At 34.6% G+C, this 72,089-nt stretch overlaps 3 protein-coding genes across 5 annotated transcripts in view; all 3 read left to right on the top strand.

Annotated features, from left to right (window-relative positions):
* Positions 1 to 16,134, top strand: part of LOC125669767 (uncharacterized) — an 18,662-nt gene extending 2,528 nt beyond the window's left edge. The window contains exons 2-13 of the mRNA XM_048904521.2: positions 759 to 1,034; positions 5,777 to 5,933; positions 11,156 to 11,346; positions 11,438 to 11,577; positions 11,673 to 11,835; positions 12,128 to 12,207; positions 12,529 to 12,757; positions 13,458 to 13,606; positions 14,281 to 14,485; positions 14,639 to 14,708; positions 14,827 to 14,887; positions 14,977 to 16,134. Coding sequence (XP_048760478.2) covers positions 759 to 1,034; positions 5,777 to 5,933; positions 11,156 to 11,346; positions 11,438 to 11,577; positions 11,673 to 11,835; positions 12,128 to 12,207; positions 12,529 to 12,757; positions 13,458 to 13,606; positions 14,281 to 14,485; positions 14,639 to 14,708; positions 14,827 to 14,887; positions 14,977 to 15,705 — 2,450 coding nt within the window. The 3' untranslated portion in view covers positions 15,706 to 16,134. The remainder of the gene's footprint in view (positions 1 to 758; positions 1,035 to 5,776; positions 5,934 to 11,155; positions 11,347 to 11,437; positions 11,578 to 11,672; positions 11,836 to 12,127; positions 12,208 to 12,528; positions 12,758 to 13,457; positions 13,607 to 14,280; positions 14,486 to 14,638; positions 14,709 to 14,826; positions 14,888 to 14,976) is intronic.
* A 9,348-nt stretch (positions 16,135 to 25,482) lies between these two features.
* Positions 25,483 to 48,936, top strand: LOC125669764 (uncharacterized). Of its 2 annotated transcripts, XM_048904508.2 has the most exons (18): positions 25,520 to 25,683; positions 27,151 to 27,245; positions 27,516 to 27,797; positions 28,462 to 28,594; positions 29,646 to 29,863; positions 30,271 to 30,428; positions 30,830 to 30,980; positions 31,148 to 31,236; positions 35,654 to 35,873; positions 35,957 to 36,090; positions 38,414 to 38,582; positions 40,419 to 40,568; positions 43,640 to 43,795; positions 44,983 to 45,058; positions 45,259 to 45,340; positions 45,454 to 45,474; positions 45,918 to 45,965; positions 46,468 to 48,936. In XM_048904508.2, the coding sequence occupies exons 2-18, from the start codon at positions 27,173 to 27,175 to the stop codon at positions 47,116 to 47,118; spliced, it is 2,811 nt and encodes a 936-aa protein (XP_048760465.2). In that variant the 5' UTR covers positions 25,520 to 25,683; positions 27,151 to 27,172; the 3' UTR covers positions 47,119 to 48,936. The 2 variants fall into 2 exon arrangements, with proteins under 2 accessions (XP_048760466.2, XP_048760465.2); XM_048904509.2 differs by lacking the exon at positions 45,454 to 45,474 and having other exon boundaries at positions 25,483 to 25,683.
* Positions 48,937 to 50,543: 1,607 nt separating this feature from the next.
* Positions 50,544 to 52,197, top strand: LOC125669774 (uncharacterized). 2 transcript variants are annotated; one of them, XM_048904536.2, is made up of 2 exons: positions 50,544 to 50,853; positions 51,513 to 52,197. In XM_048904536.2, the coding sequence occupies exon 2, from the start codon at positions 51,520 to 51,522 to the stop codon at positions 52,009 to 52,011; it is 492 nt and encodes a 163-aa protein (XP_048760493.1). In that variant the 5' UTR covers positions 50,544 to 50,853; positions 51,513 to 51,519; the 3' UTR covers positions 52,012 to 52,197. The 2 variants fall into 2 exon arrangements, with proteins under 2 accessions (XP_048760493.1, XP_048760492.1); XM_048904535.2 differs by having other exon boundaries at positions 50,549 to 51,045.
* The last annotated feature ends 19,892 nt before the right edge of the window (positions 52,198 to 72,089 follow it).

Genomic DNA, 72,089 nt, shown 5'->3' with positions numbered 1-72,089 from the left:
CCCCAGGGTGGGGCCAAACTTGGTCTATAGTGTTTATGTGTAAAACACTCAAATAACATTTTCTTTAGTTCTATTGATACTAAATTGAAAGTAAATAGCTATTTAGAAAGAACAGGTAGTCCTTTACCTAAACTGTAAATTTAATGATCCCAGGGGTAGGAGTTTTGGTATCAGGGTGGGACCAAAATGGTCAGTTATTAAATGTGTGAAAATTAGATTTGTTTTATCTTCTTGATAACTATTATTCCAATTCCTTTCAAATTTGGTATGAAGCATCTTTGGGACAAGGAGGACATTAATTGTAAATATCAGGACGCCTGGGATCTTAGGGTGGGATAAAAACTGCCAAATATCGACTAATTTTTGAAAATCTTGATGTCAAAACCAGTCATTTCTGTGGTAAAATTAATCAGAAACAAAAATGGAAATTCATTTTCCCGTACTTATTTCAATTTAGGATTTTGGCTTCACAAATTAAGTTGCCTTTATTATTATTTAAGTGTAACATCTCAATTTGATCGTTTTTCACGCATGACGCCTCCACTTAACAATATACTGGCAACATACTTGTATAGATTCACTCTATATAGGTAAACATTTGTTCTGTGGTTATAAAGCATTTCTACTTGAAAGTAGAATTATTAAAAAATTATCAAAACAACGTGCATTGTGCAAACATTACTGTTAAATCCCCTTATGCAGCAGGGTATTGCATTCTCGAAATTTTATCTTTTATTTCTTTATTTTTTGGTAATCAGAGATGAGTCTGTCGAAATACAACACCTCCACACTGATTCGACATGCAAACACGACATTTAATCTTCAATGTTCATCGGACAGTATGAGAGCTGAATTACATATTAAGCGCTGCATCACACCACGTGACTGCAAAAACATTACGGAAGTGGACAGATCGGATTCAAACCTCACGATCACGGTGAATTTTCAATCGCTGCGGACCGCGGATACCGGGACCTACATTTGCCAAGACCTACAGAATAGAGAAGAGACGCACACCATTCTAAGAGTAGGAGGTAATACAGGTCCAGAATTTCCTTTCAATGTGCACAGGAATTTGCTGCGCATTCGCAGTTGTATAGAACAGATGAATGTCAGACATTTCGGCCCATTGACACCTCGGCCCAATGACACTTCGGCCCAGACGTTTCGGCCCAAAACATTGGACTCTTCGGCCCAAAACATTGGACTCTTCGGCCCAAAGACATTTCGGCCCTCATTTCATTTCATTTGGGTACACGAAGGCCCGTGCCAAACCGCGCGTGGGTTTTTTTAAACAATGACCGCGTTTCACCAGGCTTCACTTCAATCGTACCGATTCTACATAATTACAACACAAACGGGTAATCAATATAATGATGGCATAGGCGTAGCTTGGGTTCGAATATTACCGAGGCAGGGGGTCTGGGGGGCTCAGCCCCCCAGAAGCTATCGACATTTTAACAACGTAAAAGGTGGGGTTTTTTTTTTTTTACCGAGGCAGCTGCCTCGGTTGCCTCAATGAAAACTACACCACTGGATGAAATAAAAACAAGATACCTAAAACCCGAAGGAATTGATTGATGAATGTCTTCATTTCACATTTGGTCCGAATTCGAAGTGTCGACGTACTGTAAAGTTGTAGAAACTTCATTATGGGTGATACAAGCAATTAAAACACAAACAGGTAATCAATACAATGAAGAATTAAAAACAAATTATATAAAATCCAAAGAAATTGACCCATGAATGTCATTATTTAACATTTGGGCCGAAGTGTCAATTTACTATAATGTTGTGGAAACGCAATAATATGGGTGATGTTAGCGAAATGAAAAATATGGGCCGAAGTGTCTCATACAAAAAAATAAGGGCCGAAATGTCTTGGGCCGAAGTGTCTTTGGGCCGAAACGTCCGACTACCGAACAGATATCGTATTTATTTTCCAATCAAGGAGCAACATGAAAGTACATATAAATATACATGTACATATACATGTATCAGCAAAGCAAAAGAAGTAGTAACACATAGTTTATATAGTGTCACTATTATTGATAGCATATATTGTTAAAAAAAAATAATTCCCAGTTACATTTAGAGTAGGCCTAGGTGGCTTTCCAGAACACAATATGTATATGGAATTTTATTCTTCATGAAGTGCAGTAAAATTCTGTAGTGTTTTTTTTTTCTATAACATCACAAAAATATTTTCTTTTATCAACAAATTTTTCACATTTGCATTTCTTACAGATTCGTTCATTCCTAGTAATACCTACCGATTAATTTATGAGATGATATCCAATTTACCAGTAGATCTTCTAATATAACAATTTTTAATTTTATTAAGATAATTTTCAAAACCAAAGTGCTCCTTAAGTCTAAAATATGTGCATGGTTTCCTATCAATTTATTTAGAGTATAGTATCAGGTTTCAGTGTATTCATCACAGAGTTTTCTTAAAATTATATTGACTATAATCTCTGAATTGATATCCAACTTTAACATATTCTAAAACTTTTTCTACTAGTGAGTACCATGACAGTTTGTTGAAATGCAAATACTACACGAATAAGCATCCTTAAGTAGTTTATATTTATTTAGGTTTTCAAGTCTATACCAATAACAAATGACTGATTTCAAAATATCATCATAATGTAGAGGAAATCTACCTAATTCTGATAGTACAGCAATATTTGTACTTTTCTTATGCAGACAAATATACATTTAGAATATTTTTAATGAAGCTTCTCGCGGGTGAAGTGATTTAAAAGGTTTTTCTGGATCAAATGGGGATGATTTTAATTTACTCCATGAAGCTATGTATCCACCCCATATTTCAGAATTATATAATAGAATGGGTTTTATTGTGTGGTCAAAGAGATGAGTACTTGTTTTAATTCCTGGTGCTAAACATAAAAAATCTTTTTTCCAATTTATGGAATCCCTTCAGGGCTGTGTTATATTATAGTTCACATTTAGCAGTACTAAACCTGCCAGATGCAGATAAAGGGTACCCAAGTATTTATGATAAGGTGTGCACTCAATATGATCTGAAATTTAAATTTACAAAGCATTATTCTTTCAGCTTTGTTAAAGACAATAACTTTTGTTTTCTTAACATTAACTTTCAAACACCAATCATTACAATATGTTTCTAAAATATCTTTTCTCTGCTGTAAACCCTTTGCTGATGTTGACACCATTACTCTATCGTCTACATGAAAGGTAAAGACAACGAACAGTGATCAATCTCATAACTCATATGAACAATACAAAATAGAGAATTGGGCAAACACGGACCCCAGGACACACCAGAGGTGGGATCAGGTGCCTAGGAGGAGTAAGCATCCCGTCGACCGGTCACACCCGCCGTGAGCCCTAATCTTGTCCAGATAAACGAAGTTATCCGTAGTCAAAATCAGTGTGCCAAGAATGACCTAACAATCGGTATGAAACACGTCAAACAGCATTTGACCTAATGATAGGTTGTATTGGCAAACTAGATCGTTATAACGACCATAGAATTTGCGAAGTGCTGACTTTAAACGAGACTGTTGAAACCCAGTGCCATCAACTTGTTTGTCAGTAGCCTGCCTCGATTTAAAAACTGATCATACGTGGAACAAGCTCTTGTGCATCGAATCAGTTGAGATATATAAACAACATATGCAGATGATAATGGAATATTGCTATATAAACATGGGAAGTTGAAGATGGAGAATCTGAAATCCTGTTGTTTATCATAAAGTTGAGTCGTTAGTTTGCCGTCAATATCTATTTTCAATAAAACACATCATACATGAAACAATCTGATTTTTCATTTTGAAGTGATACGGTATCTATGACATTTTCCGGGATACAATGGGAAATCGTTGATGAATGTTTTTAAGAGAGGGGGCTGAGATTGTCACCCTGTCTTACACCAAGGTTAATCAAAAATGTATCAGTAAGATTATCTCAGATTCTAACACATGCTTTGGAATATCCTTGACAATGTTATAGAAATAACTGCCAATATTCATATTCAACAAATTCAGTTTAAAACCAGTAAATATGTATTACACTATCTAAAGCCTTACGGAAGTGAATGAAACATGTGTCAATTCGACCTTCTTTGGTAATACGATATTTATCTATGAAAGTTTTCTAGGATAAGGACATGACCAGCAGTTTTGTAAATCCTATTTTGGGAATTATGAATAAGATTCTTCTTCTTAAGTACAGTTATAAGGTGTATCATTAAATAATTTACCAATGGCTTGTTATAGTTATACCTCAATAGTTTGCTGTATGTTATCCAAGTATTTAGATTAGAAATAAACTGCCAGAAGTCCCATTTAGGATTGGAGTACTGTTACGAAGTCTCTGTTAGTTAAAAATAATGAATCGGACACAATAAGACTTAATTAAGATAATGAATTATCGGGTGTTTTTTTTTTTATATACCACGATTCCTGTTGTAAATACACACATACACTGTATTATGTGTAAATGCATGTGCGTTAAAGGCATTTTGCCTCGAGGGGGTGGGTGGGGGTATTAACCCAGTGTGTTCTTTCCATTTTCTACCCATAGGTGAAGCTGCTCCCTAACACCTGTCAATGCCGAAATTTCAAGATTCTTGTAAAACGCTTAAAATGTAAACTCTTATACAAACATTTAACTTAGTTTAATAATTTTTAAGATAAAATTGTTTTACCGTTTGTAAACAAATTTCTACAATTTTTATTTGATAATGTTCAATGAAGCATATTTTCCCGATTTTTGTTATCTTGGCTAATTCTTAAATTCCGTTCCGCGTTTTAGCAACACCCATCAATATTCGCACGCGCATTAGTGTCATATTGTCAATTTTGGGTTTACACCCACCCAGTAAATTCAAAATTTACAATATGACATTAGCATAAATTATTTATGTTACAAATTACAGGTGGTAAGATCAAACTATTTTCTAAGATTTAAGTACATGTATGGGAAAGTATTTTGCTTTGTTTCTTCGTTTTATCATATTTGTGTAAAGCGACCACTCATTCGTGCGCTTTGTCATGAGCGATGCAATGTGCTATACACATTGTAGTTTACTGCGTGAAAGCGATTTTAGAAACGTCGTGCGAGCACTTCTCGTGCAGATTAGAATTCGTTCGTAATACAACAAGAAGGCACTATGCTTTAAGTATATTGATAATATTCATATCATATAACCAGTGGAGGACTTAAGGGGGGTGCAGCCGGCGCCCCCCTCCCCCTAAAATTTTCATATTTAGGGCAAAGCGTGCTCTTCTTTAGAAAAATGTAAACGATAAAAGAAGCAATAATTTCTTCCACTCTCCGAGAAATAAATGACAATACATTTTGATTTATTGAACTACTTTTATTGGGAGAACTTACATTTTTTTCCAAACCCCTTAAAATTTGCGTCATTATATTAATTTTACCTTATTGAAAATGTCAGAAAATAGTAAAATTGACTACGTATGAGACATATTTCAAACCCTATAAAATCTGAAAAATCCGGGGGCTTCGCCTCACTGGCCCCCACCAAGGCTTTGCCCAGACCCCCTACTTCATAAAATTGCGCCACCTAACTGCAATCCTGGATCTGCCCCCTATAACGATAGTCATATTACGTAATACTAATATTTAGTGAAGATAATTTGAATATTTTCATCTGAACCCTAATTTACTCCCAATGTTGTCCCCGAAATGATTATTCAGTTGCTCAAGAACTTATGTGTACACATCATATGTTAAATACCCACATTTAAAGTTATTTTGACAGTTAAACCCGAGCAACCAGAAAGTATGGACTGTGTTTCACGGGATTTGATGGACCTAGTTTGTACCTGGAAGAAATCTGATACCCAAATCTCAAATACTATTCCAACCCGTTGGAATATCACGTTCAGCTGGAAACCAAAGAAGGGACACAGTTTCAGGTGTGCTAAATTTAGAAAATAGGTGGGGTTGTTTTTCAATAAGACGCATGAAAATATTTCATAAACTGAATAAAAGTGTATTGTACCCGTTCCGCGTATGATTTTGAGATTTTATCAGTATTAATTGTAAAGTATTTATATTAGACATATTTAGAATTACACAGCATGAGTTAAATGCATATGATCTAGGTCACCAGAATATACTCGGATGCCCTATTGCGGTCTGTTTTGTCCGTCGAGAGTTAACGTTTCAACATTTCCGAATTCTTCTCAAATACTACTGAGCCATTTATTAAAAAACTAAAATTTACATTATTGTTGTAAGGGGAACCAGATCTTGTAAATTTCGTGGCCCTTGTCTCTTCCTTGAGGAATTGAGGGGCGTATTAAGTACACGCAAGAAAGATGCAACTTTAAAAAGTCATGATAAGCAATGATGCCTCCATGAAAATTTTAAAAAAAATCATGGCCCATGAGTCAAGGCGTCTTATGCCAGGACAGGGCTTTGTGGTTTTTATTTTACAAAATTTATAATGATATACATGTTCATGCAAATATCGTCTACTGTTTAAAGCATGTTATTACAATCTATGAACATACAAATATTTGACTCCGAGAGAAGGAAGTAATAAAGAAGAAAACGATACTTTACAAATTGAATAAAATCGCGTAATATTTCCTCCTATAGGCATATGAATAAACGACCTTGACCTGCAATATTTATGAAATAATTTCGTTTTTGGAAAAGTAAAACACGACTTTATGAATTGCGACGCTTCACATCGGCCTACTCCATGAAGCGCTTCATAAAGTATCCTGGCGTGAAGCGTCACAGGTTCATGTTGACATTATTGTTGTAAGGGGAACCAGATCTTGTAAATTTCGTGGCCCTTGTCTCTTCCTTGAGGAATTTCGTGATGAATGATTAATGAAATTTATTCCTTATATCTACATGTACATTCTACTTTCATTTTTATGGAGCGCCAAATTAACATAAACTCAAATAATTGAAGATATCTTCAATTATTTGAAGATATCATCAATTCAATTATTGCTCTCTTTAATTGAATTAATGCGCGTATTAATTCAATTATTGCTCTCTTCAATTCAATTGATGCGCGCATTAATTGAATTAATGAGATCAATAATAGATTTGATGCGCGCATTAATTCAATTATTGTTCTCTTCAATTCAATTGATGAGAGCATCAATTTCGTAGAAATATTGCTCGCAATAATTAATCTAGAGCTCGGTATAAATAATTTGATGATCTCTTTAATTCAATTGAAGATATCTTTAATTATTTACAATGCTTTTTTATAAGGAATTAATGCGCGCATCAATTCTTTTAAAGAGAGCAACAATTCAATTAAAGAGATCATTAATTCAATTGTGGATATGTTGCATTGAAGATATCTTTAATTATTTAGTTGCTCTCTCTAAAAGAATTATTGCTCTCTTCAAATGAATTAAAGATATCATTAATTCAATTGAAGAGAGCAATAATTGAATTAATGCGCGCATTAAATCCATTATTGCTCTCATCAAATGAATTAATGCGCGAATCAATTCAATTATTGCTCTCATCAATTGATTTAATGCGTGCACTATATCAATTATTGCTCTCTTCAATTGAATTGTAGCGCGCATCAATTCAATTGTTGATATCATTAATTCATTTGAAGAGATCATTAATTCAATTAAAGAGCGCATCAATTCTGTTGAAGAATTAATGATATCATCAATTCAATTAATGCGCGCAATAATTCAGAATTGAAGATATCACTAATTATTTGAGGAGATCTTTAATTAAATTGTTGAGCGCATCAAATGAATTTTTGCCAGAAATCCCAGCCGTTAAAATAGATGTACTATATTTGTTGTTTACTACCCTTTGCTTGTCGTAAGAGGCGACTAAATGGGGTGGTCCTTTGGACGAGACCGCAAAAACCGAGGCCCCGTGTCAGCAGGTGTAGCAAGTTAAAGACCCCTCCCTGCTCAAAGACCGTAAGCTCCGAGCAATAGGCCTAAATTTATCTACATATGAGTGAAAAATTCTCAAGAGGGATCGACGTTAAACAGTGTGGGGAAATGTCTATCATTTCGATTTGTGAAGATATCAAAGACAAGAATGTTAAAAAATGATATCATCACACATGTATCAACTTTCTTTAGTACTGTAATCCACTTTCTTCGATTGAATATGCAGTTAGAGTCAACATGTATTATACTGGATCTAATCCCGTCGTTCCTGTTGAAGCACTTCACTGATGCTCTCCTACGATTGATTACCAACACTATGAAGACATCTATTGATGTCATATAGTCCGATCTCTGGTTAAGAAACTCGGGACCAAACACATAATTCTGATAAACTAAAGACCAGTGTCGATCCATTGGATAGTAGTCACAGACGGATCTGACGCTTATCATGGTGTGAAACACTTTGCGATGCCTTGGAATTAATTCAGCTAATTAACACTGCTCTTCTGCTAATCATGACATATTGGAGGCACTATAAAACCATCCGATTAGATCTACTTTCCCCGGGATTTGATGTTATTGACCATGTTATGCTTCCAAACACCTGTACATCACTTGTGATATATGAGGAGGTGCTCTGGCACGGTCATATATCAGTGGCAGGTATCAGCAAGTGGACCTTATTGGATCTTCTATGTCGGAAAAGTGTCATTTTCTTTAGGCATTCCGCAAGAATCCGTTTTAGATCATGCCTTTTATGTCTGCAGTCAACACGGGCTATGCTGATGATAAACTTAAGGTTTATTCACTCACCAAATATATAGACTATCAAATTGGTTTTGAAAGGTGTTTATCGAGTATTAGAGCTCGGTGGCTAACGCCTCGGCCTTTATATTTCAAACAACATTTATCGACCTCGGTGGTTATTCTGCAACATCCACAAAAGCAAGAACTTTATTTCTTAAAAATGGTATAAAACAAAGTGATATTTTCATAAGCAATATTGGTAACAGTCGGTGCTTTCTTCGCAACGAAAGCTTGCAAGACCCCAGTGAATTCTTTAGTTACATCAACAGGTAGATTGGACTACAGAGATTGTCTTCTCCAAGGAGTACACAAAACCATCGTACACCATTCACAGGAAGTCCAAAACACAGCTGCCTGCCTGTCTTACCACCAAATCATAGAAAATGAAGACATCATACTAAGTTTGGAAGGGCGACACTGGTTTGTATTTTGGTGTACATCTATTGCGCACTGCAGGGAACAGTTCTGGATTATCTGCAAGAAGTCGTAAGAGCCCATGTACTACACAGGTCATTTCGTTTCGAAAATAGTCTGACTCTTAAAATACCTACAAAAAAACATACAGGGAGCAACAATTTGAAATATACAGCTGCTATTCTTTGAACAGCTTCCCATGCGTTATTCGACAGTGCACGCCATATTTAAATATTTGAAAACCCAGTAGAAAATACTTTTTAATAGTTTATTATTCTTTCGGACACTTTTAAATTCTTAATTTTTAGATCTTTAGTGTTATATGTTTGTCGTATCACTGAATCGTCGGAGTCAGGCTTATGTTATCTGTTTAAAATCACTAAACTAGTACTGACAAGCAGAAGAAACGCAGCCTCCAATTTTCGGTTACAACTAAGAGAAGATACACGTCAATTCTTTTGGATAAAACAGTGAATTCAGAGTAAGCCATCATCACTTTGACGAAAAATGTCAAGGCTGAAGAGGTGGTTAGCCATCGATGTGTTTTCCTGCTTCGTCAATGAATACATTTGTTGATGCTCGAATTCTACGATGCATAGAGTTTGTTACATGGTTTATTTGTACCATAGGAGTGTTCTGCCACTCTTTCAAAAGTGCCTGATATAAAGTGGGGATATCTTCTGCTGGATTTGGGCGCGTTTGAATGCGTTGATTTAATATGCCCCATACATGTTCTAACGGCGAGTGATTACATTTATCATAGTAATACATTAACACTTGTTTTCACCGAACGCGTGTTTACTGGTGTGTTTATTTACACCGGACACAGTAATGTCAGGCGGAGTCTATTTATATCTAAATACCGTTCAAGATCGTAGCGGCTACATGTACGTAGGGCTCGGTAGCGCTACGATCTTGAACGATGTGCTAGGCTAGCCCTATTTAGGGATAACAAGCGTTAATTCATACAGTGCGTTCAATATACCTAGATATCTAGACTAGCCGCTACGATCTTGAACGCAGCCCTGTCCGTCAGAATTGAAATAGACCCGCACGCTTCTACGTGAGTAAGATTCTCCTGCATTCGAAGGTTCTCATTCAGTGTAGTAAGTATACCTACCCGCCCACCTATTCTACAACCTGATAAATTCATTTGTCATTCTAAATTTATTTTGTGTATATGCATGTTTATTAATAAACTGCACTTCTGAGAGCGCTTATATACCTATACACGTGTGTATATTATTTTCATAAATTATTTATGTTCGTTTGAATGAAACGTATTAAAAAAAAACATAACGGTAAAAGTGAATCTTGACTCATCAGCCAAAAGTACACTGCGCCATCTTTGCACAGGAAGCACGTCGCAACCATTGGAGTCTGACGTCGAAATTTAAGAAAAAGAAAATAATTAAACTTATATTTACACAGGGGTAAACGTAAGGTTGGGTGTTATAATTGTTTGTTTTTGCTTTATATTAAATATTCTATACAACTGCATCGAGAGATCCACTCTCCTTATAAAATATCTTAAACACTGAATGACACAGTGACTGTGTGAGATTGCATCAGTGTGTATAAGTAGCGCTTTAGGAGCATAACAAAACTTCCTTTCCAGGGAAGTCGTTGTGGCCGAGTGGACTTACGCACTGGTTTGACAATCTTGCTAAGCGGTGGGTGCCGTGCGTCGCTGGTTCGACCCCGGGCTGGGGCGAAAATGTTCAGTACCTAGTTGTGATTATATATATATATGTGTGTATCCGTGCACGCGGACACCGTTGATGTCTAGCGGATACGAGACCGTATAGTGTGTCCAAGTTCAATCAACCATGAATTACATGGGAAAATGTATGCTATCATGCAACGCAAAATTGCTAAATTATAAATAGGTAACCTCTAATTACGGTTGCATGTCAGTATATAATCAGATATCCTCACTAATGAATAGCAAGCCGATCTAAGGTTATGATTTGGTGGAAATAGACCGAGGTTGTTTTTAGTAATATTTTTTCTTGCAGTCAAGCAGCAGCATGTCCGATCCAAAATGATACAAATAGCTCCATATCCTGTCACTGGCCTCCATGTCAAGCATCGGGTTGTAATTCGACAAATTCGTATGGACTAAATCGGAAGTACAGAGTAGAGGTTAGCGGGTGGAACCAGCTCGGGAGCGTTACCAAAGTGTACATTATCAACCCTGAAAACTATGGTAATTAACAGCAGGGTCACAAGATTGTAGCGAATCTTCAAATTAGGCTTTGTACAGTTTTTAATAACTAAAATAACTTTCTGAATTTCAGCACTACTTACAATTCGAGAATTAGTAATAAAACCATGTGCGAAATCACTGTCGATAAACTGGCAACTACACGAAAACTTGTACTTGTCCTCAACTGGTTCTGTAGAGTTTGAAATGACATTGCACGGGCCAGTATCTGAGGTATTGTATAGCAATCGCTGTGAATGATCGGAGATTAAACATTGCATCAGATGTGGAAATATAATTTTGGAGGGGGGGGGGGTTTAATTGAACAGGTGCCTACGTTCTGGAATATAACAATAAAAGAGAAGTATGAAAAGGAATTCACGGGTCTTCATCCGTTTACACGTTATAAATTCTGCATCAGAACCAGGTTGTTGGAATACTTGAGTCATTGGAGTGATACTGTCTGTACAAAAGCAAAAACAGAGGAAGCAGGTATTTTCTAAATATATATCTCCTGCAGTTAATTTTGATACTTGTCCAGTGGATGTAACTCAGATGAAACTCCGTCTTCACTAGCCAAGGGTGACGCTCCACGGTGTTTCTCTTTTCAAAAGCGTCACCCTTGGCTAGTGAATATGATGAAACTCCAAAGAGTATATCAATTCTATAAGTACCATTATCTAATTATCGATTGATGTACATGTATTTTATGATGAAATATCGGAGATTGCTTTGTAATGTTAGATTTGATACACCTGCAGATGTTACGATTTTCTTTTTAAAGTTCCTACACATGCACCAGAAACATCACAATGGGGATATTTCATCGACGAAAACAACCGGAGTCTCAAATTGTATTTAAAGGTGATACCAGACATCTGCTTACGGATGAAGTGTGTTTTCTATGCTTTTTTAATAAAAGATATTTTTGACGAATTTAATATAAAATGTTTCAGTTTTATAAAAGAAAATTGATGTTAGCTATTAAAGGTTAAGAATAAAACAAAGAAAAAAAAAAAGAAAACACCACACAAAAAACCCCTAAAATGTAAATTTATGTGTGATTGTAACGCAATATAGGGAAGTATTTATGGAGAGACTTTTACTTAATAAAGAATGACAGAAAATGCATCATTTTAATCGCTATTCAGAATGAGAATATAATCAACACTTCAACTTTGGTAGGAAATGCCAACGTATTATCTGACGTCTAGAAAATACAATTACTGCATCCAATGGTTCGATCGGGGTAGTATTACTTTCAATAAGACTGTAGCGCCGAATGCAACAGTAGATGTACCCCTGTCATGGATCGACAGCGGCGACCCTGTAATGGAAATAAGAATCAGGTCGTGTAATGAATTGGGGTGCAGTGACAATTTCACGCAAGTGGACATTGACAAAACAAGGAAAGGTAAATTGCACTAGGTAACATAGAAAAATTACATGTCATAAAATCTGTCAACTGTAGGACACTTCTCTGTAACATACATGAAAAAAAATTAATAGGATTATTTGAGCTTAATTAAAAGAGCAAGCCTCGTCTTTGTATAACAAATATCTATGGAGCTATAAACAGTCACTGCAGAAGGCATCGTTGTCATGGATTGTAATCTTACCGTCGCATTTCACTGTTACAAACTGATACGGCATGGTATAAAATAAGACCTTGATTAATTATATTATTCATATATAATTTATTTGTACTTTTGGTGTCACAAAAACTTCCATTGTTTAAAAAAAAAACCTTAAGCATTGAAATTATTAACATTGCTAACCATGTATGTCAAGTTTGGTGTGGTTGCCAAATATAAAAACAACGTGTTTTGTTTTTCAAAAAGGGTTTTTGTCCAATGTGAGATATTTTCATGAAAATCACGCTAATATATATGTGTGTGTGTGTGTGTGTGTGTGTAAAGAAACTAAACTAGTTTTATTTTACGTTATAAAATATTCACAAATGTCATGTTTAGAGAGGATGTGAATAGTTTCCTTTCAATGTTTTTTTAAGGAATGAGACTTTTATGAGACACTTTGATTGACGCAGCATAAAACTGGTCAAGGAACCAATCATAGAAAAAAGATGTAACACAGTTGTTTTGATATTTTATCAGATTTTCGTCCCCGTAGTGTAACAGTCGCTAAGGAAACGGAGAACGACCAGTATACGATATCTTGTGACGTCAGGGAGGATTTCCTAGATGACATACAGTATATCGTCTTCTACTACTGCCGTGGTTTTCGGGAAAATCACATTTGTCTAGTACGTTTTTGTCACATTGAAAAGATCTCGCCTCGCTGGAATGTGCATTGAACTTTCACAGAGGAAATATACATTGTATATTCATAGAAAAGTCAAGATAAATGTACATTTCTATTTAAGCGTTTCGTGATAGAAATCTGACATTGCAATCTTACAGACTCACATTTCCACACCATTACTATCGTTTTCTTCTAATACAAGTATAATTTCTGACATATATGTACGTACAACAATGAGCAGGGTAAGGCGTTATTTTTCGTCATTATTGACGTATAAAAATTGTCATATAAATTTGGAATTCACCGGACGGTAGTAAATACAAAAATCATCCACTTTGTAAAATCAAAAGAACAAAAGTCACAAACGACTAAAACTGGTCTGATCTCCAAAATTAGTGACGTTGTCTTTGGATACTCTTTTCTATATTTTGAAATCTTTGATGCTTCCCTTGTCGGACCATCTTCCATTTCTGTAGCGTTATGTTGAAAAACGTCACTATGTCACAGTACTGGATTTAAGTCTTTAGAAATCGTGGAACACTAACAGTAATATGTACATGCAGTTTGGATCTGGTGAAAATTTGTAGCTGTTCTCCCGTACTAGAAAAGTTCACTGTACAACATGGCATACTGTACAGTAAAAGAGATACCTAACAAATTGTTACACTTTTGCAGACTAACTTCAGCTGGATAGTTGAAGCTGATGTCAATCTGCAACGAACTATCAAAGTCCCCAGTGGCCAATATGGAGACTGGATGTTTGGGGTATCATTAGTTGCCCATGACAACTCTTCTGGTGGTATTTTTTATTCTACTTGCTATTCTTTGGGAAATAACAGTTGTGAACACGTCAGCATACAAAAAGAAGACAGCTCATCAGGTGAACTAAAAATACATATAATATGCTGTTAGAGTTGTATTTACGTTATTCTAGTAGAGTTGTAATGTTTCCTTAGTAAATAGCTAGAAAATTTGTTAGTATCATAACATCTTGACAAACACTAAAATAACAAAGTAGAGTTGGTATTTCCAGATGAGATTGTTGCCGCTTTCATTTTGTTACTTGTCTTGGCTTTTATCCTGGCCACTTTGCTGTTGGTAAGGTGAGTCTATCCAAAATAGATAATTCCTATTTCATGTATGAATTTTTTTTCTCAATGTTTACTAATTTAAATCATTTACGTCGATTTTCGAATATTACAAATGATTATCAAATTATAGATACCTGAGGCAAAAATATTGTGAAGACATACGAATAGACTTACCGGAGATTTCCCAGAAGGTAACAAACATTTCAGCCATAAACGGTTTTAAATGGCTTTTTATATCATTATTTTTGCTTTGATGGTATATTCATTCTATTGTATATAGAAGTACAACATGAATGGCATGATCCGTCCTGAGGCTGAGACCATGATCAATCCTGATACTGACCAGAGCAGTCATTTTGATGCGATGTATGTATACAATGACTGCAACGACCCAGTTCAAAATGATTGTCTTAATGGGGTAAATAGATGTCATAACGAAATCGACAGTAGATTTGGTAGTTGTGACGTAATTTACAGCAGGGATTTTGATACAGTTAACAATAACAGGAGACAATCTTCACTTGCACCAAACACCACAGTACTGCCCGAATATGACAGCACTATGCTTCCTGGATCCGATGCCACTGTGCAGTCTGAATCTGACGTCACTGTTCTGTCTGGATCTGACGTCACTGTACCGTCTGGATCTGACGTCACTGTAGTGTCCAAATCTGACTACACTGTACTACTTGAATTTGACGTAACAGTATTGTCTGGAACAAAATTAGATAACATAGGTAACAAACAAAATAGCTTTGATTCAGATGATATTATTCTGAATGAAGTTTCACAATCTGGGTTTAAGGAAAATTGCATAAAGTACGGTACAAAATTTAAATCTAGGGGAGAAATAGAAGATATGGGAAAAAATAAGGAAAATGGCAAATTTTCAGTTTTAAGGAATAACGATGATTCGTCAGTCTATGCAAAAATGACGAGTACATGTTGCTATAAACAATCTTATCAACCCCAAGACTATGTTACTTGTGCAGAGGCCATGAACTGCTGAAAGGAAAGTAGAGGTAAAAATCTTGAATGTTCAACTTTACACGTATCAAGGTTACGTGAATTGTTCAATTCAATGAAAGTAAAAAGACTACTAAGTATGAGGTAGATACATGAAAATTGAAGAAAGGGGGATGTATTACATATCCTCTCCCCCACTTTAGGAATAATTTGAAGTACAATGCAATTTATTCTAAATGTAGAAAATGGTAAGTTTCGCACTTGACGTAGAATTGTTTTACTAAAATGTGTGATTTTCTCATATTGACCTATACTTCTGGGTTGTTGTTTTTTTGTGTGTCTGAAATTTTAAAAAAGGTGGCAACATACACATCTTCTCTCGTTATTAATTAAATTAAACTATATTGATTGGAAATTAATGCAGTTTTTCCACTTTCAACCATTAATATTGATAAGTCACATGAGGGGGGGGGGGGGGGGGGGGGAGTACCGTACGTAAATAGAAATGGTTACGTATGTTGATACTTCCAAAAACTTTTGTAAATAACAAATTTATAACCGACCTTTTGATTATTTAATCGCCATTTTTGCAATGATCAACATCTACGTTATCAAAAAATAATCATTTGCCATTAGAAATTATTTTTTTCAGAAAATGGCTATAATTTGGAGAGAAATTCTCTATTTTCTCGATTTCTAGGAGCAATGCAATTTGAATTTCAGACAATTTTATTTGATGGAGTATAATTCCAGGTACAGAACTACAAATATATGTATTATGCAGATTTTTAATGAGTTTGATATAGTATACATGTATTAAATCATTATCTATTACATTTCACTCTAATAAATTTTTGGAAAATCATGATTTCATTACTGTTGTTTTAAATGAGTACTTCTGGTATCACTTCATGTAAGGTGTATAAACCCCTCTAAATCAGCCAATGGATATAGGAGGTATATTCATACTCTAGCTGTGCTTACGCCTGTTTGAGTTAATTCCTTTAAATTTTTTATTTGATTCATTTATGGGGAGGGAGTGATAACAAAGATTTTTTTTATGATTCACATCACTGTCATTAAAATGCACGGGGAAGAATTAACACCCTTTTATTTGGTTTCAAGTGGTAGAATACTGAGGAGATTAACATCATCACATATAACTATCGATAACATTTGTCAATATACAATTTTAGACTAAACATTGAATGAAATTGTATGAAAATATTCCTATCTGGTGATCAGTCATCCAAAAAATTACTTTGCTAAACACCACTCTGATTTCACGTACAAGTACTCTTAAGTTGAATAAAAAATATTCTGGGTCTCCTCATTTTTATTTGTAAAACCCACCTTATTTGATTGCAGGGAGCTCTATTTCGATATTTCATTATGTGTTGTAAGGGGTCAGATTGCATAATCATGCCTATGTGAGACATATGTTCTTGTATTTTTGTTTTCGATTCATTCTGACCCCCACTAACTTATTTTTTTATATAACTTCGTCATTTTCAAAAGAAATGACATATTTTCAATTCTCATCACTGTCCTGTTTTCACTGCCTTTATCAAGTAACAAGCAAAGGCTACTTGGCAAGTCATATTAACTAAGGAACATAAATGACTATTGTTAATAGACAAAACGTCGTCGATATATCTATCGTATATACTCGCCTATAAGTCGGTTCGCCTATAAGTCGGTTGTATAGTTTTTAGGTTATTTTGGAGGGAATTGCCATTGACCCATTTATAAGCCGGTCTAACTTTTTTCAAAAATCGGTTGACAATTTCAAATCAATGCTCTAATGTTTTTACCGGTGTTTCAAATAATATTTTGAGAAATGCGCCAATATTTGATATTTTTTCTCGACAAATCAATTTCATATCAATACTCTTATGTATTTATCTGTGTTACAATAATATTTTGGGATATGACATCGATATTTCATTTTTTCTTCTCAACAAATTAAACAGTTACTATTTTGTTTATTCCGTCCATGTTTTTGCTGTTTAAGAAATACTAGACAATACATTACGCTGTCCAGAAAAATACTAATCTTCTTAGGACACTCCTATTAGTCGGACTTAAAATTTTGGACCAAAGTTTAACTCCACAAAATCCGACTTATAGGCGAGTATATAGTTAATATGACTTGCCAAGTAGCCTTTGCTTGTTACTTGATAAAGTCAGTGAAAACAGGACAGTGATGAGAATTGAAAATATGTCATTTCTTTTGAAAATGACGAAGTTATATAACAGAATAAGTTAGTGGGGGTCAGAATGAATTGAAAACTATAATAAAACAGAATATTTTTTTTTTGTGTACACAAAATAACTTGTGCAGTCTTTCACTCCAAACAAACAAAGAGGAATGACCAAAGCGTCCTAACGGTGCACTGTGATTGGTCATCCATGTAATAGGCTAAGTACGGGGCCCTAAAACAAAACATTACGTCTAAGTATTTCCATCCAAGACAGCGATGATAAGAAAACATACCAACATGAGGCATCCCAAAAGGGGGGGGGGGGCTCAAACAGGAAAATTTCCATACCTAACATCCATCAAACGTGAAAGAAACAAATTTAGCATGTTATACAAAATATATATTTACCATATTTTACTTATCCAAAATATACACCATAGAACATACACAATTAACACGTTACTTAAGTCCCTATCTACCATAATTACATATTTTCATTCGTATGTCGATTCGATATACCCGGTATCCTTGTGAACACGAGATAAAAGACACTCCAGCGTTCTCCACATCTGCTTCGTACTTAGATATTTTATTGAAAATTGATATTAACGGCAAACTAACACCTCAACTTTATGACAAATGGGATGATTTCTGCTTCTCCATCGTCAACTTCCCATATTTATGTAGCAATATTCCATTATCACCTGCATATGGTGTTTATATCTCTCAACTGATTCGAGACACAGCATCTTGTTCTGCGTATGATAAGTTTTTAAATCGAGGCAGGCTACTGACACACACGTCAATGGTACAGGGGTTCAACATTCTCGTTTAAAGTCAGCATTTCGCAAATTCTATGGTCGTTATAACGATCTAGTTTGCCAATACAACCTATCAATGGGTCAAATTCTGTCTGACGTGTTTCATACCGATTATTAGACCGTTCATGGGACATTGATTTTGACTACGGATTACTCTGTTTACGTGATCAAGACATAGGGCTCACGGCGGGTGTGGCCGGTCGACAAGGGATGCTTGCTCCTCCTAGGCACCTGATCCCGCCTCTGGTATATCCAGGGTCCGTGTTTGCCCAACTCTTTATTTTGTATTCCTTACAGGAGTTATGAGTTATATAGTGAGATTGATCACTGTTCGTTATTTTCACCTTTCATGAAAACAATTGAAAAGAAAGCAGAACTTGCAACAGCCAGCAAAAAATAAATGAATAAATAAATAAATAACAGTGGTAGCAATTAGAAAGCAGACTTAAATTTTTTTAATATCGATTTGTCGCGTATAGATTTTTGAATTTTTATAAAGATTATATTGTTCTTAATTGGGTTTCTATCATTAATACTGTATGGTTCATCTGTATATGCTCCATTATACAAGAAACAAACCTGTCATTGTCACCAGGACCTAGATATTCCGGAGCAAGAAATGAAGGTAATGTATTTGTAACCTAGTATTCGCATCAGTTGGTTTTGTGTCAGATATGTATAATTGAATTACTAACTCTGTTTCGGTTGTCTGAATTCAAATTCATTTTTTTCTCAGAAAGATAATTACCATTAACGTTAATGGTATATACAGATTCATATGTCGTTTATCAATTTCTTATAGAAATAAAAAATCAACAAGTTTACAAAAATGGCAAGGTGAGACTCCTGTTTTTCACTGCTTTCTTCTCAGTTTTAAACGAGCGGTTTCTGTATGAAAATGCATTGACATTCAAGTTTTGATGTTAATGTTAACCAAATTAATTATATATGGCATTATTATGTTAAAGAATCAATGTGATAGGATGAGGTTTTTTTCTCACCTGAAACAAAATAAATATGTGCTTGTTTCATATCTATCTATCTATCTATCTATCTATCTATCTATCGAGAGAGAGAGAGAGAGAGAGAGAGAGAGAGAGAGAGAGAATATCGGTGGTCAGTTACAAGTGCATCCACATCCATTAATTTCTACATTGCATTCACAATTTCATAAATGAAAATTACGCAAATGTACTTCGATTTAGTAACTTCTCCCTATAGCTGCAAGCTACTCGTATCTTAACATGGACTTTCTTAATGGAATTATTACCTTCTATCAAGTGAGAAGATGAAGAATTTACAATTCAGACGAGGATCAGACGTACTGTCATTCTCTGTAAAAACCAAAGAAGCTGAAAATGTCGTTTAAACACATGACACCAATATGTGTAATATTCTGAATTATGAGTATACTCTGATTGTGAATAGCAACCTAGTTTATGATTTTGAGTGCTCGTTACCATGGCAACCAGACCTGACCTAATAATGGGCATTGATTTTCAAGGGCTCAGTTTCATGAAATATAGCATATCTAACTCCCATATTTCTTATTTTAAAAAAATGAAAATTATTTTAACTTTATATTATGTATTACGTATTTCAAAATGATCAAAATAATTAAGATTCAGACATTAATTAATTAATATCAAAAGCTGGTAAATGTCTCAAAATAATCAATTTTGTGTTTTTTCATAATATTGAAAAACATCATCCCCCCCCAACCATTTCTTTCAAATTTATCTATTTATTCCAAGATAGGTTTTTAAAAAGACTTCTTTTTTATAACATCTATAATATAATCTCTCATGTCATACAGATTCCCCAAACTCTCCAGAATATTGGAGAAATTTAAGAATGAAAATGTTCCGAAATCCCGAATTTCCTCATTTATAGTTTTATATCTATCCATTCTGAAGATAAATTTTGTGTGTAAATCAACATCATCCTTTAGGTATGACTTGATGATAATCAAAATGTATAATTTTAGGGGGAAACAAGTGGTTATTATAGCAACCATTCCCTGAAGTGAATAATAAAAGCGTTAAATTCCAATTAAACAAAACCCGATTACACAACCAAACAAAAAAATTAAGATAAGAACGAAAAATGTGAAAACTACGGGAACGGTGGGACCGACAAATAAAGACAATGCTAAAAACCGATTCCAGTCTCAACATTCTCCCCTCAATAGTTGTTTTATCTACCTTTTCATAGAAAAGATAAGGATGTGATACTCAATAACGTCCCTTAGTATACACATGTTTCTGGTTTATTGTGTGTGGGTTTTTAATTCCTATTTTCCTATTTATGTCATAATCGGACTCAACTATGTGATATTTTCCCCCAATTGAACGCGTTTTACAACCTTCTCATAAAAAGATAAGGATGTAGATGAGAAATAAAATGTATGTTAATGTATTCTTCTTTTATCGAATAAAATAAATTTGGGACCGAGACCGAAGACTTGGTTTTAGTCACAGGACCGAGACCGAAGACCGGGACCGAGACCGAGTTTTATTCAGTACCGTATATATCTACCTGATCAGGTAAACGGAGTTATACGTAGTCAAAATCAGTGTGCCACGAACGGTCGAACAATCGGCATGAAACACGTCAGATAGCACTTGACCCAATGATAGGTTGTATTGGCAAACTAGATCGTCATAATGACCATAGAATTGGCGAAATGCTGACTTCAAACGATACTGTTGAAACCCCTGTACCATCAACTTGTTTGTCAGTAGCTTGCCTCGATATAACAATATAACAAAACAATCTTTAACATTTTGGAAACAAAAATATATATAACGATGTAAATAATAAAATCCAGACAACAATGACAAATGTTTCAAACTACCTTGCAGGTGTTAGCCATCTTCCGTCTGTTCACGCTTACGTAAATACATATGTACTCCATATTAAAGAGGACGATGGCAAGCCTCTGTTAAGTTTAATGGTAAAGTTTGCCGCTCCTGATACAGTAACTGTGTCGATTCATCTGATGCTTGAATTGGCAGTGTCCTTTGATGAACTCGGCGATGTCCAAAATGTGTTCAAATCTGGACCTCGAGCACAGCATGGTAGTATTACAACTGCTCTACACCAAAAGTCCCTGCACAACACGAGCACGATGTGGTCTGTCATTGTCATCCATGAACATTTCCTACAAAATTGCAAGTTACACAGTGTTTTAGCTCACCGTGTTTTAACTCTATTTATTCCGTACAGTTTGACAAATTAGGTTTAACTCGACGACGTTTTGTTTGTTGACAGTGCTCGTTTTCGTCCGTGTGTTGGTTTGACGTGTCCCAGTGGGCTTGGGATGGGGGCATCACGGAGTCTTCCACATTTACTTCGTGCTCGGATATTTTGATGAAAATGGTTGTTAGCGGCGGACTAGGGACTCGACTTTACGACAGACGGGATGACTTTACGACATCACTAACGTTCCACATTTATGTAGCAATATATTCCAATATCACTTGCATACGGTGTTTATACTTACAAATAAGTTGTTGGTACGGGAGTTTCAACAGTTTCGTTTAAAGACAGCATTTCGAAAATTCTATGGTCGTTATAACGGTCTAATTTACAAATACAACCTGTCGTTAGGCCGAATGCTGTTTGACGTGTTTTATATATTTTGTTAGACCGTTCCTTAATTTTGAATACGGATTCCCCGATCGAGATATAGACATAGGACTTGCGACGGGTGTGTCCGGTCAACAGAGGATGCTTACTCTACCTAAGTACCTGGTTCCACCCTCAGTGTGTCCGGGGATCCATGTTTACCCTACTCTTGATTTTGTATTCTTTATGGGAACATTGCTTGTTATCTTGACTTTTTCGTTTTCTTTTCTTGCACATAAAAATTATGGGTTTTCCGCAAGTCTCCAATGTAATCCGAACGGCAGACCTAAGGAATGGGGGAAACGGATATGTCATTAAGACAAATTGGTTATCAAGTGGTTCATCACTATTCAACCATCTGTAGAACTGACAAAAAGTATCATTTAGCAATGCACTCAGAAGGATGGTTAGACGAAACTTTTACCAATAGCTCAGTTTTAAAAATGGAATGGTTGCCACATCATTTGTTTTCAACGAGAACAGTGCGGAATAAACTGAAGTCACTTGGCTATTGTGCAAAAAAGACCATAAAGAGGTTTTTTGCCTACATCCAACCACAAAGCAGCACGTATGCATTGGCGCCAAGCTCGCCATAGATGGAACCTAGAAAGTTTATTAGCCGGACGAGAGTCGCTTTTTGCTATACCATTACAGATGGGCGAATGTGTGCATGGTGGCAAGCTAAAACTGGATATGCTGAACAAAATATTGTACATAGAAACGATTCTGTTTGGTGGTGGATCAGTTATGGTGTGAGCTATGTTTCCCACGACTGTAGGCTGGATCTTGAGTTATGTGAAACCATAATGCACAAAATTACCAAAGGGACATTCTTGTTGCAAGAGGTATGCTCATTTTGACAATATCATGATCAGTGTTTCTGGATGACAATGCCAGACCACATCGTGCTCATTCTGTGTAAAAATCTTTGCTTAGAGAGTCAGTTGCGACACTACCATGGCCTGCTCGAAGTCCAGATAAGGGGTCAAGTGTAAATAAGTGTGACAAGGTTCCTTATTTTGCCATCTTTTCAGCAAGAGAATGCAAAAGATTGGGTAGGGATTGTTCACTGTAGACAAATGCTTACAAACGAAAGAAAAATTAAATACCTCTTTAAATGTATAAACATTCACCATATCTTGTTAGCATTGCACATGTGTAGTACATTATACTAAATAACCCGTGTAAATGTGTTTGGTAGTGTTTACTTCGATCCCCATTTTGCATTTGAGAGTCACGTGTCATATATCCTGAAAATATGCTGCATGTACTTCCACATTAGTTGTAATATCAGTTCACTTCGCCATTTCATTACAATTGGACATGTAAAACTCTTGTCAATGCACTGGTCTACTATACGAACTCTCTTTTGTGTGGAATCAACAGGGCTGCATCGGACTGCTTAAACTGGGCACAGAACATCGCGGCGAGACCATATTTCCACAGTCACTGGCTTCCAGTGTAGTATCGTCCACAATACAATATTTTAGTGTTTACTTCCTGTGAATTAGCGGGATATGCTCTTTTATATCTACAAAAATTTATTGATCTCTTACATAATGTTTAAAACTTTAAATTATGACCAATAATCTTATGGATGACAGAGAGGTACACCCAAGTACTGAAGAGAGTTTTGGAACAAATTTGTTCTTAACATATCTTTCAGAGGAATGAAACACAAACATATCATTTACATAACTAGGACTCGTGCAATAGAAAACTTCATATAATAAAACGTATTTATGAAATTGGACTTGTTAAAAACAACAACAGTGAGCCAACCAAGTCGTCCAAATACTTTAGTAGATACTCTAGTGAATCAACATTAACAAAGAGTATATCCACACTGCTCGCTTTTGAAGTTTATGAATACAGGTTAGCTGTTTTGAGGAAGCAATAGCGAGAAAAATTAAAACATGGTGATGTGTATATTAAGGGGTCTCTTACGAACAAACCACTTCCTGGTAAACAGTGTGAAGGTTTCGTTTATCAATAAGACCTTTTCTGCAACTAGTGAAAATCTAAGCAAAGCGAAACACTCAAAACCTCTATAACCAGTATAATGAATTTCTGCTAAACTATTAGGGCATCTATTTTGTACTGTGATAATAAGATGCATTTAACGAGGAAGCGCAATTTTCGTTTAGTTATCTCCCTTGGTGATTGGTGCAAGCAGCTTTAGTACAAGTTATCTAACTCGAGTGTTAAAGGAAGCGCTGTTTCAGCAACCTCTCTCTTTGCTCCTAACAATCCAGTTGTGAGATTGGCTGTGTTTTTAATAAAATATATCTTGCCATTAGCAGTTGAATTTACAATTTAAACACTTTCCACATTATTATTGTGGAGCAGGTACTGTTGGCTTTTTTTCCCTTTCATCTACAGTCAACTCTTCTTCCATTCCTGGCACAGCTGTCACATCAATTTACTGGCAAACTGAGAGGCAAATTTGCTATTTGTCTGTTTTGGACCACTGTACTACCCAGGGTATTGAAGATCACGTAAATATTGTATCCCCTTGACTTCTGCACCTCTCAGGGTCATGGACATTTAAGACTATTGTCACATTGAACCTTCTATTCTTTGACCATGAATTCTACATCTCCCAGGGTCAAGGTCACATAAAGTTGTGATTTTGCATTGAAATGTTGTATGTTGTTGATGGTGTTGCTGTGCGTAGCTGTTGCTTTGGAGACCCTAACTTCTTTGTATCATCAGCTGTGCCCATAAACGTCAAATAAATCTAACCCATAATATGTTTGTTTGTTATTGCACGTGTACGAGACAAAAGCTTATTCAGTTTACAGTGCGATAAAAATAGCCTATATTTTACTAGTATTAAATACTCAAAGTATACAACCTTTGATTAATATTTTCTAACGCACACACATTGTATTTCTATTTTCTAACGCACACACATTGTATTTCTATTTTCTAACGCACACACATTGTAATATATTTCTGAAGAAAAAAAGCTTTAGTAAGATAAACAGATGAAACCATCGTGTTGTTTTCACAATTCTATGATCCTATTTTGTTTTTTATTTACATTGTGGTTTCAGGCAATGACTTAACTTTCATAAAAACAATCAACCACTTTGCGGAATTTGAAAACCAAGACTTGAATATTTTTGACATAAAATAATGAAACGCAACCCATCTATGTCACAGTTCGGTGACGCATGCTCAGTCAAGCGGACCGCGATGTGGATTTAATTTTTACCATGATAAGAAAATTTCAGTCAGTGTGATGTTACAAGTAGTGAAATAGTACAACATGGATTCGTTTCACAGATAAAGATTATCTGAGTGAGATAATAACTGAACAATAATCGTGTCCACGAATGTTGACGTCGCCATGTTGTTCAGGTAAGTTACTTTTGTATATATCGCCATCCTTCAAAAACTAGAACAGGTAGAGAAAGAAGAAAATATACCAGTCTTAAATTAGCCTACCTGAATTAAGCCATTGACTGTCGTCGTTACATTTTAGATTCTATATAACCTATTATCTGCTGAATATATCTACATGTATGTGTGGCTTGTCGGGAATATTACTTTTCAACATTAGAGAAAGTTTAAGCTATTGCTTCCCATTTCGTTAACAGTCATTTAAAATATCGAGATTAAGATAAATGTTTCATAAGATGACCACGCATTGTAAAAGTACAATGTTATTTTCAAAGGTACAATATTGAAAACAACTTCATGAATAACATGGTGGGAATGAGTTCTCCCTATGTAAGATGATCTGCTTGTTTAAAGCATTTTTGTAAAACACCAACCATGAATAATCAAAGGTAAAGTTGTCAAAGTAACATGTCAAAATACATATCAAAATTCTGAAGAATAATGCATGCATGAATAAATTAGGTTACCAAAAATAACTGCGCCATGTAGCTATTTGGAATAAAAGCCATACTTTCCTCTCTCTTAATCACTTTGCACTGAATCATTTGACTTTAATTCTGAAATACTTTGAATATCTTTCAATGACACCAATTTGACGTACTTTTCACCCATGTTGACATTCTTTGGTGCTTCTCGCGAGTGATGTTGTACGTACCTACTATATTCGTATATATAACAAACTTTTCTAACACCTAAACTTTTTCTTGTTTATGCCAATTAATATCATCCATTTTATGACTTCCAACTCTTCCAACAAATCCCCTTCACTAAACCCACCATTAAATCCCCTTCACTAAATCCACCTCTAAATCGCCTCCACTAAATCCACCTCTAAATCCCCTTCACTGAGGGGCTGGCAAGGGTTATACCCCACCCAGTCCTTCTCACCTGCCATTCTCCTCTTTTTCTCTCTCAAACGATGTAACCATACATCTGTAGTTTTAACCTGCATAAATCTAGCATTTACAGTAAAGAACACTGTAATTTGTTTGCATTCTTAAAACTATTGAAAGCCAAATAGATAAACTAGATATATCCATTAGCCACAAAACAAACTTCACATTTCCGCTTGACAATCTAAACTTAGTTTCTATTGAACAGCATATCTAACTACTATCTCTTTTACAAGAGTGAAGTACAGGTCTTGTACAAATAACCGGAAGTAGGCCGATATATAAATTGCAGATATATTTGTATACCAATACGGAAAATACATGATAATAATGGGGGAAAGAGGAAACTGACAACATCTAAAAGTCAACAGTTGTAAAACTCCGATTTGGACAATCAAAACACTTACCTAACAAAACCATTATCTTAAATATTACGTCATGTCAGTAAAAAAAAAATCAGGATTATCAATGTTTTATCTGTGTCTATGTAAACAAAATGTCCTGAAAACAAACGTTTAGAGTTATTTTGCAGAAACAGACAGTAAGACGTCGACATGCATCGATTGCAGCTTTGTATGCAGTACTTTATTCTGAGCGTAATCTTCGTGTCTTCATCAACACAAACTTGTAAGAGGACAGTCTTGTAGAAATTCTTCATCATTCTGCTTCTGAAAGAAAGATAAAACACGGATATTTTTGTTTCCATTTTGCACTCTATGTCCATTATTTTGTTTACGAATGAAAATGGAAAAGCAAACATATATATCAAATTTATATGCATTTTCTACACGTAATTGTCAAACGTAAAGTACATGTGTCTGTATATCTACCGAACAATTCACTTTGCAAGTTAATTGTTCCTGTTAATATTAAATGTTCATCTTTTACTTTTTACAGTAATTTCTCCTTCGCAAAAAATCTACGTGGCAGTGAATAAGACACTGGATGTTTCGTGTTCACTGGGAAAATCGAATGCTTCTTTCAGTGATTTATACTTAAAGAAATGCTTGCCACCATCCAATTGCCAACGCTTAGAACCCGTCCTGCAAACGAACAACACAAAGTATTATAAATTAAGTGATTTAAATTCTGTGAAGAGAACAGTCATAAGTTACTTTTGTGCAACCTCTTCTAATTCGACTGAAGCACACATGGGTCACTTGGATGTGGTGGTTGGATGCAAGTAGCTATTTCTCTCTCTCTCTCTCTCTCTCTCTCTCTCTCTCTCTCTCTCTCTCTCTCTCTCTCTCTCTCAGACATTGTAAGTATAACCGAAATCAATTCATGCAGATATGATACATATTTGTCCTAAAGTTCACAACATTAGTCTGATAGTAAACGAGGTTCAAGAGCTCTGATTGATGCAATAACAATCTCAGAAATACACATGTTAAAGAGCTCTGGTTAGTGTAATTATACTATGTTCAAGAGCTCTGATTGATGCAATAACAATCTCAGAAATACACATGTTAAAGAGCTCTGGTTAGTGTAATTATACTATGTTCAAGAGCTCTGATTGATGCATTAACAATCTCAGAAATACACATGTTAAAGAGCTCTGGTTAGTGTAATTATACTATGTTCAAGAGCTCTGATTGATGCAATAACAATCTCAGAAATACACATGTTAAAGAGCTCTGGTTAGTGTAATTATACTATGTTCAAGAGCTCTGATTGATGCATTAACAATCTCAGAAATACACATGTTAAAGAGCTCTGGTTAGTGTAATTATACTATGTTCAAGAGCTCTGATTGATGCAATAACAATCTCAGAAATACACATGTTAAAGAGCTCTGATTAGTGTAATAACAATCTTAGAAATGTGTTACTCCGTTTTGTAGATGAACCTCAGCTTCCAGAAAATATCAGATGCGTGTCCAATAATAGGGCTGAGTTGAATTGTTCATGGGACGTGCCAGAAGTGAACTTGATTAATTCTGTGAAGTCATTTTGGAATGTCACCTACACCGATGGGTAAATATTGATTTCTTCTTCCTGAGTTTAAATTCTATGTAATTGTTAGTTGAAGTCTTGAAATAAGTATGGCATGTTTTGTTGAATATACTGTTATCGAATGTAATATATGCAAGGAATTATATCACGTATATTTATGTCAACAGACGATTACATGTAGAAATGATTGGGTACTTGTATATCTTTGGAATGTTTTATGCTGCTCTTAATTTTTTAATATATGTGAAATTATGAGATGTTTGCTATATGTAACACATGCAATTAGTAAACTATATTACAATACCATGATATATCTTCATTTTCAGATCACATGGGTATATGATTTTGTGAAATGAAAGTACATTTAATTCACTGTTTTGTCAAAGCAATTTCACATTATACACATATGCTTTTATACAGGGATAAACCAGAATGATTTTAGTACACCTTAAAAACTAAGAACGAAAGTTTTTCATAACAATTACGAATTGTTTACCTAAACAAACATTTTTCATGCTGGAAAGGTGTCAGAGTTTCCAGCACCAACGTTTTCTTTGAGCATTTCACCGTTTTCTTTTGAAATTAAAAGAATTCTCGTTTTAGTTTAAACAATATTTATTCGTAAATAATTCGATAATGTCTACAAACAATGTCTTATACATGAAATAGATTGAGAAACAAGCCAAAAGGCTTATATTAATCTCGCTCTAATTCTCGTTTTAGATGGAAATGTTCATTTTACAGCCATCTAATTGATATAAAGTATATTCTATATTTGAAGATCATTCTGGTGTGTCTTTATTTTATATTCATATTGGAATTCCTGCTACATTTATGTTAGATTGTGACCCCTTCTACTTCGTTCACAAATATTGAATAGCAACAACATTTGTACAACCATGTACCTGCATCTATAGTGCGATTTTGACAAAATTCACTTTTTGCTTGCTTGAAATAGAATTTTCCATTCACCAAATCTTAAATGACAGATTATTTAAAGATTTCTGTTATAACATCCACGATGACGGAGCAGTGGTATTTTGATAACATTGTTTCTTTTGTTATTATTTAGCGCTTTAGCATACAGACCGTGCCCCAAAGTGACTATAACGAAGTATGAAGTCCCCAACAGGTTCCAGTCAACAACCACGAGCGGATGCTATATATCCTCAGACGATGCGAATATATTTGATAGATTTATACCTTCTACAAATTACACATTCAATTTAACATTGACGAATAGTATCGGGGTTGTGAGTCGTGCGTACAGCATTACAATTTCTAAAATAGGTAAGAGTTTAAAAAAAGAAAACACATATCTCTTTTATTGTGAATATTCGCCATCATTTAGTATATCAGTTGTCACCTATTATAATTGTAATTTGAAGTCCGATTATTCAGTTTATAAAAAAAGGATTTCCCGAAATACAGTATAAATTTGTTCATAATTTCAAATAGAATGCTTTTAATGATATCTAAACGAAGACCTGTCTGATCTGACATGCACCGGAAGACAAAGTTTTTGTCGAAATACACGCTGTTTCGGAATAAATACCATAAAACAAATGAAAATATGAAATTGAGAGTGAAAGTAAGGGTGGGAATGTCCAGTGTAACGGATTACCCAGGGGTCGGATTAGGCAGTTTTCTCTGTATTTCTCTACAGCGTTTTAATCAACTTTGTTTTCATTTTCCAGTACAACTTTCTGCTCCTCGAATGAGCATAAAACCATCTAAAACTACAATAGATATAACCTTGGACCTACCCTTAGAATATTCGATACACCGAGAATATCATGCTGTAGTCCAGTATGACCTCACTTACCGACCAACCTGGAGCAATGCAGTCGAACAGGTAGGTATTTCTAATTCTTTAGTGTAACTCCTCCAGAGAAACACCGTCAGACATTGCCCATATATCACCCCTCCTGGAATAATAGAGACAGACAGGTAGGTATTTTCATTCCATTATTCCACCCCTCCTATAATTTTACCGCCAGATAGGCATTTACAGTCCTCTTAATGTGAAAATTGACCACACTTTATTAATCTAAACCCTAAAACATAACGATTTATATGTAATATATTAAAAAGTTAAATTATTTTGAAATCACCATAAACGAAAGGAAGTGAAATGGTGAACCTCAAACGCTGCACAATGTGTCGAGAGGAATGTTGTGTGTAATTTTAATTTCTACTTGATATATCTTTGAAAGTGAACATTTCGTTTCAATTTTTTTTCTCATTGTGATGTAGGTACTATTTTCTAGTGGAAATGAAAGTGTTTCTATGACATTGGAAAACTGTGTTCCTTTCACGAACTATACAATACAAATGAAAGCCAAACCAGTGGGTTCTATGTATTGGAGTGACGTTGATACGAAACCCACCACCACCCATCCCGACGGTAAAATCACTACTAGTTTACTTGTATGGTTATGATCTTGTATATTGCATACATGTCTGAAGTCTGTCTGATGTCTGTTTCATAAAATAACTCTTTAAAAGGATTTCTATGGCAAATATCTGTAAAGAGTGTTTGTGAATAAAATGTATTTTTTGTGTGTTTATCAGTTCCGCACTGGCCACCGGAAACGTTGGAGGGACTGTATTTCATCGATACTCACACTCCAGACTCGAAAGAAATAACTCTTTATCACAAGGTAATTCTTAATATTTTTATCATGGTATTATGAATTTAAAGTGAACAAGATGTGCTTGTGAAACACAAATGCCCCCCATAATGGCCAATTCCAAAGATGGCCAATCTCACAAGGACAAATATCTTGGTACCAGTAGAAAGATCTTGTCACAAAAATGCTTCTGTGCAATATGAAAACTCTAATATTTACCATTTAGAAGCTATGACCAATGTCAATTTTTTTAAAAGTAGGTCAAATGCCAAGGTCAAAAGGTTTAATACCCACGGAAAGGTCTTGTCACAAGGAATACTCATGTGAAATATCTAAGTTCTAGCACTCACTGTTCAAAAGTTATAAGCAAGGTTAAAAATTTCAAAAAGTAGGTCAAGGTCACAAGGTAAACAATGTTGGTACCCACGGAACATTACAAGACACCGTGCGTGCTCGTTCTCTATCTCTTCCTTAATCATAGTTTGATCAGTGTTCGATGTTGACCATGTTATATACTCATATAGACAGTTTCTTTTATTGATTGAATATCTTTGTATTATAGATTTACAAGAAATTTTATCGTTTACAAAAGTTTGCATTTTTTTCTGATGCTAAGCATTTTAGAAAATATTTTGATTAATATTACTCTTTTTGATAGTAGTTTGATCTGTTTTCCTGTCCGAGTAATTTTCCTTCTTTCTAAAATGTCATGTGTTATAAAAGGAGTTTCGTAGAAAACAAGTGGATGTGAAAATGAAAATTAAAAAAAAAAACAGTTATGAAAGGTGAATTGCTACATGTGATTTGTTCTATATATCAAATCAAACTAACGATATTAGAATTTTAAAATTCTAATTTTTACCAAAGACATTTATATGAATGGGGAAAAAATACATGTCACTGTAGGCACTGGGAAGCGTTGACTGTGCTTGGCACAAGATTGAAAGCATCAATCATACATTGGAATTTCAAATATAGAGAAAGTTTAGTAACGTTCAAAGCAGTGAAATATGACACAATTAAATCAACGATCATGCTACCATCTATGTAGATGAGAAGAAATAGAATGAGACTATTGATCACAATGTCATACTCCTTTACATAACGATACAAAGATAACTACATTTCTTTAAACACTTTCTAATTATAAAATCTGAAGATTTAATGTAAATACGACCTAATTTACGTTTAATTGTGGGTAGAAAAAAAGCAACACCGTGTGCTTTCCATAAAATTTACATTTTTAATTTGCAATCTTACAATGCATGTTTAAAATGCATTTGGTGCACATGATATTGAAATATACGTAATACGAGGTTTGTCCAAAAGGTTCATGGACAAGCAAGATTTTTTATCTTTGCAATGATAAAATGATGTAGAGTTTTTAATCAGCATGATAATTTAAATAGATATGCAAATGTCATATTATTTGATTTTCATAACTACAGGGAGAGTATTGGTATATGGAGCACAGAGCAACTGGTATCGGATAAACAACAAAACTTCATTTTTAGAATATCCATTACAACATTTTTATAAATATGTGGACTTCCCGAAAGGTTCTTAATGAGGATGTTCATGCCATAAAATTAACTTTTCCATTGTTTTTGCCGTTACAAATTATAATGATAGAACCATTTCCTCATGAATGCAATGCATTTGTGAACAATGCGCGTATGCATCTTGATAAATATAGTATAGTCTATTTTAACGACTGGGAATTCCCACAGAAATGAAAGTAGAATGTGAATTTAAGATTTAAAAAAAAAATACATGAAGGTATGAACTGCAACGCCTCATGCCAGCGTACTATATACTTGTAGTATCACTAAATGATAGTTACATTCTTTGAGCAATTAATAGAAATTTTATCACCCAATGTGCTGTGAAATTTTATTCTTTAATTTACATATTGAATACGAAATCTTTCAAAAGTATGAATTTACGGACTGACAGATGTTTGGTGACGTCACTACATGGCGGTATTTTTAAAAAATATACTACAGTAGCTGATGTTTACAATATCTCCAGGTATAGGATTCACGGCGGGTGTGAGCGGTCGATAGGTTATGTTTACTTCTGAGCACCTGATCCCACCTCTGGTATATCCAAGGGTCCGTGTTTGCCCAACTCTCTATTATGTACTCCTTATAAGAGTTATGAGATTTATCACTGTTTGTTATCTTCACCATTTTTTTTTAACACTGCACTATACAATATAATCTTTAACTTCAATGTCTTGAATTTTACAGAACTTCTAAATGTCATGATACATGTATGTCAATAAGGCAAAAGAAGCATCCATGTTAAATATAAGTATACAAGTTTAAAGTTTACTAATTTAATAAACAATAACTATACAAGTTTAAAGTTTACTCATTTAATAAACAATAACTATACAAGTTTAAAGTTTACTCATTTAATAAACAATAACTATACAAGTTTAAAGTCTCCTCATTTAATAAACAATAACTATACAAGTTTAAAGTCTACTCATTTAATAAACAATAACTCTACAAGTTTAAAGTTTACTCACTTAATAAACAATAACTATACAAGTTTAAAGTTTACTCATTTAATAAACAATAACTATACAAGTTTAAAGTTTACTCACTTAATAAACAATAACTATACAAGTTTAAAGTTTACTCATTTAATAAACAATAACTATACAAGTTTAAAGTTTACTCACTTAATAAACAATAACTATACAAGTTTAAAGTTTACTCATTTAATAAACAATAACTATACAAGTTTAAAGTTTACTCATTTAATAAACAATAACTATACAAGTTTAAAGTCTCTCATTTAATAAACAATAACTATACAAGTTTAAAGTTTACTCATTTAATAAACAATAACTATACAAGTTTAAAGTTTACTCATTTAATAAACAATAACTATACAAGTTTAAAGTCTACTCATTTAATAAACAATAACTATACAAGTTTAAAGTCTACTCATTTAATAAACAATAACTCTACAAGTTTAAAGTTTACTCACTTAATAAACAATAACTATACAAGTTTAAAGTTTACTCATTTAATAAACAATAACTATACAAGTTTAAAGTTTACTCACTTAATAAACAATACCTATACAAGTTTAAAGTTTACTCATTTAATAAACAATAACTATACAAGTTTAAAGTCTACTCATTTAATAAACAATAACTATACAAGTTTAAAGTCTACTCATTTAATAAACAATAACTATACAAGTTTAAAGTCTACTCACTTAATAAACAATAACTATACAAGTTTAAAGTTTACTCATTTAATAAACAATAACTATACAAGTTTAAAGTTTACTCACTTAATAAACAATAACTATACAAGTTTAAAGTTTACTCATTTAATAAACAATAACTATACAAGTTTAAAGTTTACTCACTTAATAAACAATAACTATACAAGTTTAAAGTTTACTCATTTAATAAACAATAACTATACAAGTTTAAAGTTTACTCATTTAATAAACAATAACTATACAAGTTTAAAGTTTCTCATTTAATAAACAATAACTATACAAGTTTAAAGTTTACTCATTTAATAAACAATAACTATACAAGTTTAAAGTTTACTCATTTAATAAACAGTAACTATACAAGTTTAAAGTCTCCTCATTTAATAAACAATAACTATACAAGTTTAAAGTCTACTCATTTAATAAACAATAACTCTACAAGTTTAAAGTTTACTCACTTAATAAACAATAACTATACAAGTTTAAAGTTTACTCATTTAATAAACAATAACTATACAAGTTTAAAGTTTACTCACTTAATAAACAATAACTATACAAGTTTAAAGTTTACTCATTTAATAAACAATAACTATACAAGTTTAAAGTCTACTCATTTAATAAACAATAACTATACAAGTTTAAAGTCTACTCATTTAATAAACAATAACTCTACAAGTTTAAAGTTTACTCACTTAATAAACAATAACTATACAAGTTTAAAGTTTACTCACTTAATAAACAATAATTATACAAGTTTAAAGTTTACTCATTTAATAAACAATAACTCTACAAGTTTAAAGTTTACTCATTTAATACACAATAACTATACAAGTTTAAAGTTTCCTCAGTTAATAGACACAGACTATACAAGTTTAAATTCTCCTCAGTTAATAGACACAAACTATACAAGTTTAAATTCTCCTCAGTTAATAGACACAAGCTATACAAGTTTAAATTCTTGATAATAATTCAATATTCGAACCTGTATCCATGTACAATTAGGATAACCTCATACTATTTAAATATTGAAACGTTTCAACCATTTGAATTCAATTCAATGATAATTGAAATGTTAGAGAATTATAATCAATGCGTACATACATACATTGAAGACGGTGGAATCGGAAATGTATTGATATTTTTTGGATACTGAAGTAGATGGCATACAGTGCATGTGTTATTTCATTTTTCATGCTTGCAGCCATTACAGGAAAGATACTGGAACTCGGAAAACTGCAGTGTAAATGTGGTACTTTCAAACGACGCTAACCGCACAATATGGGTGGGAAATTTTACACCATCAGAAGCCTCATTGAAAATGCCGTTTGACAGATCTGATTCCAGTTACACTGCAGCTCTAAGATATATCAACAAGGAAGGGTCATCCGAAAATGATTCATTAATTTCAATTACGAATGAAGGTATGAAACCAATTTACTTCTTAGATCGTACATAATTTGCCTTTCCTTATAAAAATTAAATAATATTACAATTCAAAATATAGATAATGGAATATTTGTAACGGTGGAGGAAATTGAAACAAAGGGATACTGGATCACGTGGGAGATGGATGACGTCACTGATGTTTTAGCCGCAACAATAATGTGGTGCACTCATCGAAGTCGCACAACTTGCGAGGTAAAATAAAGTTCGTGAATAAAAAGTTAACATGAGCATGATTTTATATCTATATTATTGTACAGAAAGGTCTTTATAATTTGCCAGAAAGACGAGTCGTGTATAAATGAGTATTGGTTTTTTTTATTGTCTTTTCTATGCAACTCAATATTAATGCGCGTAAAGAAAGGATATCCATTCTAAAAAAATTTTTTATAGAACCATTAAAATCTGCTTTGAACTTTATATATTCACAACTTCCAGTCGAACAAAGACAATGAAATATATATATATGGCGTACATAACCCTATTCATCAGGATTCCATTTTTAGGTCAAATGAGTCACTCAAATGACCCATTGCGATTGGTAGTTGTTCGTCGTTGTCCGTCATGCGTTAATATTTCAGCATTTGAAAGTGTATGACCGTTTTTCATCCAATTTGGTATGGAATATATCTTAGGTAAGGGTACTTGTGGATTTCATGAAAGCTACACCATTGGGACATAAAAGCTACATGTATAGGGCAAAAAATACGTATTACAAATGATGCAATCATTAAAATCTTTGCTCAGGGACATTTAGCAGATAAACTGCCTTTAGTTACAACGAACAAGGATGCTTCTACCAAAATTGTTAAATTCATGGCCCAGGGTCAAAGGTGGTGGTGCTAGGATGGGACTTTGTACTTCATATAGGGAAAATGTAATGACTGTATAAAAATATTTTTCTTGAAAAAAAAGCTAAATACATAGCAATGAAGAACAAATGAGCAAAATTGTGAAATTCATGATCTCTGAGCCAGGGACTCAGACTCTAAGGTGAGGCTCAAATGAGTATAAAGTGATATTGTGGTTAATGTTTAAACATGTACATTTCCACTGTTTTTGATATCTTTACAAATTGTAATGATAGCCATTTCCTCATTTCACAATGCTCATGTGAATCTTGATAAATACAGTACGTCCATTTCAATGACTGGGAATTCCGACAGAAATGAAAGTAGAATGTAAATATGAAAAATTTATTTAATTTCTTAAATATCTTCTTCCTAAACTTCTGCGCATTGTTAAGTTATACTGTATGCACGATTATAAAAAGCATGTAGCTTCTACCAAATTTTGAATTTCCCAACCCTTGGAGTAGGGGTTCAGGTTTTAGTGTGGGACCCAAGTGGGAATTTAGTGCAACTGTGCAAGTACATTTTTATACCCCCCGCAAACGAAGTTTGGGGGGGGGGGTATACTGGAATCACTTTGTCCGTCTGTCCGTCCGTAGACGCAATTTGTCCGAAGTTTATTTCTAATACCGCTGGACATATTTCATTCAAACTTTATGCACATCTTCTATATATTATGTAGTTGTGCATCTCCTATTTTCATTGAAATATTTTAACAGTTATAGAAGTTACGCACATTTTCTTTTCATTTTGGGGGTTGCGCACTTTGTCCAGAGTTTAATTCTAATACCGTTGAACAGATTTGATTCAAACTTTATTCTCATCTTATATATATAATGTAGTTGTGCATCTTCTATTTTCATTGAAATATTTTAACAGTTATGGAAGTTACGGACATTTTCTGATTCACATTGATTGCCCTGTAGATAATGTGAAAATATCCAATGTGCTTGCATTAAATATTTCCCATCATCTTATATGCCCCGCGGGGGGTATTAGTCCCATTAGGACAGTTCTAGTTTCTTTTAAAATTGCCTTCTCGACTTCTTTTTGTTGTGAATAGATACCGTATAGCGGTTTTTCCGCGGTTCTAAAATTTTATGATGTGCTGGCTCATATGTATGCTAATGATTCTAGCGGAATCAATTTTGGCGGACAAGGAAGAGTGACCGTTTTTGCAAATACTGAAGTCACAATTAGGTACATATTTGGCGTGTGAAATTTTGACGGAAAGTTGTTTAACCGCAAAATAAGCCAAATGTATCACCCCGCGAAAAAACCCCGCTATATGGTACCTTATGCATGGTTAGGAAGTGCATTTAACCCTCTAACAAAATTGTGAATTCCCCTACCCGTGTATAAGGGGTTCAGTCTCTAGAAATAAAGGAGTGCTGAAACATTTTATCCTCTTTGCTTCGGTACATTGTGGCGAAATAATATATGTCTGGTTATGGACTCCTACCAAAATGATGGCATTCATGACTCCATACTAGTTACTGGGGCTTCATGGGGCTCATATGGTGAAAATACATGATTAAAGAAAATCCTTTAACTCTTAAACATTGAAAAAATGGAATCTGAACAGCCAAGTACAATTTGATTGATCTGTTCTATGAAAAGTTGATCATGTCACACAGGTGACCGTTAACACGGGCCTCTTGTTACAGGACGACATTGAATGGCGAACTTTCCAGACCCCCGGTAGTGGTGTACGTCTTACAGACATACAGCACAACAGTAACATGATATTTGGAGTGTCTGTTCAGTACAGGAATAAGACGTCTTCGGGACTTACATTTGCTTCGTGTTATTATCAACTGCTGCAGTCTCACCATGGTATGAAGATTTTCATCCTAAGTCAGTAAAGTATATAAGATGTCTTTTTTAAGTCACTCATCATCAGCATTTGGTAATTTATCTACTTGTTTTGCACACAGAGCGTCGCCATATTGAATTACCTAATTATGTATGTGTGTCAAAGGTCATAAGGGAATAGTCAATATATGTAGATGTAATATTGCATTATTTTAGGACTTTTATTGTTGTTATTTTTTGGTAGTTTGTTGTTTTTCTTATATCATGACACGATTTGTTTACAACATAAACACAAAACTTTAGCAGAATTTTTTTTACACATTGGAAAGTTCTTGCTTTGAGAAATTATATCTCATGTCATGTTATTTGCCATCAGTTGCTTTTTCACATTATGAAGATCCTGCTTCATAAAACAAAACTATTTACAGTCTAATTGTGAATTCTGAATCGAACAACAATGTTGAAATTCGGTGATACCCATAAATTAAAGCAGCATTGAATAAGTAAATTATGACATTATATTATCTTTTTTGAAAGGTGAAATGAAGAAATTAACTAAATACATGCATTGATAACTAGATTTAAATAGATGAAACGTTACGATAACGAACAATGATCAATGTCATAATTCCTTTAAGGAATACAAAATAGAGAGTTGGGCAAACACGGACCCCTGGACAAACCAGAGGTGGGATCATGTGCCTAGGAGAAGTAAGCATCCCCTGTCGACCGGTCACACCCACCGTGAGCCTTATGTCTTAATCTGGTAAACGGAGCTATCCATAGTCAAAATCCGTGTGCCAAGAACGGCATAACAATCGATATGAAACACGTCAGACAGCATTTGACCCAAAGGTTGCATTGGCAAACTAGATCATTATAATGATCACAGGATTTGCCACATGTTGACTTTATTCTAGACTGTTGAAATCCCTGTAAGATCAACATGTTTGTCAGTAGCTGCCTCGATTTAAAAACTGATCATATGCAGAACAAGCTCTTTTCGAGAAGCTGAAATCATCTGTTTTGTCAGAAAATTGAGATGTTAGTTTGCCGTTAATATTTATTCTCAATAAAATATCTAGGTACGAAGCAGATGTGGAGGACTCTGTGATATCTTTTATTTCGTGTTCACTGGGATATATCGAATCGACATATGAATGAAAATAATTATTGATAATAGATAAAAACGTCGTCGATGTATCTAAATGTTCAGCTGAAGGCCACAGCAAGATATTATTTTCTTTTCATGTAGAAGCTTTTGCATAAACTCTGCTTCATAAGAATACAAAAAACAGGCCAGCTAACAAATTAACACAATTCGTGCCCATGGGAATTCCAACATACTGTTGCAAGACCTGATTACCAAAGACTACGAAGATGTTATCATTGAGGAACTCCGGCATATTTTTTATTCCAACTTCAGAGTACTTGTGCGTGTTTAAAGTGGTGTTTAACAAAGTCATTTTTTTTTGGATGCTGATCACTAGATACGAATATTTTCTTTTCTGCATTTTTGTTGATGGAGCAACTGTCTATGATGTAAAAAGTCTAGTTTTTAATTTATTGTGAGGAATGGTAGCAATAATAGAATAACAAAAAAAGTTATTTTAAGCAAGAGGAGGAAGATACAGTTTAAAATTCACACGATCAAATGTTTTATGGATGAGTCAGCTTTATCATGATACTCACGAAGTGTGATTTTCGAGTTTTAATGCAATAAAAACTGTTTGATGTTGATTCCGATGAAATGATATTGTTTTCATATCAGTAGTAATACAACTCATTTTTGTCCTATAATGACATCAAATATAATTACTCAAACATTGTAACATATATTCTAATTTTTTCCTTCAGATTTCAAATTAGCTTTTGATTTGAGGCAGAGTGATAACCAGCCATTGGTGATTGACCTTATCTCAACATTCTGTCAATACGAGAGTAGACCAGTGACATACCAAGTCTTATACCATAAGCATACAGGCAGAAAACTGAAGTGTCCTAATGGTAAGAGTCTAAATACTGAGTCCTAATGGTAAGAGTCTAAATACTGAGTCCTAATGGTAAGAGTCTAAATACCGAGTCCTAATGGTAAGAGTCTAAATACTGAGTCCTAATGGTAAGAGTCTAAATACTGAGTCCTAATGGTAAGAGTCTAAATACTGAGTCCTAATAGTAAGAGTCTAAATACTGAGTCCTAATGGTAAGAGTCTAAATACTGAGTCCTAATGGTAAGAGTAAAAATATTGGGCCCTAATGGTAAGAGTCAAACTACTGAATCCTAATGGTAAGTGTCAAACTACTGAAAACTAATGGTAAGAGTCAAAATACTGAGTCCTAATGGTAACAGTAAAAATACTGAGTCCTAATGGTAACAGTAAAAATACTGAGTCCTAATGGTAACAGTAAAAATACTGAGTCCTAATGGTAACAGTCAAAATACTGAGTCCTAATGGTAATAGTCAAAATACTGAATCCTAATGGTAAGAGTTAAAGTACTGGGTCCTAATGGTAAGCTCAAGCTGAGTCAAAACGCTCAGTCATGATAGCATCTATCAAATGGTAAGAATAAAAACACCCGGTTTTAATGGTAAAAATAAAAACACCTGAACCTAATGGTAAAGATAAAAACACCCGGTTGTAATGGTTAAAATATAAACACCTGAACCTAATGGTTAAAATAGAAACATCTGAACCTAATGGTAAAAATTAAAACACCTGAACCTAATGGTCCTCCTAGGCACCTGATCCCACCTCTGGTATAACCAGGAGTCCGTGTTTGCCCAACTCTCTATTCTATATTGCTTATAGGAGTTATGAGATTGATCACTGTTCGTTATCTTCACCTTTCATTTAACCACTGAGCATGTATCTCTGCTGGTGGACAGTCTGTCCCCGAGGATACTTGTCGCTCGATATATGTTCTTTCATGAATATTAACAATAACGATATTCCTGCTAGGCACCTGGTCCCACCTCTGGTTTATCCAGGGGTCCATGTTTGTCCAACTCTCTATTTTGTATTGCCTATAGGAGTTATGAGATTGATCACTGTTCTTTATCTTCACCTGAACCTAATGGTAAGAATAAAAGCACCAGGTTCTAAGGGTAAAAATAAAAACACCTTAACCTAATGGTAAAAATAAAAACACCCGGACCTAATGGTTAAATGGAAACACCCCGTCCTAATGGTAAAAATAAAACATCCTATATTAATGGCAAGAAACAAAACGCCTGTTATGGTAAAAATAGAAACATCCAGACCTAATGGTAAGAAAATCACATTACCTAGTACTGGTGGTAATGATAAAACACCTTGTCCTAATATAGAGAATTAAAACACCTAGTTGTCCTAATATAGGGAATTAAATCACCTAGTTGTCCTAATATAGAGAATTAAAACACCTAGTTGTCCTAATGTAGAGAATCAAAACACCTTGTTGTCCTAATGTAGAGAATTAAAACACCTTGTCCTAATATAGAGAATTAAAACACCTTGTCCTAATATAGAGAATTAAAACACCTTGTCCTAATATAGAGAATTAAATCACCTTGTCCTAATATAGAGAATTAAATCACCTAGTTGTCCTAATGTAGAGAATTAAAACACCTAGTTGTCCTAATATAGAGAATTAAAACACCTTGTCCTAATATAGAGAATTAAAACACCTTGTCCTAATATAGAGAATTAAAACACCTTGTCCTAATATAGAGAATTAAAACACCTAGTTGTCCTAATGTAGAGAATCAAAACACCTTGTTGTCCTAATGTAGAGAATTAAAACACCTTGTCCTAATATAGAGAATTAAAACACCTTGTCCTAATATAGAGAATTAAAACACCTAGTTGTCCTAATATAGAGAATTAAAACACCTTGTCCTAATATAGAGAATTAAAACACCTTGTCCTAATATAGAGAATTAAATCACCTTGTCCTAATATAGAGAATTAAAACACCTAGTTGTCCTAATATAGAGAATTAAAACACCTTGTCCTAATATAGAGAATTAAAACACCTTGTCCTAATATAGAGAATTAAAACACCTTGTCCTAATATAGAGAATTAAATCACCTAGTTGTCCTAATGTAGAGAATTAAAACACCTAGTTGTCCTAATGTAGAGAATTAAATCACCTAGTTGTTCTAATGTAGAGAATTAAAACACCTAGTTGTTCTAATATAGAGAATTAAATCACCTAGTTGTCCTAATGTAGAGAATTAAATCACCTAGTTGTCCTAATGTAGAGAATCAAAACACCTTGTCCTAATATAGAGAATTAAATCACCTAGTTGTTCTAACGTAGAGAATTAAATCACCTAGTTGTTCTAATGTAGAGAATTAAAACACCTAGTTGTTCTAATGTAGAGAATTAAATCACCTAGTTGTCCTAATGTAGAGAATTAAAACACCTTGTCCTAATGGTAAGAATTAAAACACCTTGTCCTAATGGTAAGAATCAAAACACCTTGTCCTAAAGGTAAGAATCAAAACATCCTGTCCTACTGGTAAGAATCAAAACATCCTGTCCTAATGGTAAGAATCAAAACATCCTGTCCTAATGGTAAGAATCAAAACATATCCTGAAATTGAAAACACTCGGTTTAAATGGAAAGAATTACAAATCCCAGTCGTAAAGGTACAAGTCACAATATCCAGTCTTAACGGTAAGAATCACAACGCCCATTCTTAATGGTAAGAATTACCACTATTAATACAAATGACATTAATCACAACATCCCGTTCTAATGATATGAATAACAACATCACAAAACACAATCTTAATGGATAAGAATCGCAACTTAACACAAAAAACTAATGAACAAACAGTCCTAATAGTAGAATCAAAACATCAGACCCAATGGTAAGTATCATAACATACTGTCCTTTGTGAAACATGGTAGTTGTGATTCTTGTTTACGCTTTGCAAACGCCATAAATGATTCAAGAGAATTTTAGTATTATCTATCTCTATGAATAATGATAAATTCGTTTAGGATGTGCCCCTGCGCATGTATTTATATACAGTTTACCCCTAGAAAGATCAAACAGATTGCGCAAAGCATCTTTATATTTCCAGATTTCTCATCAAACATAACAGAGAAAGCCAGACACGATCTCCGAGAAATACCAATGACATATCTGGATCCTACATCTCGTTATGATTTTTGCATAGGGGTGCGATTAGCGAACAATCGAACGGTGTATAGCGACGTCCAGTCGTTAGAATACCAAGGTAAGAGATTTTCAGAAAATTTTCTAAATGGATCTATTTTTGCATCGCTTAATCTCTGAAAAGCCGTTTCAATGAATTCAGTGTTTCATACTCTCCTCATTTGATTTCTTCTGTCTTGTGTTACGTGTAATGGAACTTGCACACGCTGTGTGATAATTTTCATAACTTAACATGTACACAATACATATGCTAAATGACTGTGTGGCATAGTTTCCATCATATTGTTTTGATGCGCATGTGCGCTGCCCACAAAGTGCGAATCGAAATAAGAGGTACTGTGAACAATGCTCACTAAGAATACCCCCCGCTTACCCCAATCTCCCAAAGGGTGTTGGTAATAGGTATAAACTACCTATTTTCTGAGTGTAAAAAAATGGCATGACAAACCGAACCATATTGCTACTTCGATGTCCAGTGCGCGTGACCTTTGACCTTTTGACCCCAAAATCGATAGGAAACATCTTCATCCCATGGATAGTCCATATGTATGATATGGTGACTGTAGGTGGAAAGGATAACGCTTTAGAGCCCGGAAACCATATTGCTACTTCGATGTCCAGTGCGCTTGACCTTTGACCTTTTGACCCCAAAATCGATAGGGAACATCTTCATCTCATGGGTAGTCCATATATATGATATGGTGACGGTAGGTGGAAAGGATAATGCTTTAGAGCCCGGAAACCATTGCGTCTACAGACGGACGGACGGACAGACAGACGGACAACCCGATTCCAGTATACCACCCACCCACCCCCGCCCACAACTTGTTGCGGGGGGTATAAAAATCGTTGATTACTATTAATGCTTCGTTTAACTGAAAACATGAATGTTAAAGGGGTATGACTTTTAAAGTAATGGTAGTGAATTATTTGCTCATAATGTAAATGTTGTGTCTGAGTACTATATGACCTATGTTTTATTGAGGTTTTAAAGGCTCTTGGTGGGAACTGCATTTCAAATATGAAATTAACCGAAGGATAGGTTTAAATCTTATATAATACTAAGTATCTAAATTGATGATTTTAAGCACTTACTGTGTCCCAAGTTTTAAACTTTTTAAACTTTTAAAGTTTTAAACCATTAAATCAAACATAACATATCTACATCAGTCATTACTTTGTCGATTCTAATACTATATCATTTGACTTTCATTGTAAACCTCAATTTTTCAATATTTTTGTCGACAGATATTCAGAAGGATGACGGCGAAGAAGTTACAACGGCCCTAATAGTCGTAGCAGTATTCGTGTTTGTATTCCTAACGTGAGTCCATTGATTCTGCTTGCACTTAAAAACTTTATTTTGTAGAATGGCGGCATAAAATAAGGGAGTCGGGGCACCACTCTTTCGTCCTGTATCACATCCCTAATAATACAGCATTATGAAATTTGTTCAATTTACTAATCTGCGTTTTACAGACACTGAACATTCTTACATATATCTAATTAGAAATTTCTTTGCAGATTGTTCCTAGTGTGTTACTGTAAACGAAAGTGTACCTTCGAGGATCCGGATATAAATATACCCAATATCGAATCATATGTGGTATGATTTAACAATAATTTTTGAAAGTTTTTATTACGTAAAGTTTTAAAGAATTTTATTTTTAAAAAAATTTAAAGAATTGATCAATCTTAACACGTGGATTTTGTACACAGCCATTATCTTCAAACGATACAGTGAGTAAAACAGATGTACCAGTAAATATATCTTTACCATTTCTCTTCTTTCACAAGTGTACACTTTTAGCATGTTAAATTGTCAATCAAAACCTCTGCTAACTCTAATTTTCACTCTAACTTTCAAATTTCATTAATATAAATATATTAGCATGTGATTAGTACTAGATCCCTTGAAAATAATTTCTTTGCTTATAGATTATTTACGATTTTCCTTTTTATTAACAGAACTAAACGTGTATTTTTGCAAGCACAATGATTATTATTCCGTCTAATTGATCGCTTTCTTAGTATATGCATAGATAGATAGACGTGGCTCGTTTGAACAATTCAACACATCGCATGAAAAATTATTTGAAAGTGATAAAGCATCCAGCTGATGATGATATTTATTAAACATGATAATGTGATATTTTGTTGAGTTAGATTATATATCTCTACAGAATCCTGGATATAACAACGAATTATCCGAGGAAGGAAAATATATACAAGTAAGTGGTCAATTGGAGCAAGTTATTATCAATGAATATATGTAATCCACGTGGAGAGAGAGAGATAGAGAGAGAGAGAGAGATTGCCCATGACAGAGAGGAGGACATTGTTGGCTATGTCACATTGACAAATCACTATTTTACATGCTGTTCAAGGGTTACAGCCATTCTCACCAACACCTTTATCATTCTGAATCTCGATCTGATCAACAGTGTAGTACAATCTTTTGTTTTGTAAATGGTGCTGCACGGAAACCCAAAATTCCTGTTAAATCTACAAAGGGTGGTAATGAGAGAAGCGAACTGGGATTTTAGAATAGCGCAGATGAATCTCCGTTGGGATGGAACACGCAACATCTTCTAAGTTTGCACTTGTAACATCCCTTATTATATTATTTGTTAACACGTGTCTGTCTTTCTCTTAATTCTATATTCTTTATAGGATTTATGAGATTGATCCCTGTCTATTAACTTGTTCATTTATCAAATATTAAATTTCTAGGATATGGCTGATAGCGGTACCCAAAGCCTTCCGGAATCCGTCTCCTCCGAGGAGCAGGGCGCCGAAGCCGATAGGGACAGTGTAAGCAGCAGCGGCATAGGGTCCACAAAGTGCGAATCCGATGTTTTCTCAACACCAACAACACCGATCGACTCGGACAAACAAACATTAATATTCAAGACTATTTTGGAAAACCGCATGCAAGCATGTAATGTTTTCGAAATGCCAGGAAATAAAAATCAGACCGCAGCAACCAGCAGCTCGGAAGGTCAGGTTCTTTCCAGCGGCGGCTCAAATCCCATTGACAGCTACATTAAAGGAGATTTGGAAGAGGATGGATTGAACACACTGCAAGATATGATGGATGACTCGGGGGATTTCTCCGGAGGTTATCGGGATGTTATGTGTTCCAATTATACCTCGACTTGTGCTTCAGATAGTGAAAACATAGATACGTGTCCTCCCACGCCAGAACTGAAGAGGGACATCTCAGAAAATACTTTATGTGATTTAGACACAATGGCTGACAGTTCTCAAACTTTTACCACAGGAGATAGCAGTTCTCAAAGTACTGTTCCCTATGCTAGAGATATTCAAATTGATTCAAGTGGAGAAAATGTGACGTTTGACACAACAGAATTTGAAGCTTAATGAGCTTCATTGATTTGTGAAAATTTGAAGAAAACACAATGTTGCAAACAAATTAACTCAAATTTCCATGCAACATTCATTTCACCATATTTTGCTAAGACACTTAAAGTAATGACTTCAGAGTGACACAGTGCTCGAAACTCCTTACAAATTCAGGTACCCCTTCACCAATGTAGAAACTCCTTACAAATTCAGGTACCCCTTCACCATTGTACTCAGGGATCGTTTTCATGTTTAAAATAGTGTGATCTAATCCACTCAAGTTGGGTGTATTGCAGGCAATGTACAAAGAAACACATTTTATAAATTTGATCTTCAGCAAAAACAATACTTCTGTGATAGAAATTGGTTTACAAAATACCAAAATGTATGTAATGAATGATATATGACATATCTCTCAAATTTATTCTTGAATGGATTTATCAAACATAATATCAGACTTGCAGAAAAAGATGTTTAATTTATGGACATACAGAAATTTCCCGTATGAACACGTCCTTGCATCTTATAAGTATCTTTATTTGACGTGAAGCATAATATCAGACAAGTGAATTGCAGAAAGAGGTATATAATTCTTGGACGTACAGATTTTCCGTCTCCACACGTGGTCACATTTTCTAAGTTTCTTGATTTGACGCCAAGCATAATATCAGACAAGTGAATAGCAGAGAGAGATGTGTAAGCCGTGGAAATACGTATATTTACCGTCTGTACACGTGATTGCATCTTCTCAGTATCTTTATTTCATGCTAAGCTTCCTACATGTATAAAGATAGTTTTGGATAAGTAGAAATAAGTTAACTTCAAGATAAACTGTTCTTATCCGTTTTGTCAGATGTGAAAATAATATGCTGTTTCCATCCTTTTCTTGTGTAATGTAAACATAATTTCCGCCCTTCTTCTTGTCTGATGTGAACATAATATGCTGTTTCCGCCCCTCTTCTTGTCTGATGTGAACGTAATACGCTGTTTCCGCCCCTCTTCTTGTCTGATGTGAACGTAATTTGCTGTTTCCGTCACTCTTCTTGTCTGATGTGAACATAATATGCTGTTTCCGCCCCTCTTCTTGTCTGATGTGAACGTGATATGGTGTTTCCGCCCCTCTTCTTGTCTGATGTGAACATAATATGCTGTTTCCGCCCCTTTTCTTGTCTAACATGAACGTGATATGGTGTTTCCGCCCCTCTTCTTGTCTGATGTGAACGTAATATATGCTGCTTCCGCCCCTCTTCTTGTCTGATGTGAACGTAATATATGCTGTTTCTGCCCCTCTTCTTGTCTGATGTGAACGTAATATATGCTGTTTCTGCCCCTCTTCTTGTCTGATGTGAACATAATATACTGTTATCACCGTCTCATTACATGTAACATATATCTATGAAACTAAATAAGAGAAACAAAACCTGAAAAATTACAAGTAAAAACAGTATCAACATATGATGTGTATTTTGTGATGTTCAACAAGAATATATTTGCTTTAAGGTTTGTAATCTCAATCGTTGTAAAGGTCTTTGAACAAAGAAACACTGATGGGGGTTGGGATGAGTCTTAGACACATATCTACAGACACTTTGTAAAAAGATTTTTTTCTTACGATGTTCAAAATACAAAATGATGTACACGTCTTCGGTATATCGGAGAGCATGGAACTTTTTGTGGAATTTAGTTAATATACACTTTATTCAAACCTGTTATTTTATCATATGACAATCGCTGTGGATTATACTTCATGTTTCATGTACATTATCTGATGTATGTGTATGAAATATTGCAAGGATTATTATATACTTACAATTAATAAATGAATGACAAGATTAATGTTTTGTTGGGGTTTTATTTCTCATGGAAAATGTTTCATCATGTATTCAAAATATACAATATAACACATATTTATACAAAGATACACAAACACACTAAATACAATTATGTCACTCCATTTTATAGCAAAATGATTTTAGAACTCATCACTTAGTAGAACATCATGCTTTATCCTATTTGATAATATGCCTCGTTTTTTTAATTAATCTTCGATCATAACACTGGAATCAACACACAGAGTGCTCCAAAATTATAGTTGTATCTTTAAGAAATTAATTGTCAGAGAGCAAATACACATTTCTACATACACAACACTACCTTCACCTAAAGCTGGTGACTACAACACTACCTTCACCTAACACTGGTGTGACCGGTCGACAGGGGATGCTTACACCTCCTAGGCACCTGATCCCACCTCTGGTATATCCAGGGGTCCGTGTTTGCCCAACTCTCTATATGTATTGCTTATAGGAGTTATGAGATTGATCACTGTTCGTTATCTTCGCCTTTCACAGTGTTATACAAATTTTGATTTATGTGCATAAATCTTAATTTATATTCGATAATCTTGGAAACAAATTCAAGATTTATCTATTATACATCAAACTTCATTAAATATGCATCATGAATTAGAATATAATCAAGATTTTCGTATAAATAACAAAATTATCGAATATAAATCAAGATTTTCGCTTATTAATATAAAGTTTATCAAAAATAAATCAAGATGTTCGGATATAAATTTGTATATAACAAAGTTTTGCACGCCATACCAGTGACGATATTTTGGATTAATGCTTCTAGTGACGAGATTTCGGATTAATGACGTCGATAGAAAGAGTTTCAATGCTCCTAGTGACGATATTTCGGATTACTGACGTCGATAGAAAGATTTCTAAGGATTGAATTTTAAGACTACAACTGGGATAGATAATTTGTCAAAGTAAGATAAAAAGTGCTGTAAAATCACTAATTTGCATGGAAATTCAATTTCCGTTCTTGTTTTCTTTCTTCCATTAAAATCCAAAGACACCAAAAAGTATTCTACTAGATAGATAGATAGATAGATAGGCCCCGCACAGGGTTACAACGAAGAACTGACTCCTCGAAAATCATTGAATTTAGTCAGAGCATCATAGTACAGCACTGGTAAATAAGAATAAGAATACATTAACAATTTATAGACAGTAACTCTGTCCATTGCGTGGTGTACATGTTTTTATACACAATTGACACTTATTCTCTTAAAAATCAGTGCCGAGTTGCCGTATGAAGCAGCTTCAGATCCTAATTTCCAATCAATAAATTTCATGTTGTTGAACCTGTCTCCGAGACCTATCTGTCACATACCGCGGTGAGGAGTCTTCTTAATGAAAGAGGACGTTAAGACAGGTGTTGATTATATGCTAGACAGGGAGGAGGAAAAGGTTCAGTGGTTTTTGTGATTATGGCTGTGTTGATAACAGTATGTCGTGAATGTGAAAGCAAATTAACAGGGTCAAAATTTCATAGACTTTATTTTATAGCAGAGCTCTAAGAAGTCATAAACAAACAAAAAAATGTTAAAATTCTCATTCTGGGTATATTTCTTCTCAAACTATGGGTCAACGGTATTTCTCATTTCTTCTTTTTAAGGGAATGGTCAATAAATATTACATTACAGTGCCTAGCTGCCGTGTGAAGCAACTGCAGATTCCGATTTTCAATCAATAGAAGTTTCCTGTTGTTGAACTTGTGGCTGAGATTTGGCTGTCACATACCGTGGCGGCTGAGGATTCGTCTTTATGAAAGAGGACGTTAATACAGGTGTCTGATTACCTGAGGAATGATAGACAGAGACGAGGAACAGGTACAGCATTCACTATAGTGTGACAGTGTGTCATGAATCATGGATCTTTGCTAGGATCTGCAATCAAAGTGAGCAATATAAATACTGTTTATTGAATTGGGAAAACACTGCGGAGTAAAGTGTAGAGAAAGAGATTATATGAGCTGACATTAGGGCAGTTTTGCTGTCCTGTATTTAATGCTATTGAATTCATGATTGGCGTGACGGATTTCAAGATCTGGCAACAAATCAACGCCATTACGTTTTTTCCCTGACAGAAGGTAATCTCATGAACTTTATGGAATCTAAAGATTATGCAGTGCGTGACTTTTGTACATTCAATTAACAACAATTATTTTCTAAATCTCCATTGCCAGAATCAGATTGATATGAATATTCTTCTTAAATTCTTTGAAAAATGGAACCCGAATCATTCGTCTAAAGTAAGCATGAAAAAAAATATATATGTGAAGAAGTTAATTTTTAAAGACTAATGAAATACAGTACTCCTCTTGCTCAATGGTCACATTGATTGAAGTTTGCCACCGTTTAGTACGGTTTAATTAATGTAAGTACAGACTGTACATACAATGTCGCGTGATTTGAGGTACTTGAGCTGGCTGTCATGTCATGTTATTAGCGATTGAAGATCGTTTGCTAATGAAATTCAATATATTGCCATCAGCAAATGCCCTTACCAATTGCAACTAGGTTAGTTAGATTTAATCAAATGTAAAAAACCTTTCAGAAACACCATGACTACCTTTCACTTTCATCTCAACACGACAGATCCAGAATTACTAAGAAAATTAAACAACTCTCTTATAATTGAAATCAAAGGAGAACCTGTAGCCTTCAAGGACAGCAATCTAAATGAGCTTCTGTATGTGGTCGTGGTGATCATGTTCTACGGCACAGCATTAATGGTTCTGATAGGAACCCAAATCCGGAAGCAACGGAGAGAGGGCCAGGAAGTGGACTATTATGATGAGTACCTAGAAAGAAACAATGAAGACAGCAAGAAGACGTTGTTGCCTAAAATAGACGTCAAACTCAGCGTTCCACTGGAAGCGGATGAGATCAAGACGTTGTTGCCTAAAACAGACGTCAAACTCAGCGTTCCACTGGAAGCGGATGAGATCAAGACGTTGTTGCCTAAAACAGACGTCAAACTCAGCGTTCCATCGGAAGCGGATGAGTTCAAGACGGAAACGGGCAAACCTTCACAAAATCTTCGGAAAATATGATGGAGGTGTATGAGTTTTGAAAATGTCATCAAGCTAAAAAATAATATACTGCAATACTCATGATCTAATATTGCTTCATTATTAATGATTATTCATATCTTGTTGTGTTAAAATCATTGTGTGCATCTACATATTTCATAGAGTATCATGCAATCGTCTACAAAAATAAAAACTAAAACATCCAAAGTAAGTCTTATTCATACAAAGAAGATCTTAACCTGCGTTAAAATTCGGCACACGGTAGCATGGATAAAGTTGCTTATATCGAAAGAACTTTGTATCAAAAGGAGTTTTTAATATATTACTTTCTGAAAGAAATATAGGTTCTATGACACTTAGTTATCAGGGTTTTCCTCGAACTCTCGTTCTCTATTTCATCTTTATATCTAATTTTTTAAAACAGTTTTTATTCATAAAGAGACACGAAGCTTACTAAGAGTGTTTTGTGATGTGCCTACGATAACTCTGGGGATTTTTAATCGCAATAATTTTAGAATGAAAGTACAAAAACACTCATTTTGGATACAGGGGAAGAATCTTCAATGTTTCTCTCAGATCTGTACGCGATTCTAAGCATTGTCATTTACAACCAAGAGAAAAAAAACTTCCATGCTAGTGGTCTGAAAATTATCTGAAAATCCAATCATTCCCGTCTACGTTTATCGGAAACTTGTGATTCCAAGGTGAATACGAGACGGAATTTCAATAAAATTTTGACAAACTCAGAAAGGCAATATCATTGAACATGAAATACGTGATGACCATTACGTCACCTTAGGGAACCAGTTCTACAGGAAATACTTCAGCATGTCTTGTCATTAATTCCCATTTTTGAGAAATTGGTAAATTTCAAGTTGAGACAAAAATCGATAATTGATTACGCCTCGTTCTTTGAACGTGAGCGAAAGCACAGATAGTGTCTAATCATAGAGACGCCCACAACCATAAACAACGACTGCGTGGTCTCAACATCCGAACCATTTACGTATATCATATTCAAATGAAATTGCCCATGTCATTCTGAGGTCAACTGTTTTTCATATTGTTGTTAAACAATATCAAACTTCCGCCAGAGTTCGTTTGCACGCAAACCAAAGGAGACGCAGAGAACTCTGGGTAGTATGAAACAATATTTCTATTCTTTTCAAAAAATTGATTTTTTAAAATCTAGTTATGATCCCCAGTATTTCACATCAAAACTTACGGATGGAACAATCTGCATATTCCAGGTATAAGTGTAACTGTCATAGCAATAATTCTCAGAAAAATATGTGCTGAAAATGAGTGAATACTTATTAGCATGTTTTTGCCCGTTTTACGTAAGGGTTAATGTACGAGTATCGCTCCATTCCTTAAAAGTAATGGACCGAGGTCCCGAAGGGGTCGAGGTCTGTTGCTTTTAAGGAATGGAGTGATACAAGTACATTGACCCACTTAAAATCCACCTTTGCAGCTACTGTAATGCAATGTAAACATTAATAAAAACTAAAATTTGTGCATTTTAATTATGTCTTACGTTTTTCATTCTTTTGTTGCATGCATTTATATCTACTTGTATAAAGGTTGACCTACTTTCCGAACACTCCATTCCTGAAAAATAATGGAGTGTTCGAACAAAAGAATGACGTCATAGGTGGATTTTAAGTAAGGGTTAATGTACTCGTATCGCTCCATTCCTTAAAAGAAAGGAACGAGGCCCATTGCTTTTAAGGAATGGAGTGATACGAGTACATTGACCCACTTAAAATCCACCTTTGCTGGGCCCCTTGCTACTAAACTTTGTGCATTTTAATCATGTCTTACGTTTTTCATTCTTTTGTTGCATGCATTTATATCTACTTGTATAAAGGTTGACCTACTTTCCGAACACTCCATTCGTGAAAAATAATGGAGTGTTCGAACAAAAGAATGACGTCATAGGTGGATTTTAAATTTCACCACTCTTTGTTAGGTATTCAATGTATAACGAAAGGAGACTGAACAATTCTGAATGATTTAAATCAAGATATAATAGGATAAAACTCCATTTACCTGATCAAGATATAGGGCTCACGGCGGGTGTGACATGTCGACAGGGGATGCTTACTCCTCCTAGACACCTGATCCCACCTCTGGTGTGTCCAGTTGTCCGTGTTTGTCCAACTATCTATTTTGTATTGCTTATAGGAGTTGTGAGATTGATTACTGTTCGTTATCTTCAACTATTGTTTTGATATGTCTAATGCGGGATTTTGATATTCCTCTTATACTTTAAATACATTCTGATAATGTATCAAGTTCTTCTATATGAAGTAGTACATGTAATAAGAATTCCTATGGTAGATTATTTTTTTTACAATGATTACAGAAATCACACCATCCATATATCATATATGAAATATGATCGTTATACATTGAATACATGTGAAACAAAAACGATATATCTACCAAAGTACCGATTACTTTTTGTTCATTTGATTGAAACTGATAACATCAATATCAGGTTACCATCTGGGTTTACTGTAAATGTTATATTTGTGTTAAAAAATTTGACCCATTTAGTAATAGAAGGACCACCATTAAAAAAGTCTAATGTTTGTTGTATGAAATTCCATGACAATGTATCTAAAGCTTTCTCAAAATCAATAAGTAGTAAAAGACCAGGGATATCTTCACAATATTACACTATGTCATATATCAATCCTGTGTTTTCTCCAAAAGCACCTATTGGACATGAACCCATTTTGATCATGATTGATTATCTTATCTATATCTTTTTTTCAAATCTGTTCGCAATAGACCCAGATACAATTTCATAAACTGTATTGAACAAAGTAATAGGTTCACCTTTTGGCAACAATTTGATAACACCATGTCTTTGTGTGATACACATACTCTTAAAATTGGAGGTCACGCGTTACTGTAGGCTTTTGCACATTGATGAACCCTCGTTACATGTTCAGATAAAAAAAATAGCACTTACTTTTAAAGCCCTATGTGTGTCCAGTGGCGGATTTAAGGGGGGGGGGGGCGCAGCAGCCCCCCCCTAATTTTTTTTTCAAATTTAAGGTAAATTGTGGCATCTTGTTTAGAAAAATGTACTAAACGATAAAAGAAGCAATAATTTCTTCCACTCCCGGAGAAATAAATGACAAACCCCCCAGCCGCATACAGTGGCACCCTCATAACCGCAATTCCTGGATCCTGGATCCGTCCCTGGTGTCTCCTCGCTCTTGCTTACGGGTCCCCACGTAAATTTATCCTTATTCGCATGACTTGTGTCTCATTCTATTTTAACCCCTCTTCTCGTATAATCTGTCAAAATTTTTGGTCTATCCACTGTACGCTTTTCTCACTGGACCACATGCTGCACTGTTTACCGTCTGTGTGCATGCGTCTGCAGACCGAAAGAAGGAGTCTCAATGTATTTTATAGGGCCCTCAATAGGTATTAATCTTCGCGCTTAAAGGAGAATTTTTGTTTGTTAAAATTGTGTACATGTTCATTTCATCGACACCAGCACGAAGAATACTGTTCCTTTTTGTATACATAAAATGGAACAATATTAGCCAAATAATTCACGTTTCAATGAATACAAAAATCGCCAAGAAAAAAATCAAAATGTAAGGTTTTAAAGAAATGTTCAAAGTACTTGCTAGATTTAAAGGTACTAGTACATACATACTAAAAATAATTTTTTGTTTGTTTCCAACCTAACATTATTATAGGCTAATGCATCTGTAATGGCGATATAAAATAACTAATGCAGCATAGCCTATTTCATTTCATCCCAGATTAAAGGAATAGGTCAAAAATATTTCATTCATTCTTGACATCAATGATCAAACATCTTCGGTTGTCCGTATTTGTATAATGTATACAATTAGCGCCTTCTTGATCGGGAAGAAAAAAATGGCGTCGGCAGAGTTCATCGACTGTAAATATAGGAGTAAGGCCCTATCAGACTAAATGCATTATGCTAGATCATGTGTAAAACACTAAAGGAAGTTACTCGGTCGTTTCGGGAAGAAATCTTGTAAAAAGACAGACTGTCTTTTGAAACGATTTTCATTTAGGCTATATCTCTACTACCGTAGTTTTTTTGTATGCATATCAAATAGAGTATTTTATTTCATTTTATTCATAGAATACCGTAGTACTGATATCTTTATCAAAATCTGACTTTAAAATCTGAATTTACTTAGCTTTCAAAGGCATTAGTCCGTAATCAATACTCTGCCGTGAACTCATTTCTCGTGTGCTTTCTTCCCTTGAGATTAATATATTCTCGATTAAATCCTATTGTTTAATGAAAGTTGAATTTGCTCACAAATACGAGGGATCATACCCAGTAATTTGTACAATACATTGTTTTCATGTACTTCTTTGGCATAAATTTTCAGGAAAACATTTTTACATTGTTTAGACAAACTTAATTAATGCTTACCATCTCGCTATTGTTTTAAAGGATTTTTCATTTGTGTGTGTATATATATACATACATATTAGCATTGGTCATGGCTTGTGCAATCTTCATTCCAGCTTTCCACTTTTCAATTAATCGATACCTTAATTCTCTTGGAAGAAGCTTACATTATATTAAGAATTAGTTTCCTTCCCTCAAGGTTGATCTGTTTCAAGATATGAATTGGTTAATCTTCTTAAGGTATCCAATGTATAACGAAGGGATAAAGTTATGTTTATTGTTGAATAATGATGAAAGTGAAGTAGATCTTTTTGCACTTGAGCCTTTTTTAAAGAGCTACATACATGTATGTATCTGTCCTTGATAAAAATAAGAAAAGTCTAATTTTCTTTTTTTTAAATGGCGGTAAATGATTAATTTTATTTGATCATTTCTCAATGAGAGAGTGTATGTAATTTTTGCCGAGAGATTTGTATTGAAAAATATCTTTTAAAATATGTTGATAAAACATGCTATTCCCATAGACTTCAATGTAAAATTCTAAATGAAATAAATCAAGCAGTAATCAAAATTTTGAAAATTCCTAAGGTGGATTATTTTTATTTCATGAACCCTTGAAAATGATACCATGGTTATCAAAATCCCAATATCCATTTACTAGATATGAAGTATGGTCGTTATTATACATTGGATACATTAAAATTAGATGTTTTGCATCCGCCATCTAATTTTAAACAGTTAATTCGCTGACATGGTCAGAATGGCTTGACCCCTGGTGACAAGGTACTGGTGGCTCAGTTGGCATTTGGTAAAGCACGTGCTTGGTGATCCTCGGGCCCCTGGTACGATCTCAGTCTTGTCAGGGTACCATTTTCCTTCCCCATTTCATTTCATATCATGGCCTATCTCTGGACCTGACACAAGAAAATATCTGCATGTGGGGTGAGTCTGGTTGTCTTCGGGTCCCAAAATACCTAAGAGTTGATAAACCAATCAAATTAGTTCAGAGAGCACAACAGAAGCCACCCTGACTGCAAAAAGAAATTTAGGGGATCCCACGTTAGTATTCCGGTCTGATTGGTTGCTTTTCCTTCTTTCCCGTTACAAAAGGTAAGGGTACAGACACAACCGAAGCATTGTGCATAAGTCAACCAAAAATTAATAAATTATAACTGCATAGTATTAAAATGTAAGTACCAAGTATCGCTTTTAGATTACCGAATGTTAATTTGAAATTACAAACGGATTACTTTTGATCAAGATACAAGTATATGGCTCAGACGGGTGTGGCCGGTCAACTGGGGATGTTTACTCCTCCTAGGCACCTGATCACACCTCTGGTGTTTCCAGGGGCTAGTGTTTGCCCTACTCTCAATTTTGTATTTTTAATCGTATTTATGAGATTAATCACTGTTTGTTATTTTCACTTTTTCCTTTACTTAATAGTACATGAATTTAAAATTGAAGACCAATTCCAATGGCTCGACTTAGGACCGTTATCGTATTTTAAAAACTAATTGGTCTTCAATTTCAAATATAGCTATCTAAATATCTAAAAGCCCAGTCAAGGCATGGTTGTGTAAAGTGTTGAAAAGTCGTACATTTTTTAAGCTGCTGAAATTGGAAAAGTTTTGTGATTTCAAATTTACTAAAAGTTCTTTGGAATTTTGTAGAATCCACCACTTCTCGCATATGTTGTGAAACAATGCTTCAGGGTTTTCTCCTTCACAGCAGTTAAACTTTCCACGAGGAGTAAAGATAAACAGCTTTATTTACTGGATCCAACAATTTATCTCTGTAAGGTTTTTGTGAAGTTTTGGAACCCAGTATAGGTACGATAACTCATATTCATTCATCTCATTAAATGTGTTTAAAATTGAAACGGGATTTCGAATGCTTGATGTCCTTAAAGGACACATCTCGTGTTTTCAAAGTATACAGAATTATATGCATTTTGTCTTCCTTATGCTAATAGAAATTAATTGTAATAGTTCGTTCGCTGAAGTATTGCGATAATTAGCCACAATACGGACTTAAATCTAAGCCCCGATTTCAAAAAGCCTAGTTAATTAGATAGGTAGTCACGTGGTACAGTGACGTCATATGCGACCTTCGTCGATCAACTTGTTGTAAAAGTAGTGTTAGATATTTTTAAAAACTCGGGTTTTAGGGGCCTAATTTATTTACCATGGATAACATTTATTTCGATGTTGACAAATTTCCAGAGTCTTATATCTTTTAGCCACCAGTGCATACAAATAGCGACCCAAATGTAGCGAGAAAAGCGAGTATGAAATCTGCATAAATTTGCGAGTAAATAATGTTTACATCGGATCCCTGTCTAAACACAATTTGGTAATGCCATTTCTGTAAACAACTGTAATTAGCGTTGTTGTTTTTCTAAAATAAACAGTGCAATTATTATTAAATTTATTTTTGGAGAAGTTAGATAGGCCTAAATTATGATACGATTATGTATCATTGACAACTAGGCCTACTGTCACGGGTGCATTTCGAAAAAGAAAAAATAATAATAATGATCAAACTTATTGTGAAAATCACAATGCTTTTAAATTATTTTATTAAAGCAATTTTAATTAAGAAAATTGATAAAAACACAGTCCAAATCCTCTCTACTGACAGCAAGTACACCCTTAAACGGCACAAAACACCCTAATGCAGTGTTATTTACAAGCTGTTAATGTGATAATTGTTTGTTTGTCAATTAAATCTAATCTGTTTATGAAATGGCTATCAACTGTTTTCAAATCTTCTCGCTCGAGGTCGCATATGACGTCACAGATAATGGTGCGTAAAATATCGAAGAAAATATGCATATCGCAAGATTTGAATTTCATCGCTTTCAAACTCGAAAACTACGCAAACTGTTTCATTTAAAACATATGTAAAGTAGTTTTAGGCATGAAATGAATTAATTTTGCTGAAAAAATTAAAAAGTTTAAAAACATGCGATGTGTCCTTTAACATCTTCTAAAACGTACTACATTTTCAACATGATTAACCAAGATCCATTATGGGGCTTGAAGCCTTGAACCCAGGGGTCATAAATTTCATATTACATATATCATCATAATCATACAAATACATGTAACAGCAAATAATTTTTTGCATTAAATTTTCAATACATGAAGTATATGAACAATCGAACCCCTAGTTGTATGTTACGAAAGTAGTACCACACATTCCAGAGAATGCCCTATTAAATCTACAGAAAGTAAATGTTTGGTGATGTACTCCCAGTCATGAACATCATGAGTAATCCATGATTCATCCCAATTACACAATGCAAATGTATTTTTATATTTACCATTATAACTCGGGAGAGTGCATCTCGAAATCCCGAATTTCCTCTATGTATCAGTCAGCTCAGCTCATATTATGCTGATTAATATTGCTAACCATGATTTAATATGTATATCTATTTCACGATGATTTCCAGCAGTGAATTCCATCATACAACTTCTGTAAAACACGTTTAGCGCTCCCTTACACGCAAATGTATTCCAACTGCTTCAAACACTTCAACAGTCAAATATGGCGGGTGTTTACATATGACGCAACGTCATGACAATCGAGCCCGACGTCAATAAATACGCAGCTACAGCTGTTCGTCTGGCATTATCCATTATTCAGTTCCACAGTCGAATAGACGAAGGTAACAACAAAACAGCAACATAGCAACATCCCACCAAAACAATGAATGGGAGTGACCAACAGTACCGATGGGCAAATATTTTTGTCTTTGATCATTAACTGATTTTTATCTGGGAGCTGATGGACATCTGATGGCAAAGTTTATATACCTTATTAATACTTAAGTGTATGGGAGCTCTAGCATATTAGAAACAAAAGTTTACATCATTTATATTAATGATATCCCATGATTTTACTAAGGGAGAAGCTGAGATACAGTTAGTTATTAACTAACATAAATGGGAAAGTAATTATATCCCAGAAAACTAGGAAAGGGACCAACGCCGGGATATATCCCTTGAAACTTTGTTCTACGTTAATTTTATCAACATACTCGATCTGATTAATAAAGTTTTATCTTTTGTATTCCTGAATTTACTTGTCCTTTGTCCAATGTACAGACTTGGGAGACCCACATAAGTTGCTTATACGTGAAAACACAAGAAACGCAACATGTATATGGCCAATCTAGCCCCTACCTTGTACCTGAACACGGGTGTCATGAATTTCACAATTTGGTAGAGGACTCAATGCCCATTACAGTCATGCAAACATTTTGCGTCCTTGATGCCCAGAAGTAAACAAGTCGATTTTCTTAGATGTAATTCATTTTTAACATGTGGCCAACTTTGCTCCACCCAATGGCATGAACCGTGGGTCATGGATTTGAAATTTTGATTTGAGATTCTTGCTCATTATAATCATGCCAATGCTTTGGCTGCTTGATGTTCACAAGTAAATAAGATTTTTGAAGATTACATAAGTGTTGAGGGCTTTGGCCACACCCCTCAGATGCAAGGGAGGCAGAGACCGTAAAAACCACAATCTTCCCCCTTGAACCCTAGATGTTAAGAATGAATATTGGTTGAAATTGGTTCAGCCATTCCAGAGAAGAACCTGAAATTGTTCAAAGTTCACGACTGACTTACAACGGACGACACCGGACGAAAAAAGATATCATGAATGATAATACAGGTGTCTTGGATGAATGCCAAAGGTCTAGCAGGAGTAGAGAGTATGATTTATTTTTTTTTTAAATATTGGAAAAAAATTATTGAGTTTAAATATAGTGAAAAATCATTTTTGAAATGAAACTAGAGTTGGAAAGCAAATCCCGCTTTTGATTTTATCATTAGTGCGATAAAAAATTATTGTCATCCCACCAAAGAATTTTTTTGCACCAATCATAAATCAGCTATAATGGGTAAAGCTGAATTTGTTTCAGAGGCCCGTTCAGACTTGTTAAAGTCGGAGTGTGTTTGAAAAGTTCCCTTTAAAGGCATAGGGTCTAAGATAGTGGTAAAATTTTGCATGTTCCAAAAAGGTGGCGAAATTAAAGATCAGAACTAGAAAATCAAAAAAGTTCTTCAGAATGTTTCCAAACACATTGGATACAATAGTAATTACAAAATAATTCCCGGTTCTCATTTGCCTAAACTGGTACCCTGTTGACTTCGCATCTCTTATGTTTGTGTGTAGCCACCAATCAGCGGAGTACCAGTTTAATATATTGTCCTCCAGACAAACATTTTATAAAGGGCTAAAATGTCAAAATGACTTCAATTTCAAAGCACTGCAGCTATAATTAATACTACAAATTTGTTGTTTTTTTGTTGTTTTTTTTTGGAGTTCTTATTGCAAACTATTGTGATGTCATTTTTGAGATAAAAGACAGACCCTATGCCTTTAAGTCCGTTGTCTTTAACCCGGCTAGTGCCGTTATAAATAATTCAGGTAAAAAGGCTGATAGTGAATATACATTGCAAGAATTTTTTCTGAAAACGTTTAAGGAAAGAGATAAAGTTTTAGAGTGCAGTATTTCGATAAAGGATGTTGCACTTCAAATGCTATCCACAATATTCATAGTGATTCTTAAACTAAGTAAGGTCCCTCTAGCTCTGGTTAGCGACAAGGCCTAATATATTCGCGTACAATATTAGACATCCATAGCGCCTCTGAGCCAATATCTTTTCTTCATTTGGCTTTTAAACCTTCTTAGCCTTTGCTTATTGCAATAAACACATAAATCACACCAAATTTTTGTCTTCGATTTGTGCATGATCTCTTAGGCATGGTCTGAAAAATAAATATGCACAACTTAAAAGTATATTCATTGTAATCGTGAGTGCCATTGATTTTCTTGAAGCTCCTCTAATATTATTTCAAACTTGGCAATGACGTGACATTTCTCAAATGACAGTTTCCCAATATAACGTTTATTATCCCTGTCCTGAATTATGTGAATCTTCACACTAAGAAAAACTTGCACTCCTCATCGTTAAAAGTTGCATCAATATTTTCGAGGCGTCAATATGAAAGAAATACGCTAGTTTGTCGAAACCACACGCTTCAAAATTACTGTGAATATCACAAGGAAACCGCGTGACTGGTTAGATTTTAAAAATTGCGTAAATCTGACGAACAACTTGCTATTTTCAGTCGCCGCCATTACGAGTTACGGCTTGCCGCTTCTCCCTTGTGATAATTGTTCAGCACAGCACACGTCATTAAATTTTTCCTGAGAAACCCCGTTTGATGTGTTCACTGTCTTACTATCTGGTCTTAAATCGGCACCATATATATTTCCAAAATGTCTAATGGTCAATTATAAAATTTTGGAGACAGTCTGATTATAAATATTTTTTTAAATGTAGTTGACCAAAGTGTCACGTCGTTGTTTGCTTGAACAGGGAGGTTTCTTAGTAAACCCATTTATATGATTTGCAAGAGTTGATTGATTACATATAATGTTTAACGTCCTTCTTGAGAATTTTTCACTCATATGGAGACGTCACCATTGCCGGTGAAGGGCTGCAAAATTTAGGCCTATGCACGGCGCTTATGGCCATTGAGCAGGGAGGGATCTTTATCGTGTCACACCTGCTGTGACACGGGACCTCGGTTTTTGCGGTCTCATTCGAAGGACCGCTCCATTTAGTCGCCTCTTACGACAAGCAAGGGGTACTGAGGACCTATTCTAACCCGGATCCCCACGGGATTGCAAGAGTTGAACAATTCAAGAGATGGAATATTACTTAAAATGATTTACAGGAGATGAATAATTCAAGAGTTGACACATGCTATGAACAAATACAAGAATTAACACAATCTATGAACAAATACAAGAGTTGACACAATCTATGATATGTACTTGAGAGATGAACAAACACAAGAGTTAAGAGATGAACAATTCAAGGGATGACGATATTTGGGTTGTAAGAGTGCAATGCTTGAAAGAGATGATGCATGATTTTTAAAAAAACCATTTTCCCTATATATAGTTATATACCTGCACTTTCTAAAGAAAGTTCGGGTATATTGTTGTTACCCTGTATTTGCTCTCAGTATAATAATAATTATGATTGGTTTTCATATAGCGCTTTTCCAGCGTATGCTGCTCCGGCAGACCTTATATCAATCTAGAACTTTCTCAGCTTCCTGAGAAGCATACAATGCAAGCTGTCGTTAAAGGCGCTAGAGCACTAACATTCTAACAATATCTTTCACTGTATATAACCAGGTATCCCTTTTACACTTGGGTGGAGTGAGGAAATTCGTGTAAAGTGCCTTTCCCAAGGACACAAACGTCGGACTTGCTGCGGCCAGGATTCGAACTCACGACTTTTCGGTCGAGATTCTGACAGTCTAACCACTAGGCCACCGACGCCAGTAGTAACCAAGTAATCTGTATCTGACAGGTGTTGTCCTGTAGATGTGCAATGTCCTGTAGATGTGCAATAAGGTTTTGGGATTTTCATTTTCACCCTGAGTGCCAATTAACGGTAGAAAATGACGTTTTTCTTTAAAAAAAACCAACCTGTTTCCAAATATTCTTACATTTTACGCAGTAATCAAATCATCGTTTGGGAGACGATTGTTTGTGTTCTTTAAATGGGCAATAAGTTTTCGGAATTTTCTTTTTCACGTTGAGGGTAAAATGAGGTGGATGAACGACGAATAAAAACCGGGTGTTCGGTTCATTGTGTCACGTGCAACAAGAATATATTTTATGCTCTCCATTTTTATAAGAATATAAAATACTATTCGAAGAAACCGATTTTCTCATGTCCCGCAGCTTTGTTATTTTTCTTGGCAATTAACAATAGAATGCATATTGTTGGTTGAAAATTGTCATTTATTAATGACGATTGAAGAAGTTGACAACTTATTTACAACCCCTATAATAGGGAGATCCCCGAGTATCAAAACTACAACTCAGACAACCTAAACAAGAATGACATTGGGATCTCCCTAATTTTTTATAAATCTTGATAAATACAAACATAATAAAATAGAAAAATAAGGTGGCACCTTAAAATTTTTGCACATGATTTTAACGATTGGAATCTCAACCATTTGAATAATTAAATGCTGGGGATTGGGATGACCCCGGGCACTTGCCCTTCAGAATACTCAATGCATCTTGATATACATGTATGTGCAACAGAAAGATATATGGTATAGGGGTGGTCAGCACCTCAATTGTTTTAAATATACATGTATTTCAACAACTATGAAATAGTGTTTTGGATGAACCCAGGGCACTCAATGAATCTTGACACATGCAGCATGTATATGGTATGGGGTATATTATATGGTAATTATTGTAGCTTCTTTGATAGTTACAAAAGTACGACGGGAAGAGTGTTGTAAAGGGGGAAATATAAGCTTGGGTTTTATTTTCGCTATATTCGCGATTACATTAACAATCGCAAAATTAAAACCATCGCAAAGTGATGTCCAAAGTATATGGGTTTTGAGTTCATACAGGGGTTTATCCGCGAAATTTAAACCATCGTAAAATACCGAACGATAAGAATCACGAAATTTTAGCCCCGCGAAATTAAACCCCTTTACAATATGTAAAGGTAAACACTTGTGCTCTGCTATCACTGTCTTGTGACAACACCTAGTTTGCTATGACAGTTTTATGTGGTATTTAAGTGCCCTTAGAACTAAGAATGAATAGTGTGAAAAGAAAACTTGATTGTACTAAAATAATCATAACAGAGGACTACTAAAATCCAATGGTCTGTAAGAGTGCAGTAGAGATGATGCATTTAATTTTTTAAACATTTGGTGCAGTATTTTTTTTCCACTACATGTAGTTATTTTTTAAAATTAGCATGTGTGGAAACAAATCACCCCATCAATGAGTCTTAATGAGTCCAGTTAAATTCAATTGCACCAGAATCTTCGAAACTGAATATGGTGATAACTTGGTCTATCATTTTCTTTTTGCTATGACAGTTTTATGTGGTATTTAAGTGTTTGAAATAATGCCCCCAGAGCAAAGGATGAATGATGTGTAAAGAAACTCGATTGCACTAAAATAACAAGACCAAAGGACAACAAAAATCCAAGAAGAGAATAAGAACAAATGAGATTTCTAAAGAGAACTGTGTAACTGCTAATATTCACCAGAAATCCAATATTTTTTCTGAAGGAAACCGAGGTAGGCAAAGTGTAGCCAAGCCACTTGTCTGTATTGTTCATAAAGAGGTTAATTTAAAAAAATCGCTAGAAACGTGGACTCCATGATATACATATGTTTTTGCTCCAAAATGATTTGATGTCAGAGTTTCATGTACCATTCCTATCGTCATTCACGTGATTTGCCTAATAATTTCTACCTTCAAGATCAATTAAAATATGTATCTATATCGAACGTTTACTCGGGCGATATGATTGATGGTTTTGAAGAAAATGGTAATTTCCTGTCTCTTGTTTCTGCCTTATATCTCTGGTTTTTTAAATGAGTTAAAAGGATGTGCAATTTTTACATGCAAGGGCGGATCAGTTGCTATTCTAACCATGGATTTGAAACTTTCTGTTTTTAATTCTAATAAACGTGACAGTGAAGCGAAATGCTAATCCTGACTGTAATACTGTTTCCTGTTGTTTTTCTTTTTCACCTTCAAGGCACCAACTCTTCCCAAGCAGCATAATAAATAAACAGTATATACAGCATTGGTGACATTTTGTATCGTTCGTCACCTCGTTTCTGTATGTACTTTGAATCAAGTATATGCAACGTTCGAATTAGAGAGAACCCGTGGCATACACCATTTGCTTTCTTTTTCTATAAAGAGCGATTGAGTGGTAAAGTTGTTGAGATAGTGACATATAGTAGAAGGCGTGTTTCTTTTGTACTGAATAGTAGCATGCAAAATCCATTGCACGATAGTTTCTCCATTTTTATTTTGTGTTTACAGAAGAAATATTCTTAGACATTGCTTGGATCACAAAGGCAGATATTTTAAGGAAGTTGTTGAATCGTGATCACTGGTACATTGTAAGTATCAGAAAGTTGGGAAGATTTGCGAATTATTTATTTCACAAAACTGAAGTTTCGAAAAACAATTGCCGGTACCACCTAATCAGTTATTTATGAGGATGCTGAAACATATTCCGTGGTGCAGAGTACATGGAACTTTCGTTTCGTACTGGCATGAATCTTTATAAAGAATTTCCTGGGCACATGACATTTCAGACCTGGATAATCCTTGTCATTTATCATCGGTAGTGTTTATTTATGGAAGAAGCCTGCAGAACTATGGTAAAACTGGTCACAAAGAAAGCTGCATTAGACACTTTGGGTGTATAAAAATCTAAATTTGGACCTCGCAGTCTTCCGTCAGGTGGTGTCATTGCTAATGCCAACGCCGGTGTCAATGACAGACTATCAAAGAAACATGGGAGGTGGCGTTCAGAAAACACTAAAAATAGCCATATTCATGGAAATGTTCAACTGCACTGAAAATCTGAGAATTCTTTAATGCTGAACCTGATCTAAGCGTATGAATACACCTATCAAAGAGTAATTTGAATTAGTCTTCTTTACAGGGTCAGACAAAGGTCAATCAAAAAGATGAGAGGTACATTGTACGAGATTCGCGACTTTAGTTCTACACCTGGTACAATATACATTCATGTATCACATCAAATTCTAAAGCGAACGAGTCCGGTGTGTATAAAAGGTTTACTTCATTTGGGATGAATTATGTGAAAGTTCGTACATTTACCGATATCCTGCAAATTAATATTGAACCCGAAGAGATACAGCAAAATTGAAACAGAACCAATGAAAACTAAGGTAAAGTTTACGATCCATAGTAAGAGGAATTAACAGATTTGTTTTATAATATATAAAATAGCTAAAAGGTTCACAGAGAATTTATGCTTGAAATGGAATTAAAAGTAATCTCATAATTAATCTAAATGTTAAGATACAGGTATTTAGTTTAGTAATAAACTGTCAGAAGTCCTCCTTATTTAGGATTGGAGTGCTGCGGTCACTAAGTCTCTGTTAGTTAAAAAATAATAAATCAAACACAAGATGTTTAACTTGTTGACTTAATAAGGTAATGAATAATTGTTGTTTTATACATACCATATTCCCTGTTGTAAGTACACACATACACGGTATAATGTGTAAATACATGTACATGTGCCTCAATGATGTTTTGCCACCGGGGGGGGGGGATTTAAAACACGTCTGTTATGTTGAAATTTCAAAATTCTTGTAATAGACTTTGTAAACTCTTATACAATCGTTTAATTTGATTCGCTTTATCAATTTATGATGCAAAATTTTAAGATAAAATTGTTTTACCGCTTGTAAACAATTCCCAAAATGTTGATTTTAATCAAAAGGAATAATTAATCCCGATTTTTGGTGCTATCTTATCTACATTATTCATTCTAATTTTTAAATTCTGTTCCGTCTTCTGTTTCGCGTTTTAGCAACATCCTGAATTATTAATATAAAATATTACTTTTTTTCACTAGTAAATGCTTATAGATTTCAACAGCTAGCACTATTAACTCAAGAAATGTTATGTCTTTATGATTTCCTGATCTTCCCAATATTTTGGCCAAGGAAGGAAAAACCAACTGCCTTGAAATTAGCCCAATATCCCAAAGCATTAGAACCCACACTGTCCGTGCAGAGCTCCAAAAGATCACAATTCTGTCATAACCTTTCTGGGAAAAACGTTATACTATTAAAGATCTCAAAGAAAATAAGCTAAATTCTAAGATCACTTTTAATATCTTCGGATAATGCGCTACCCGACCCGATTGCTTTATAAAAGAAATTGAGGCTACCAACTAATAATGGTAACTCCTTGAGTGTCATTTGCTGTAGGAAGGACGTTAACAATGACTTGATTTAGAGTATCATCTTCGTCCTGGGGACTTTGAATTATCATTTCAACCGTATCAAAAATGAAACCTAAATATTTTACTCGGGTGGTAGGGACCGGTTTTTTCGTCAGCTAAGGGAATACCCTAGCTGCAGAACTGTAGCTCTCTAAAAAAATATTGTGACGGAACAGAGAGCTACAGATCCATCCCTTATAAAAACCTTCGATTTACGGCGCACAAAAAAAAAACTGCGCACGGTTGAGGCCTGATATCGTTGTATTCTTGTGTTGCTGTCTCATAAATTTATATTTAAAAAATTCTTAACATATTTTCCTTCTATACTTGTGTCCAAACATACCTTTAAATATGCATTACGACCTGAAAACTCACAGCTTTTGATGATTTCGTTCGTTGACGTAGCCATATGTTAGGCAGAAAGGCAATTCGAATCCCGGTTCATTTCCATACTTGCACAATAACGTCTAGATGTGAAGTAATATCCCCAAAATATTTTAGCTAAATATTTTAAATAAATAGCTAAACTCGCGGTAATGCGGATTTCATTAGTTTGGCATAACTTCGAAATGGTAAATATTAGAGCTTTCATATTGCACATGAGCATTTCTTGTGACAAGATCATTCTACTGGTGCCAAGATATTTGTCCTTGTGACCTTGACCATCTTTGGAATTGGCCATTATCGGGGTCACATCTTGTTTCCTAATGGTTTTAATCTGTATAGTCTGCAGAAGGCTAAGTCAACCTTCTAATTAGAATTGTCATCACGCATTACTATGTAGAATTTGTATGGCCTCTCAGTGGGCTTTCGCCAAGCAAAAAAAAAATATATATATATATTTCATTTTGCAGACACTTCAAAATCGTACCCTTATCACAAAGAATATCCTGCATAGATATTGTCCTCCAGATTGACCCGGAATGCACCATTTTAAACGCTTCTTTTCAAAACTTTTCAGGGGGAGCATGCCCCCGGACCAGCTAGCATAATCACACCTGCTGATTGAAAACCCTGTATATTTAAACCTTCTGACTAGTTGAAATAAATACAGTACATTAATATGAGACAGATGTGAGTCTAAGAGAGAGAACCAAAGAGTAATTCGCATGTACATCTAAGCGATCAATTTATTTCAATTTCTGTAAGTATCATATTCGATATGCAGAAGATGCGACTTAATAACCGCATGTACCTACTCCACAGAAACCTAGTCTGCAAATGCTTTATGTGAAAAGGTTCTTCAATGCTCACAGTGATATTAAAACGCAAAATAAGTCGCAAAAATCAAAGCATGAGTTTTTTTTTACGCATCACTGTACATGTGGTCATGTTAAAGTCTTGTAAAGTTTCTTCATAAATACACAAACGCTTTCATCGAAGAAAGTTTCTATTCAAAAGACTTTTAATTCTAAGAAATCTATCAGTATATTATAGTAAAAATAATTTAACAAATTATCTATAAGCCAATAACAGATATTTGCAAAGGTTCCACTTCGTCCTTTATTCCACAAAAAAGATATTAGAATCGATTGCAGAAATAGCTCTTATCATACCGTTCTTATGCGAGTGCTTCCGACCAAAGATAGACAAATACAACGATGAAGAGAATATTGACCGGAAATTGAAGTGGAGATAAACACCAAGCCTCGTCTACAGTCATATCAGGTTTAGATATAACTATTCATTTTTATAAAGTCTAAAGAGGTATGGCGCATTTGCTGACGAAATGGCCGACTCAGAAATCTAAATGGAAAGTACCGGTTTCCAATAATAGACTGCTTTGTTATATTTAAATATAGGGCCAAAGTTTTTGATGTTTCGTTAACCAAGATAAATAACTGCCGCAGTTTAGCACTACTGACATTTATATGAGTCATTCTTTAATCAATAAACCATTTTCCTATTTGGAATGATGAACAGTACAATATTTTCATAGGTGCATTCATATTACACAACAACCCTTTTACATATGGCATTACTTAACTCACTGTCTTTTTCTAACATGACTGCAGCACCTTTAATAGATTTCATAAGTTCATTTGCCTTTGGTTGATAATTTGAGTGTTTAGCTTTGCCTAAATATCATATGACAGTTGCTACACGAGATTTTATATTTACTTTTGAGAAGTCAAACCGTATAACAGTTCCTTTCCTCCCTTGATCTATTTTTACTTAGTACATGCTGTGCATTTGTGCCCTTTTTCTTGTAGTATTTGTTTAGCTTTTCGTCAGCCATATTACGGTTTGAAAATCCTGTGCACACAGGAACATGTTATAGTGTAAACAAACGGAACTACAGTGCTCTCGGAATAAATTCCCTTACTTTAAGTCGTAACTTGCAAATATTGGAAGTTATGATGAAAATGATTAGTATTTGTTATAATATATGTATCACATTTATAATACCCCCTCCCTCAAGTAAACGACCCAAAAAATAAAAAGGAAAAAAAAATAGATTGGGAAAATATTGGACGTGAACTCGGAATGTATGGTTTAAGTGGAAGATTACCGAGCACCTAAACCACTAGGCCACCCAGGCATGTAAGTTTAAAGGTTTAACGTTTGACAGGCTGCTATATCTCAAGGTAAATTTTGAGAACGATTTTTTAAAATATTTTATCCATTTTCAACAAAACGCCACCTTAAACCAAATTTCCTCAAATGGACTTATGTACAGTCATACTCAAGTAAAATAATTTCAGTGTTTTATTTCTGGTTTAGGGTGGACTTTTGCAACAGTTTGCAATTTTGTATGCCCATTACGTTACATCTACTTTATACTCTATTTAATCACGGTGATGTTTATGTTTATCAAATAAAGATACTGTCAACATATAGATATCTTTAGATATCTTTATTGAGTAATTTGGGTAAACAGAAGTATAAATTGGTATTGTATAGCAGAATATTTGTAAAAAATGATATTCAAGAATAAAGTATTTATGTAGGCGAAATTGCATACCAAGTGCGCTATACTCCTTTGTTTACTTAAAGCTTACCTGCTCCATCATAGGCTAAAGTAATGTCAATTCTATCTTCCATTCAAGGATTGATTGATTGATTGATGTTTTCCGCCACACTCAACAATTTTTCAGTTATCTGGTGGCGCCCAGTTTTTATTGGTGGAAGAGAGAACCCAGATACATGGTACCTGGAAAGAGACCACCGACCTTCCGAAAGTAAACTGGGAAACTTTCTCACTTACTGGCGCGAGCGGGATTCGAACCCGCGCCGACAGAGGTGAGAGGCCGTGTGATTTTGAGCGCGATGCTCTAACCACTCGGCTACGGAGGCCCCTCATTCAAGGATTGAATTTTCCCGAAAGTGGTAATTAGATTTCAGGTGAGAAGCATTATCAATATTTACATGTGTGTACCCGCTATTGTGTACACAAATATGCAAGTAAAAAAGATTAATCATCGGCAATACTTCCGTTAGATTAGAATGATATTGACGTACAGAAAATCTTATTAGAAACTCTTAAGTATATTGCATGTTTTATTTGATACACGCATTTACCAATCAAGTATTGGTATATCGTATATTTTCGTTCATTGTGAAGAAAAAGGCCGAGGTCCTCGGAAAATCGAAGAACCAATCAGATAACGTTAAAGCTTGGGTCCGGTGAAACAAACGGCAGAATATGCGACAAATAAAACTGATGGCACGAGACATAAGTAGAGCTACATTAGCCTGACGAGATGTTCGCAGAATTCCTTTGGTAAAGTTGTTTATACCCGATGAATCGCTCTCGCAGCGTTTGTTTACATTATTTTCTTGCGCACCTTTACAA

The sequence above is a fragment of the Ostrea edulis genome, chromosome 4 (genome assembly GCF_947568905.1).
Source record: "Ostrea edulis chromosome 4, xbOstEdul1.1, whole genome shotgun sequence".
Taxonomy (NCBI): Eukaryota; Metazoa; Mollusca; class Bivalvia; order Ostreida; family Ostreidae; genus Ostrea; species Ostrea edulis.
Note: the sequence above shows the minus strand (reverse complement) of the source record. Positions and strands in the feature narration are given on the sequence as shown.

Excerpts from the sequence above, each read along its gene's own strand:
- LOC125669764 (XM_048904508.2), top strand. The coding sequence starts at position 27,173 with ATGCATCGATTGCAGCTTTGTATGCAGTACTTTATTCTGAGCGTAATC. Across the intron at positions 27,246-27,515 it reads GTCTTCATCAACACAAACTT|TAATTTCTCCTTCGCAAAAA; the intron begins GTAAGAGGACAG and ends TACTTTTTACAG. Across the intron at positions 28,595-29,645 it reads AATGTCACCTACACCGATGG|CGCTTTAGCATACAGACCGT; the intron begins GTAAATATTGAT and ends GTTATTATTTAG.
- LOC125669774 (XM_048904536.2), top strand. The coding sequence starts at position 51,520 with ATGACTACCTTTCACTTTCATCTCAACACGACAGATCCAGAATTACTA.